Genomic DNA, 51,812 nt, shown 5'->3' with positions numbered 1-51,812 from the left:
GAGACTGGCCAGCCAATTATATATTTTTTTAATATCTTAAATAGAAGGAAAGAATATTTTATATTTACCCACATTTTCACCATTTCCAGTGCTCTTCATTCCTTTGTGTAGTTTTAGGTTTTCATCTTGTTATCAGTCTCCTTCTCCTTGGGGGATTTATTTTAGTATTTCTTGCAGCACAATTTTGCAGGCATTAAATTATTTCAGCTTTGTATATATGGCAAAGTATCTTGCCTTCCTTTTTGAAAGATATTTTCAATGAGATTAGAAGGCAAGGTTGACAGGATTTTTTTTTTCGTTTAGTGTTTCACATACAGTACTTCACCACCTTCTACTTTGTATAATTTCCAAAAAGAAATCTCTTGGGTTTTTCCATCTTTCTTCTTCTCTATGTAATAATCTGCTGCAGGCTGTTATCCAGGGCATGCACTTGCATGAGGGGGGCTAATATCAGTTTAAGACCCCGCAGAGTCACAAACAAATGTGAGTCCTTGATATGAGTTTCCCCAACCTCTCCCCCACCTCTCATGGCCGTCTCGAATGCCCTTTAGATGAGACCTCTAAAAAGATTATGAGAACTCAGCTTTTTTTGGTTTGAATTGACCACTCTGGTCTGAGCCAGAAAGCCCAAAGCATTCCATCCACAGATCCTAAAATCGAGGCATGTGCCCCGGGCCCTATAGCCTTCCCCACCTTCACTTCGACTTCAACATGTAGCTTCTTAAGGGATTTCATGTACTTCCTAGAGAAGTAATAGATCTATTTCAACTTCTCTGGTAGCCTGTTGCTGAACTGTGGCTCACCACTGCACACCTTTTGCTATAATTAGGAAATATTGATTTAACAAGGTCATAACAAGCATCCTAATAAGTGAAATAAGATGCAGGAGGGTTAAGAGTCAGAGAAGGAGACAGCAGCAGACCTGTCTGAAGATGGAAGGGAGCTATGTTAATGAATGCATAAGCCACTTTTCCATCCTCACAATCTAGAAAAATCAAGGAAACAGATTCTCCCCTAAATCTTCCTGCAAACACTTCAGTTTCAGCTCAGTGAGATCCATTTCAGACTCTGACTGTCAGAAATGCAAAATAAGTTGGCGTTACTTTAAGCTACAAAGTTTGTGGTAATTTGTTACAGCATACAAAGGAGAGGGATACACCTTTTTTTCATACATTTTGTCTATTTTTGTTTGTTTGTTTAAGGTGACAGTGTGAATCCAGTCTCTTTACCACATTCTGGCATGAAGCAAAAGTCCCCGTCAGTTCTGTTTTTTGTTTTGTTTCCATCCAAGCTAACAATTCCAGTCGGGTAGAAACTAAATATGTGTAAAAACTCTTCCTCAAAGGTTAGATAACTTGAAATGTGTTGAGGGAGTTGTATATAAGGAAAAACCCTAAGGTAACAAAGAGAAGCCAAAAATATAAAACCAGAGTAGAAAACTGAGCATGAAACTATCAGAATATTCAGCTTCACTATGTATTAAAGCACACATATAACAAATAGAATTGTAATGTATAAAGCAAGCATGTAGTCAAAACATTCCTGACCCAGAAGTTTTTTTGTTACATTCGGGGGGTGTGGGGTGCAGGGAAGTAAGCATTTTTGTTTTATCTATGGGATGACTTTAAAGAAGACAAACAGGAAGAACAATAATTAAAACATTTATATTGGTTACTGAGTTGAGGTTTTGTCTCCCTGGACCCATAATTTAGTTACACAAGTCAATCTTTTACCCATCTTGGGAGGAAAGAACTACCTCCTCTCACCCTAAATAAGTAGGTAGAGTCAATATGTGAAAATATTCTGTTAGTTTGGAGTTTCCCTGTGGACAATTTTCTTTTCTATTTTTTTTTAATTCTGGTAAAATAAACCTAAAAAATTTACCATCTTAACGATTTTAAGAGTACAGTTAAGTAGTATTAAATACATTGAGAAAATGAGGAATTATCAAAAAATATGTTGATAATGTTGTGAAACCATGACAATCTGTTTCTATAACTCTATCCTGAAAGACTGAAATTCTATACCCATTAAACCACTCCCGTTTCAATCTGCTTTCTGTCTCTATGATTTTGATTACTCCAAGTAACTTATATAAGTGGGATTATATAGTATGTCTTTTTGTGATGGGCTTATTTCACTTAGCATAATGTCCTGACGGTACGAAGGAAATTAGAATTCTCTTCCGTTCTAAAGCTGACTATTCCATTGTATATATATACACCACATTTTATCTTTCCCTTTATCTGTATATTGGCACTTGGACTGCACCTATTTTAGCTATTGTGAAAAGTGCTGCTATGACTGTGGGTATACAAATAGCTAATCATGATCCCTGCTTTTAGTCATTTTGGGTATATGTTTAGTTTCTTAAGGAACCACTATAACTGTTTTCCATAGCGGTTGGACCATTTTACAAGCCATCAACAGTGATCAAATGTTCTAATTCCTCCACATCCTCTCCTTGTTATTTTCTGTTTTTGTGATGATTGCCATTCTAATGATATGAAGTGGTATCTCAGTGTAGTTTTGATTTGCATTTCCATTATGATTCTTGATGTTAAATGTCTTTTCATGTGCTTATTGGCCTTTATGAAACATAAGCTGGAATCAAGGTTCCTGGGAGTAATATCAATAACTTTAGATATGCAGATGACACCCACCCTTATGGCAGAAAGCAAAGAACTAAAGAGCCTCTTGATGAAAGAGGAGAGTGAAAATGTTGGCTTAAAACTCAACATTCAAAAAATGAAGATCATGGCATCCGGTCCCAACACTTCATGGCAAATAGATGGGGAAACAATGGAAACAGTGAGAGACTTTATTTTCTTGGGCTCCAAAATCACTGCAGATGGTGACTGCAGCCATGAAATTAAAATATGCTTGCTCCTTGGAAGAAAAGCTATGACCAACCTAGACAGCATATTAAAAAGAAGAGACGTTACTTTGCCAACAAACGTCTGTCTAGTCAAAGCTATTGGTTTTTCTAGTGGTCATGTATGGATGTGAGAGTTGGACTAAAAAGAAAGCTGAGCGCCGAAGAATTGACGCTTTTGAACTGCGGTATTGGAGAAGACTCTTGAGAGTCCCTTGGACTGCAAGGAGATCCAACCAGTCCATCCTAAAGGAAATCAGTCCTGAATATTCATTGGAAGGACTGATGCTGAAGCTGAAACTCCAATACTTTGGCCAAACTGATGTGAAGAACCGACTAGTTGGAAAAGACCCTGATGCTGGGAAAAACTGAAGGCGGGAGAAGGGGACAATAGAGGATGAGATGGTTGGATGGCATCACCGACTCAATGGATATGAGTTTGGGTAAACTCTGGGAGTTGGTGATGGACAGGGAAGCCTGGCGTGCTGCAGTCCATGCGGTCAGAGTTGGACATGACTGAGTGACTGAACTGAACTGAATACCTTCTTTGGAGAAATGTCTATTCAAGTCTTTTACCCATTTTTTTGTGGAGATATATATATATATATTTTTTTTTTTTTTCAGATTCTTTTCCATTACAGTTTATTATAAGATATTGAGTATAATCCCTTGTGCCATACAGTAGGACCTCATTGTTTATCTATTTTAGATACAGTCATTTGTATCTGTTAATCCCAAACTCCTAACTTACCCGTCCCCTTGTTTCCCCTTTGGTAACCATAAATTTGTTTTCTATGTCTGTGAGTCTGTTTCTATTCTGTAAATAAGCTCATTTGTATCTTTTTTAGATTCCACATATAAGTGATGGCGTATGATATTTGTCTTTGTCTGACTTACTTCACTTACTATGATAACATCTAGGTCCATCCATGTTGCTTCAGATGGCATTATTTCATTCTTGCATTCTTTTTTATGGCTGAGTGATCTTCTACTGGGGCTTCCCAGGTGGCGTTAGTGGTAAAGGATCTTCCTGCTAGTGCAGGAGCTCCAGAAGATGGGGGTTTGATCCTTGAGTCGGGAAGATCGTGGAGTAGGAAATGGCCACCTGCTCCAGTACTCTTGCCTGGAAAATTCCATGGACAGAGGAGCCTGGTGGGCTACAGTCCATGGGGTCACAAAGAGTCACACATGACTGAGTGACTGAGCATGCACACGGCAGGATATAAAGTTAATATACAAAAATCAGGTAAATCTCTGTATACTAACAACAATCTGAAGAGAAAATTAAGGAAACAGTTTCATTTACAATAGCATCACTGAGAACAAAATACAAATTAACTTAGCAAGGAGTTTAAAGACTTGTACAATGGAAACTATAAATCATTGCTGAAGGAATTTAAAGACGATATACATAAATGAAAACACATCTCTTTTTAATGGACTGGAAGACTTAATGTTGTTAAGCTGTTAATACTACCCAAAGTGATCTACAGATTCAATGCAATCCCTACCAAAATCTCAATGACATTTTTGCAGAAATAGAAAACCTCTCCTAAAATTCATATGGAATGACAAGAGGACCAAAATAGCCAAAACAATCTTGAAAAAGAAGAACAAAAATGGATGACTCATGTTTTCTGATATTTTAAGCTTATTACAAAGCTACATTAATCAAAACAGCACAGTAACAGCATAAAGACATACATATAGACCAATGCAATAGAAAATCAAGAAATAAGCCCTCAAGAATGTGCTCAAGTGGTTTTCTTTTCTTTTCTTTTTTTTTTTTCACAAGAGTGCCAATCCTTAAATTTACATGGAATCATAAAGGACCCAGAATTGCCAAAGTAATCCTGAGGAAAAAGAACAAAGCTGAAGATATAACCCTACCAGACTTCAGACAACACTACAAAACTATAGGGATTGAACCCATGTCTCTTGCATCTCCTGCATTGGCAGGCAGATTCTTTACCACTGTACCATCTGGAAAGACCTTATATCCTGCTACTTTGCTGAATTTACTAGTTCTAACAGTATTTTTTTGTGGAATCTTTAGGGATTTCTACCTATAGACCATATCATCTTCAAAAGAGATCATTTTACTTCTTCCTTTCCAATTTGGATGCTTTTTACTTCTTCTTGCCTAATGACTCTAGCTAGAACGTCCAATACTATGCACTTACCTAATTCTGTCTTTTCATAATAGGGAAACTAGGATCAAGAAAAGATAAGTGATTTCTTTAAGGTCTCATTGCTAAATAGGGACAGACCCAAGATTAGAAAACTCTATGCTCCCTACTCCCAGCCTAGCATTCTTTCCATTACTATACCAGCTCAACAAAGATTGGGATTTCTGTATTCCAGACATGTGCACCCCAGTATTAATATTTTAATAGGTATAGTGGAACTACCTACCATTCAAATGGCATGCAATTGCCACTGTCATAACTATTGTGTTGTTTAATCTGCAGACAACTATTATACAGATCTACATGGCCTTTAATTTGAAATTTATAAGTATTTATCATTTTTATTAACATTTTACTAGGAAAAATTCCACATGTATAGAAAAATGAAAAAAAAATTGAAACCCTCCATTACCTTCTCCCTAGAATAGACTTAATATTTGTCAACACTTTGTCATATTTTTTGTGTATTTTTTTCCTAAACCACTTAAAAATAAATTGCAGGTGCCATGACACTTTACCCCTAGTTTACTGCTAAATAGACATTTTACCCCTAAATAATTCAGCAAGCATGTTCTAGGAGAAAGGATATTTTTATATATAACCTCCCTACCACACCAAAGAAAATTATTAAGAAATTTATGATATCATCTAATTCCTGATTCATACAATTTCCAGAAAAGATGTCTTTAATGTTTGCTCTTTTAAAACAATGGCTCCTACTGAAGAGCTATCAAAAGAACCTATGGAGAAAGCAAAGCAGAGGTTATTATATACTGTGGTAAAGGAAAAAAAAATCACCATTTCCAATATCAAGTTTTAAGTGCATTTCAGAGGAGGGAAGGCAAAGACAGGATATATAGAGGGTTTGGGGAAGTCATGTTTAAGGTTGGTCTTTTGATTGTGGGAGTGCGAAGTTCATGAGTGGACAAGTGGACATTGTTCAGAGTGGACAATTTCATGACCTAATAGGTTAAGATTGGTGGACAGAATGAGGAGATGCTTTCCAAACAAATGTTGAAGACTAAACAGTTGTTTGATGCTATTTTAGATTTCAAGAAAAGTGCAAGGACAGTACAGAGAGTCCTCTTATACTCGGTTGCAGTTTCCCTTAATATTACATCATTGGGATCATTTGTCAAAACTAAGAATCTAACACTGGGACATCACTATTAACTGTACTACATGTTTTATTCAGATTTCATTAGCTTTTTCAAACAACATTTTTCTATTCCATCATCCAGTCTAGAATACCACATTGCATTTAGCTGCCATTTCTTCTCAGTCTTCTCTAGTTTTTCAGATGTTCCTTGTTTTTAATGACCTTGGCAGTTCTGAGGTCGGATATTTCTGTAGAATGTCTCTCAATTTATACTTGTCTGAGATTTTTCTCATGATTAAACTAGGATTATGGGTTTGGGGGAAGAATGCCACAGAACTGAAACTCCTTTCTTATTACACCATATTAGGGTATACATGATATCTACATGACACCACCAGTAATGTTAACCTTAGTCACTTGGTTAAGATGGTACCTGCAGGTTTCTCTGCTGTGAAGTTACATTTTTTCCCATTCTACACTCTGTTCTTTAGAAATGAGTCACTAAATCCAGCTTAATTCCAAAGCAAGAGAGGTGGTTACTAAGGTCTACTTTAGGAGGGGACAATATCTACATAAATTATGTGTAATTCTTCTGTAAGGAACATTTTCTCTTCTCTCCCATTTATTTCAATCATTTATCTATACCACCATGGCCTTGTGGACATGTACTTTATACTTTGGGTTATAACCTAATACCACATTATTTTGTTGCTCAAATTGTTCCAGCTTTGGCCATTGAGAGTTCCTTCAGTTTGATGCTTGTGTCTCTTTGACATGCTCAATTATTATTAATTTTTTAGCACTTTCAGACTTCCTGGTACTACAAGATGCTATAAGCTCATCTTGTGTTTCCCTGCCCCTACCAAGAATCAGCCATTTCTCCTAGGAGTCCTGATTCGTTTCAGTAGAGAATGTGTGTTAGAGAATGGTATTTGCTTATTTAACACCAAAAACATTTTGTATAGAGGTATAGCCAATTAACAATATTGTGCTAGTTTCTGGTGAACAGTGAAGGGACTCAGCCATACGTATACAAGGATCCAGAGAACAGTATTTAGATATGAAGACTGGGTATTGGCAGTTCTTACTGCTACTGGTCCTTGCTCCTTTTGAAGGAAATATAAAATTTTTCATCATAAGTTAAAATAGTTGTAAAAGACATTTTCCATGGCACTTTAAATACTGCCTTTAAAAACAGACTGTGACTTTTCTCTTTTATGTGTGCAAAAAATGAAACTGAATAGTTTAATCATTTGATATCCACCATTATATCAAAGACTGATTAGCTGTTTACCCAACCTACCTACCTCCTCTCCTTCATAGGCACAAAGCACCTCTTGAAGTTAGACATGGCCATGTAAACTGAATTCTGGACAACAGAATATGAATGGAAGTGATTTATGTTGCTTCCCAGTCTGGTCTGTAACAATTACCAATGCATGATCTGCAAGCTGCTCTCTTTCCTCCCTCTTCCACCAGGTAGATGTTGAGTAACTAAGCACCTATCTCTACCAACTATTAGACTTCTATATGAATCAGAAAGTTCTATTTCAGCCATTGAGATTTAAAAATTGATTTTAAAAATAAGCCAGATCAATTTTTTTAAAGTGTATATGTTAATTGAGGACCCAGATATTGAGTCCTTAAGAATTATCCTTCCTGTGAACCCTAAGAGTCTGGAGTGTCCCCCAGGGTAAGCATTCTGTCTTTGGGAACATTGGTAGAGAGGTTCCCTGTCTATTTGGGGTAGTTGAAGAGCTCTGCTCCACATTGTGAAGACAAGTAGCATGAGTGATAAATAAATTTTTATTGTTTTGAGCTACTGAGAATTTCAGGTTGTTACTGCAGCAAAATCTACATCATCATTTAAGGTAGAAGTGAGGTGCTACCATAACAAGAACCTAAAATCATTAAGAGAGATGGCAAGCAGGAAGGAAACCATTTTCAGAGGATGGAGAGAGAGTAATCTAGGATCTACAGTGGCGAAACATTTCATAAAACTGTTGTTCACAGCTAACTTGGAAGACAGGTCATGTAATAAATCTATAGCTTAAGGGGAAGATTGGAAAACAAAATGTTGGGTGTTCATCGCTGTTGGCTACATGTGGCAAGATATTACAAAAAAGAGATAAAGTGGGAAGAGAGTTGACCAGTTTGTAACTTGTAGAGTTGAAATAGGTAACTACTTCTCAACCCCAAATAGTTCAAGATACAATTGAGAAATGTTTGGAATGATAAATGACGCATAAAGCTCAGCCTGGAGGCAATGCATCAAATTGAAAGAATGGCTTTTTCACCCATTTTTAAAAAACTTTTAATGAGTGGACTAATAGGTCCCAGATCAAAGATCCAACCAATAAAAGTCGTTTGGACACAACGGCTTAGGGAAAAGAGACTAAGGGAAAGTAACTCTTTCATCAAAGTTTGGTAAACCTATGTAATCACTGTGAGAGAGAGGGAGATGGGAAGAAGAGGGAGAGGGAGAGACAGGAGGATGAACTGGGGCTAGAAAACAAATTACATACCAAATGAGAATTACATCTTGAAGGAAGTATGGAGCTGATGAAAATGACTAGTTTGGACTTTTCCCCCCTCCTGGTTATGTCTCTGAGAGAGTTGTACTTCCAAAATAACCACTAACCTAAATGTCTTTTCACCTTTAGAACTCCATCTATGTGCACAAAGCAGACTAAGAAAGCTGCTCAGCCCCTAAGGAGGACATACTTCCCCCAAAAACCTATTCCAGAAGCAGCCACAAAGGATAACAGAAAAGGAAGAATCAGTCACAGAAACAATCATAAGTAGTGGAGAACAGTGAACAAAGGAGCCACTTACAAGGAGCAGAGCTAGGGCTTAATGAAGGAACATTCCCCATCCCCCAGTGATAAAGGGTCCTCAAAACAGCCGCCCACAGGATTTCACAACTACCACAGATGAGCCTCTACTTCCGTTATTCCTTTCAAACAGGAATCTTTGCTGTGACTATCTCATCCATAGGGACAGATAACTTGTCTTCTGGCTGCAGATGGTGACTGCAGCCATGAAATTAAAAGACGCTTGCTTCTTGGAAGAAAAGCTATGACCCACCTAGACAGCATATTAAAAAGCAGAGACATCACTGAGTGACCAAACAACAGGTATTGATTGTTTGATCTAAGCAGAAAAGGAGGCACATCTGTACCTAATGTATCACTACATGTAACTCTCAGATTCTGGGTTTTGAACTAGATGTCCTGACTAGATGATGTGTTTGGTGTGTCTACCCTGGGAAGGAGATAGATGTATTTTGCAAGCAAGAAGGGAGATTAAATGAATATTTGACGACCAGAAGAGTGGAAGCAAATATTGCTATTCCCTAGTATTTCTGATTTTCTTCCTTCCAGACACACAGTGGGACTACACTTGCTTGCCTGCTCAAAGCTAGTAGTGGCCATGTGATTTGTTTTGGTCAATAAAACTGAATAGAATTGAAGAGTGTCACTTCCAGGAGGAAGCCTTGTAAGAGCTGTTGCATAGTCTGACCTTCTCCCTCCCCTGGTTGTAGTTCCGTGATGTTTCAGAGAGTGAAGCCTCTGCCAACCGGCATCCTTTAGTGAGAACAACATGGAGCAGAGCCCACGGACAATAGCATGAGTGAGGAGTACACTACTGTTCTAAGCCACTGATTTTGAGGATACTACTGAAGCAAAATCTAGTCTCTTCTGATTAACTCAGAAATAGACAAAATAGATAAACAGGAAACAGCTTGTCTCAACTGAAAAAAAGGCAAGATATTTTAAAATAGGAAAACCTAAAAAAAACATCTTTGAAAGATTTTTTTTTTTTGTCTAATTGCTTGGAAACACAACCAATGCCTATTTGTTGTTGTTTGGTCGCTCAGTGATGTCTCTGCTTTTTAATATGCTGTCTAGGTGGGTCATAGATTTTCTTCCAAGGAGCAAGCATCTTTTAATTTCATGGCTGCAGTCACCATCTGCAGTGATTTTGGAGCCCCAAAAAATAAAGTCTAGTCACTGTTTTCACTGTTTCCACTGTTTTCCCATCTATTTGCCATGAAGTGATGGGACTGGATGCCATGATCTTAGTTTTTTGAAAGTTGAGTTTTAAGCCAGTCTTTTTACTCTCCTCTTTCACCTTCAACAAGAGGCTCTTTAGTTCCTCTTTTCTCTTTGCTTTCTGCCATAAGGCTGGTGTCATCTGCATATCTGAGGTTATTGATATTTCTCCCGGCAATCTTGATTCTAGCGTGTGCTTCATCCAGCCCAGGATTTTGCATGATGTACTCTGCATATAAGTTAAATAAACAGGGTGACAATATACAGCTTTGATGTACTTCTTTCCCAATTTTGAACCAGTCTGTTGTTTCAGGTCCGGTTCTAACGGTTGCTTCTTGCCCTATATAAGGGTTTCTGAGAAGGCAGGTAAGGTGGTCTGATATTCCCATCTCTTTAAGAATTTTCTAGTTTGTTGTGATCCATCTTTTGTTTGGCCCCTAATAATTTCAAATTTGCAACTTTAATTATTTAAGATCTGATAACTTCCATATCTTCATTCTGAAATTCTTACTGGTCTTGGTTTTATCATTCTTTTTCAGATATTTAAATTTTTATATATTTTTTTCTAAGTATATGTATTTCTGAAGCTATCTCAAATCCCAATCACTTTTGACTATATTTTAAAACGGGAACAAAAAATTCCCATAATGAGCTTGACCTTGGATATCATTATCAACAGTGGTCTTAAAGGAAGGCATAATTTTGCTATCGGCCATTACTCCCTGAAGATGCTGTTGGGAAAGTGAAGTTAGGTAGAGATAGCCTTAAATTCCAGATGTGCCACTTCCTACCAGTATGACCTGGGACAAGTTACTTAAGCTTAACCACTCTCCTCTTAGTGGTGACAACATCTACTTTACAAGGAATTATGAAGACTAGATAAGTAACATATAAAATGTTCAAATAAGTAAGTATCCAGCAGATAGTTACTTACAATCATCAGCATGTATTAGGCATATGGCATTCTTTCTTGGTTGCTATTGAAGGACCTGTCATCTGTCAATTTGCTAAAATCTTGGTTGAGTCTATTTGTTGTCAACCAGATCTAAATTAATTATATAAGGTAATTTTTCATTGTGCCAAGTAGTACTTCCCAAACAGAACCCATATTGTATTTTCCCTCAAAACGCATTCCTTTTATTCCAGTATTTTGGCATTTAGTAAGTTTGATATTTACTATCATAGTGTTCATAATTTTGAGACTGGGTTCACATCTGTCCTGGCTGAAGAAGGCCCTCAGGCTGTTCATTGTGAAGCTGCTTTTCTTGCCTTATTGTTCTTCTAATTACTTTTCTCCAAGCCTTAATTCTACAGTTATTCCCTGGAGTCCTTCCTAAATTGGAGATCACTCACACTGTTCTAGGTGTTGATACTCAATGGTTTTACTTAAAGGCAATGTTTTTTAAAAAAAAAAGCAAAGTGCAAATACGAAAGTGTAGAAAGGCAAGTGTCTTCCTTTGCACTCCCACTTTCTAGAAATGTTAACATTTTTAGGCCTTCTTGACTTTTCATCCTGTGCATATACAAATGTTAGGTTTGTTTTTATACATAGAAGGTCATGGTACATGTTCTATTCTGCATCTTGCTTTTTCTCTCAAAAATAAATTATAGATAATTCTGCACTGACTTTCCACTTTTAAAAGATCACATAGAACTAAACATGGAAACAAGCTAAGTGTCCACTGATGGATAAAGGGATTCAAAAATGCAAGATACACACAGGAATATTATTCAGCCATAAAAAAGAAAGAAATCTTGCCTTCTGCAGTAATATGGAAAGACTTTGAGGGAGCTACACTAGTGAAGTAAACCAGGCTGAGGAAAATGGGTGCCGTATATTCTCACCTATATGTGAAACCTAAAAAAGGGGAACTCAAAGAAATAGCATGTAGAACAATGGTTGCCTGGGACTAGGGGTGGGAGAAAATAGATGCTGGTCAAAGGGTATAATCTTCCGGCACAAGATAAGTAAGTTCTGGAGTCTAATAATATATAGCATGGTGATTATAATTAACAATACTGCATCATACACTTGGAATTTAAGAAAGTAGATCTTAAAAGTTATCTTCACACACACACACACATACAGAAGTTAATTATATGAGGACAGACGTGTTAACTAACCTTACTGTGATAATCATTTCACAATACATACATGATCAAATCATCATGTTGTACACCTTAAGTTTATATATGTTATTATGTCAATAATAACTGAATGAAGCTGGAAAACAAAAGATCACATAGTACTTTGGGGTACAGAGTATCACTGTTTATCCAGTCTCCTACTAATATAAATTAGAAAAGAGAACATCTACTATAAATAACAAGTGCAGTCACAAAATTTTTGTTATACAGATGTTTCCTACAATAACTGTATCTACATCTATCTATGTCTATCCTTGGGCACTTGGTTATTTTTTTGGAATGGAATCCTAGAGGAATTGCCCTGTTTTAGTTGGTTTCAATAGGTATGCCCCAGATTTTATGTAAAGGTGCAGACAGTGTCTTATTACCCCACCCCCAGGATACCTGATTGTTGCATCAATCTTAGTTTTTAAGTCTTACAGAAAGAATTTTCAGGGACTCTAGGATCTCTTCCTGAATTATTACCAATTATTATCAAACATTTCATATGTTTAGTTTGAAAATTTTTCTTAAAATCCTTATAGTAAGATATTTTTGCCTGCAACCAACAGAAGAATTGACTTATGGTTTGTATTACTTCCTGAAATTGCTGTTAACTAATTACCACAAACTACATGGTTTAAAATAATGGAAATTTTCTCATAGTTCTAGATGTCAGAAGCAAGGTGTCAGCAGGGCCGTTCTCCCTCTGGAGGCGACAGAGAACCCCTCCTTGCCTCTTCCAGCTTCAGGTTGCTCCAGATGTTCCTTGGATTGTCACTGCAGAATTCTAATCCTGTATCTGATTCACATTGTCTTCTCAGTGTCCATTTCGCTTCTCCTCTGCGTAAGTACCTCTTACAGGATACTTGTCATGGGATTTAGGGCCTACCCATATAATCCAGAATGATCTCAGCTTAAGTTCCTTAACTAAATACATCCGCAAAGATCTTTTTTTCCAAGGAAGGTCACATGCACACATTCTGGGGGTTCTGACATAGATTTATCTTTTTATTAGGGCTACCATTCAACTACACAGTGGCTCAATCAACAAAGGCACTTAAATCATGCTATATAAAAAGAAGTTTGCTTATAACAACCAATTTAGGATTGATGTGGCTCAATGATCTCTTCAAAGACCTTGACTCTCCATCTTTCCCCTTCCACAATTCTCAGCATATTATTTATAACTTTGCCACCTTACATTAATAGTTACAGGACAGCTCCAGGCTTTACATCCCTTAGAGAACTGTAAACACTGCAGGAAGAGAGAAGAGGGGAAAAAAATGTGTTTCCTTTAAGGGAAGAAAGCTTCTCCCTGAAACTTCCACAGCTTCCCCCTATTTCCCAGCACGTCCAACCCAGATGGATCACTGGCACAGGGGACAAGAGGATGCCATGACTGCCTTACAGCTATCAAGATACATACCCTGCAGTACACTGGCACACAAAAACTTAGAGTATTGATAGCAACAACAAAAAAAGAAGGGATGGCTGTTCAACAGCAACTTATAGCATCTGCTACAATTCCTAAATGTTTCCTGAAGATCACTAATAAAACTCATCAACCGCTTTATCTACTGATTTACATCACTTGCTTCAATCAATATTTTATAACATCTGCTAAACATTGGGTACTGTGATAGAAATGGGAGTCCAAGATCAAGACATAGGCCACATCCTCAAGGAGGATGAATGAATGGAATCCATTCTTGAATGAACGGAATAAAAAGATAAATACACCTGTAATTCCAGGACAGCAAGACAAATACTACATTAGAGGTATGTGCATGGGGTAGTGGGGAAATAGAATAGATTGCAGCATCTTGAAAGCCAAGCCTGGAGTTGAGTTTCTGGGAAGCAATTAAACAGAGAAAATGCAGGACTGAATAATGGTGTTTTACATAAAGAGCACGCAGAAAGGCAGTGATGACTGGAAATTACCACCACACCTTTGTTTAACTACAAACATTTTAATGAACCTAGAATCAAGGAGCTGTGTGGTATAAGGAGGGCAGGTAAGCTAGTGAGGGGTAGAAGCTAGATGAAGGGCCTATATATACTGAAATAAAGTGACATGATCTCAAAATCTGTTTGGAAGCAACTGAAGGATTTTGATCAGAGGAACAATCAAGACTACTCCTGACAATGCCTGGATATTTTTGATTGCATAACTGTTTCCTATTTGTATAATGTTATGGCTTCCCAGGTGGCTCAATAGTAAAGAATCTGCCTGCCAATGCAGGAGATGCAGGAGCTGCTGCTGCTGCTAAGTCACCTCAATCATGTCCCACTCTGTGCGACCCCATAGACAGCAGCCCATCAGGCTCCCACATCCCTGGGGTTCTCCAGGCAACAACACTGGAGTGGGTTGCCAATTCCTTCTCCAGTGCATGAAAGTGAAAGTGAAGTCGCTCAGTCGTGTCTAACTCTTAGCCATCGCATGGACTGCAGCCTACCAGGCTCCTCCGTCCATGGGATTTTCCAGGCAAGAGTACTGGAGTGGGGTGCCATCGCCTTCTCCAGAGATGCAGGAGATTCAGGTTCAATCCCTGAGTCAGGAAGATCCCCTGGAGGAGGAAATGGCAACCCATTCCAGTATTCTTGCCGGGGAAATCCCACGGACAGAAGAGCCTGGCGGGCTATAAAGTCCATGGGGTCGCAGAGATGGACACCAGTGAGCAACTGAGCATGCACAAGAATGTTACTGGGATATGAATAGGGGATTTGCAACTAAAATTTTTAATTTGGACTTGGTTTTTTAGAGGTTACTCCAAAAAATTCAAAATTTTGCAATATTTGGTTAAGACAGAATTGTAGAAACCTGGTGCCAGGTCACATATTCCTATAGGCTTCGAAGTATTCTGACCAAAGGAAAAGTTCTATATAAGCCTATACCATAAATCAGTTTAAAATAGCTTCTGTAACAATGTTTCATATTCTGCATAACACAAAGTGAATCATTTGGACAACAGTGTGCAGAAAAAGGATGCTAAAAATATTACTAGACATTACCTTGGCTTCCTTAGAATGGTCTCTACAATTATCTCACAATAGCACACAAGTTTGCTATCCTCAGGCAGACTTATAATTTTTAAAATGACCTTCAAATAAAGGTATAAAGATTTACCCTAGTGTCACCAGAATGCTTCTGGGGGAAAAGCAGAATGATTCAACAGAAAAAACATAATCCTCAGAACTACCTAGATTGGGGTTCAAATTCTGATGTCTTCACTTGCTAGATGTTATTGTATTATTTAATTTCTTTTAAACATTGTTTCCTTACTTATAAAATGTTTATAATAAAAACAGATCAAATTTCATAAGGGCTACAAGTATATGCATGATTCAACTGCATATATAAACCTAATATTATTAGGCTTATAAAACATACTCTAGTAATATACCAAACAAATACTTCTCAAAAAAATACCAGTTGTCTCTTTTTATCTTAACTATACTATATACTACTACTCCCACTAGAAGTTTATTAATGACATAAATATGAATGGTATTTTTTATAGGCACAATAAAGGCAACAAACTTACTGGAAGATAACTGACAATTTCACAACCAGACATTTTGATTTTGTCATTTTCCCCAAGCAGCCAGGAGCCTTAGCTGCTTGAACAGCACACATCATGAGGTATAATTGATTATCTCCTTCCACCCTCAATTCCCAATAAAAAACTCTCAATCATACTAAAAGTTTTTGGACAAACTTTTCTAGCTTCACTACTAATTCCCTGTCCATGACAAATGTTATTCATATAAAAATATAACAAGCAAGAAACTTAACTAGATAAGATGAAATTGAAAGGAAACAGCCATGAACTATTTTCACACTCACTATATTATGCACAGGCTTTCCAGGTGGCTCAGTGGGTAAAGAATCTGCCTGCGATGCAGGAGATGCGGGTTCAATCCCTGGGTTGGGAAGATCCCCTGGCAGAAGGCATGCCAACCCACTCCAATATTCTTGCCTGGAGAATCCCACGGACAGAGGAGACTGATGGTCTACATTCTATAGGGTTGCAAGGAGTTTGGACATGACTGAAGTGACTGAGCAGGCAGCAGGCATATTCTAAGATATGGAGTTTCATAAATAAAATAAAATATTACATCTTTTAAGTCTACTTTATATAATGGTTTAGCGGTGTTACCAGTTTGCTACTATGAACTATCGCTACCTACTGTCACAGAGATGATGAGAAAATGAAGTAACATATGTAAATATCTAGAAGAAAAATGTTGGTCCCATTTTTTCATGTCACATTTATCATGTTATAATCAGTCCTGGGTGTTCACTGGAAGGACTGATGTTGAAGCTAAAACTCCAATACTTTGGCCACTTGGTGAGAAGCGCTAACTCGTTTGAAAAGAACCACGATGCTGGGAAAGATTGAGGGCAGGAGGAGAAGGGGACGACAGAGGATGAGATGGTTGGTGGCATCGCCGACTCAATGGACATGGGTTTGGGTGGACTCCAGGAGTTGGTGATGGACAGGGAGGCCTGGCATGCTGCGGTTCATAGGGTCACAAAGAGTCGGACATGACTGAGCAACTGAACTGAAATTGTCTTTATATGTGCATTCATATTACACTGCCTTCCTTCTTTCAGTTTTCAATATACAGATCCATACACTCAAACATTTTAGGGACCCAACAGGTATTTGTAACCATGTCCACAGCAGCATTAATCATAGTAACAAGAAGGTGGAAGCAACCCATTCACAGATTAATAGATAAATACAGCATATATACACAATGGAAGTTTTGATACATCCTACAACATGGATGAACTTTGAAAGTATTATGCTAAGTGAAATAAGCCAGGCACAAAAGGACAAGCACTGCATGACTCCACTTCTATGAAGTATCTAGAGAAAGTAGAATACTTATCAGGGGCTGGAGGAGAGAAGAATGGAGCTTAGTGGGATAATGGAAAAGTTCTGGAGACAGTGGTGATGGTTAGATGACAATAACAATGTGTTTAATGCCAATGAACTGAACACTTAAAAACGCTTAAAATGATAAGTTTTATATGTATATTTAACCACAATAAAAACATTTTTTTTAAAAATTCATGATTGGGGACTACCCTGATGGTCCAGTGGCTAAGACTTTGCCCTCCCAATGCAGGGGGCCCAGGTTCGATCCCTGATCAGGGAACTAGATCCCAGATGCTGTAACTAAAACCTGGTGCAGCCAAATAAATTTTAAAAAATACACAAACAGCACTCAGGTGTTTACAATAAAATCATGATTGTTAAAAGATATATATATATAGTAATGAGATGGTATACCTGATCTATCTTAAATTGGGTGTGGCTACGATCTCGAAGTTAAAGCAGCAAGGAGGTAGATTTCAAAGAACTGGACTTAGGGTTCTAGGGGGCGAAAGGATCTGCAAATGTGAAGTTAAGAGCCACCTTTAAGATTTGACTTTTTTAGAAATACATTTTAATCCTGGGCCTATTCTCTCCATATTACCCTGTTTCTTTTGGTCTTTTCTGACAGCATGTTTTGCTTCCAACAGAGGTTCAGTTTCAGTCTTTCCCCTAGTACTCTATCCTGAAAGTAAAAACCTGGATGTTCTAAGGTGATGCTTCTCAACAGGGGTGATTTTGCCTCCCAGGAGACCTCTGGCAATGTCTGGAGACATTTCTAAGTTCTTTCAATGGGGTTGGGGGGCAGGGGTTGCTACTCGCATCCAGTAGGTATAGGCCAGGGATGGTGCTAACCTTCCCATGAGACACAGGATAGTCTCTCACAACAAGAAATTAACGGGCCCAAAATGCCTATAGTGGTGGGTTGGAAACCCTCTTCTAAGATCTTATTCTAAGGTTTTACTAAGTTGCTTGATTTCTGGTAGAAACTGATTAAAATGGAAGTTACCTCCTTTGATTCCCTACTTTCTCTTTTCATTTACATCTTTTATAGGAAAAAGCTAGTTTCAGCATATATGCTAAGGGTAGGTCTTTTGAGTATACAGGACAAGGATCAGTGGTTATGTTTATGACAAGTGGGGGTAGGTGAGAGGCTATTTACGCTACCATTCTTCTTACCCCGGCCAGTCCTACCATGATACTCTATGCCATGGGACAAGGTGAAAAACAGAAGGGACAAGGTGTAACAGACAGAGAAGAAGGGGGAAAAAAAATCCAAGTGAAACCAGTGGAAGGCAGTGCCTATCCCATGTGGACTGGCTAATTCTTTCCAGTGGCCACTGGATAAGAGGAAATATCTATGAAATTCAATTAAAAACTTAAATCATGGACTTTCTACAAGATACTACTTTTAAACTCAACATAATGTTTATAATTACCTAAAACTTACATTTCTTCTGAGGAGCAATAATCTAAGGAATGTGTAATACTACTGTGTCAATAACAAGATACTCAAATACTTTTGCTTTTATTTTCCTCTTGTATCATACTAAATATCAGACCTGCTATAGCAAGTATAACTCATTTGGTATAATTTAGAAATTTCACGAAACTACTGAACATTATAGGTCACTGGACCATTATAGTAATTCATTATCATAGTACACATTAAAATGGTGCCTTTTTACAAACACTTTGGGAAACTGACAGTACATACGAAATACCAAATATATACACACGCTTTAACCTAACAATTCCACCTTCAGGTATAGATTCAACACAGATGCATGTATATACTCACGAAATGACAGGTATAAAAATGTTCTCCACAGAATTATTCATACTAGTCCAGAACTAGAAACTATGCAAGTGCCCATCAATGACAGAACGGATAAATTCTGCATATAATAAAAATAAACTAATGAAATACTATTCAGCAATAAGAATGAATGAACTACAAATACATGCAACAATATGAATGAACCTCACGTGGGCAGGTTAAGTACCTTCCTCCTAAAATACCTAGGATTGAAGCCCTGAAACCTGTAAATGTTACCTAATATGGCAAAAGTGATCTTGTGGATGTGATTAAATTAATGATCTTGAGATGGGGGATTGTCCTGGATTATCCAGGTGGGCCCTAAGTGTAGGTGCAAAGGAACATTTGACTACAGAAGAAAGATGATGTGATGATAAAAGCAGAAGCTTTGAACAGGGGAAGAAGGCACAAGCCAAGGATTATAGGCAGACACTGGAAACTGAAAAAAGTTAAGGAAATGGATTCTCCACTTACAATTTCCACATTTAGGAACCAATCTTGCCTCTGACCTAATAAAACTGATTTTGGACTTCTGATCTTCAGGACTGCAAGAGAATACATTTGTGTTGTTTTAAATCCCTTAAGTTTGTGGTATTTTGTTACAATGGCATCAGGAAATCAATACACTCAAAAATAAAACAATGAACAAAAAAAAAGTATATTATGTATAACTGCATTTACATAAAATAAAAGACAGGCAAACTGATTTTAGAAGTCAGAATAGTAGTTACTTCTGGGGAGGAAGAAGAAGGTGTGGAGATAGGGGCAAGAGGAGAGCTTCTGGGATGTTCACAATACTGTTTCTTAATCTGAAGGTGGCAAAATGAATACATTTAATTTGTGAAAACCCTTATTTATGTACTCTTCTACATGTATGGTATATGTAATTTTAAAAACTGATGCCTTTTCAACACTTATCAATTTGATAGCCTGCTGAAAAAGACAGACATATTCAAGGAGGTGGGGAAAATACTTACCAAACAATAACTTTATTTCTCAAGAATACTAAAAATTTTGTTTCTCTCTCCAAAAGTGTTAAAAATCTCAACAAAAGACAGAATATAATAGTTAACTGCTAAAAAACCAACTAAAACACTGCTGAATTAGCTCTGTTATGCCTGCATCCTAAGACTGTAAATTACAAAAATACAAGTAAAACCATATTTTCTAAGAAACCAGTAAACAAAGGAGAAAGTCAAGTAGTATATACCAAAAGATCAAAATTGTTTTGGGGGGCCTAAGATTCTTGAAACTAGTAAAAATGGTAATAACAGAAATCTCATGCCATTAATCTGTACAGATCATTAAATATAAAAACAATTTATAAAACACATCAGATTTTATTGCTTGAAGAATACAGCATATGAAAATCACAAGAATGTCAAAATGAAAGTCACTAGGATTTGAACATATAATACATTATCAGATGCAGTAAATATTAATTAACCTGAACTCTGCATCAAAAAAAAGGTATGGAAAATATCTACGTTTTTTCCTAAGAAACAGATACACTTAAAATAGAAAGTATAAGGATGTTACAGTACAAATTAGAAAAGCCAACACTTATTAACTTATTATTTCTTAGACTAGACTACCTTTGGTACTTAAACTTTTAAAAAAACAATCCCTCTATCTTGTTCAAACGCACTCATGGGTACAGTATCAACTTTAACTCAAAAGTTCAGCAGGATTAACCTATTTGTGGCATGGAAGAAGTGTATTTAATAAATGTATAACAATATTTCACTTTTTATAAAACTGCAAAATATGATCATTAAGAAATCTAATACTTGAACATTTGACTTATTTAGCTCTTCAATTAAAACTGGAATTCTAGCAGCCACAATCTATCTTTAGACCTGGTGAATACACAAATTGAAATGATTTGGCAACTGACATAGTAATTTAGATTACTTCATACTATTTTAAGTGGCTTTTCCATTTTGTTTTCAAAATATAAACACAATAGGCCAGTTCTTCAAAACACTGGATTCCTATAAAAATCACCATCATACTTTACTTATTAGAACCAAATTAAAGCTTTTCCCTTTTAATAAGCAGGTTAAAATTATTTATGTTTCATATAGGGCTAATCAATTATGACACATTTTCTTAAACAAAACATTTTTTAAAGCTATCACTCAATTATGATGGAGATAATGATGCCATTTCAAAGGAAGTATTGGACATTCTAGGCCATCTAGTCAAGAAACTGTAAAAGTAATGCTAAAAACAAACAACAAGGAAACTATAACTACAAGTTAAATTACAAAAAGAATCCCCTCTTATAACAAGCATGCTCATTAACTGTCATTTCTTTCCCCTAGGAAAGGTATTAATATTCGCGAACCAACCAATGCAACCTAAGCAATTGTTTCACAAGATGGACTAAGCAAGTAATACTATTAATGATTACTGGAGTGAAATACTAAGAATCATGACAGTCCTCAAAACTGGGCAGTCTTTGAAATGTAATAGTGTAGCTGAAGATGAATTATGCTATAATAAAACGAGTTTTTAGCTCTACATAAAATAAAAACAAAATTGAAAAAATAACCTACCAAATTTTACAACTACTATTGAACATACTCCTTTCTAGTTTTTGAATGCCTTGTTTTGAGATCTTTTTTAAACAAGTATATTTATCTGAGCATGTATGTTTATTGCCTGTATGCATATACTCATTTTAAAAGAGAAAATCCAGATACTGCAAAACTGAGCTTTGTTTTTTCACCAACCTGATCTAATGTCTACTATATCACACAGCACCTCCCCCAAATAATTTAAAATTCCCAATTTTTAGTTTAGTTAAAAGGGCAGAGGAAATGCAAATGAAGATTTAGAGCTTCTGTATAAATTTCACTGTATTTTTATAAACTTGAAGTTTTCTGTAACACTGTTTATTGATCAAACAGACTCACTGCTATCTAAAATTTCATAAACACCATTAAAAATTCAAAATTGATATTATACTGAACCTTAAATTTTCAACAGTTCAAAGAGACAGATTTTACATGAATAGCACACAACAGATGAAACTTAACAGCAGATATCCCTAGAATACCAATGGCAAGTCCACCAAGATGCAAAATTACAGATAAGCATTTTTTTCACTGTTTTCTTGTGCAGAGAAAAACATTTTAAAGGAAATAGAAACTCAGCTGGTGAATTTCAGATATCATCATCATCTTCTTCATCCTGAGAAGATCCTGCCTGGTTGGATGCACTTGCTGATGCAGCAGCAAGCTGGGCTTGTTGGGCAGCTTGCTGCATTTGAAGCCATTCCTGTTGGGCCAATTCCGCTTGTTGCTGTCTAGCCTAAACACAAAAAACATAGAAAAAAAAATTTTTTTTAACCAGTAACATGCACACTTTGTATATTAAGCCAACCATAAACTTAGTCATTATTAAATTGGGTATTTTCCAACCACTGTAGTTTTTGTACATCAGGACAACATGAACTCTGTAAGAAAATATAATGAGAGACTGCTTCTTCTCAATTCTCTTTTATGTCACATAATGGTTCAACTGAAGAACCTAAAAAAGTTCACAGAAAAATCGCAACATTCTCTCTTTGGTTTTCTTTTCCCTGTGTCTGTCTCTCTTTTGTTTCACCTGACTCTTCTGCCCTCTCAACTTATAATTTTGACGTAAATACTTTCAATCTAAAAATTTTATCTGTGGTTTAGAATTTCACTAGTATAGTACCTCTGTTACAGAAAAGTACTGAACATGAAAGCAATACCTATCTTAATATTTCTTTTAAGTTTCTATCTTAGTTCCCTACCCTATGGATACATTTCTTTCTTCCTCTGTCCCTTTCCCCTCTTTATAAATGCACACATATGTATGCGTGCACGCACACACACACACAGAACATACCCTTCCCACATACAAACTAGTGAAACTACTTATCTAGTACTGAATTTAAGTAGGATAGTTAAAATCCATTCATTTTAAATAACTTCTATAAAAACCACCACTGGATCTGAGAAACCAAGGTACATCCACATGCATTACATGGTTCCTTCCCAACTTAATTTCATCTATTAGCAGAAAAACCACAAGAAGAAGGGAAAAATGAATCTGTTCTCGAAAAAAAAAAAAAAATCACATAATTTCCCATTAAGAGTTTACCAAAACAATGTTGTTTCTCCATTTCTGCCTTTTTTCAGAATTAATCTTTTAGGCTGATTCCAATTGCTTGCCAGTATTTAAAAGACACATCGGTTTTCTTGATCTTTCTAGGTCACATTCTCCGCTCTATTTCATAGTCTATAATTCTCTATGCATTCCCATAGCTATCTATTTTGTTCTCTAGTTACCTGAGTATATTATCTTTTTTCTCCTCTAGACTTGAGAATAGAAAACGTTTCCATATTCACTGCTGCCTTCCCAACATACAGGCCCCAAGGATTTCTGAATAAATGAATGTTTTGTGGGAAAACAATAATGCTCAGCATAACCTTAAGATTTTTTTTACCATGTACATTTCTAACTTTTCTTAATAATGTTATGAATTTATTATCCAAACATTCCCTGGGGGTAATTATAATACATAAAAACATCATTTAATTGTTACCAATTAAGTCCAAATTTCTCAGCCTAGAATTTAGACCCTCCAAATTACAGTCTGCTCCACTATATTTTCTCTAATCTTCTTTCAAAGCATTTCCCTAGTGCTAAAAAAAAAAAAAAAAAAAAAATCCCACCTAGAACATAAAATGTTTTCCAATTATACTTCATACTCTCCCGTTTTTGCTACCTTTACTCAGGCTGATAGTCAATCTTTTTGAAATCTGATTTTCACCTACTGTAATTCCTCTCTTTCTTTAAGTACTTCTGAAATACTGTTTTCCCCAGTAGGTTTGTTCCTGATTCCTTCCAGTATTATTTGGGGTCTAATAAGGAGATTAGACTCCACTCCTTTGACTGTGTGGATCACAATAAACTGTGGAAAATTCTAAAAGATATGGGAATACCAGACCACCTGACCTGCCTCTTGGGAAACCTGTATACAGGTCAGGAAGTAACAGTTAGAACTGGACATGGAACAATAGACTGGTTCCAAATAGGAAAAGGAGTATGTCAAGGCTGTATATTGTCACCCTGCTTATTTAACTTCTATGCAGAGTACATCATGAGAAACACTGGACTGGAAGAAACACAAGCTGGAATCAAGATTGCCAAGAGAAATATCAATAACCTCAGATATGCAGATGACACCACCCTTACAGCAGAAAGTGAAGAGGAGCTAAAAAGCCTCTTGATGAAAGTGAAAGAGGAGAGTAAAAAAGTTGGCTTAAAGCTCAACATTCAGAAAACAAAGATCATGGCATCTGGTCCCATCACTTCATGGGAAATGGATGGGAAAACAGCAGAAACAGTGTCAGATTTTATTTTGGGGGGCTCCAAAATCACTGCAGATGGTGACTGCAGCCATGAAATTAAAAGACGCTTACTCCTTGGAAGAAAAGTTATGACCAACCTAGATAGTATATTCAAAAGCAGAGACATTACTTTGCCGACTAAGGTTTGTCTAGTCAAGGCTATGGTTTTTCCTGTGGTCATGTATGGATGTGAGAGTTGGACTGTGAAGAAGGCTGAGCGCCGAAGAATTGATGCGTTTGAACTGTGGTGTTGGAGGAGACTCTTGAGGGTCCCTTGGACTGCAAGGAGATCCAACCAGTCCATTCTGAAGGAGATCTACCCTGGGATTTCTTTGGAAGGAATGATGCTAAAGCTGAAACTCCAGTACTTTGGCCACCTCATGCGAAGAACTGACTCATTGGAAAAGACTCTGACTGGGGGGATTGGGGGCAGGAGGAGAAGGGGACGACCCAGGATGAGATGGTTGGATGGCATCACGGACTCGATGGATGTGAGTCTGAGTAAACTCCGGGAGATGGTGATGGACAGGGAGGCCTGGCGTGCTGCGATTCACGGGGTCGCAAAGAGTTGGATACAACTGAGCGACTGAACTGAACTGAAGGAGATAGACTAAGTCACACTAGTTAGGGAAACAGAAAGAATATAAATATAAAAGATCATTAACCAAGTATAAAGGTGATAACTAGGTAATTGAAGAGGCAAGAAACAAACACTAAGATTTGTGTGTGGCAACTACAGGAAGCAACCATCAACCTTAAAATTGAAACAAGGGAAGAGGCTGAAATTTTTAAAACTTAGAAGGTTTGAGGAGCCAACCACAGAACTGAAACTCAGACTTCTGAAGGAGTGTATTTGGCTGGTACTACCATCTCTTAAATTTAGAAGAGGGCCCCAAGGTTTGAGACCCACATACCTGAGGAAGGGGATGCATGTTCGGGTTGGTTCTGTAAGTATTAGAGAAACTGCAAACCAGATTCAGTTGCTGCTACAGGAAAAAACTGATGCAGCCAGGGTGAAGCATTGCTGCATTGCTCAAAGGAACCTGAAGCCAGCTGGAAGTAAAAGAAAGGAACAAGTGCCTTCTTCCACCCAGCCATGTAATCTCCCTTCAGAGGCCCCCACTAGCAGCAGAGTCTAGGGAAGTCAGCTAGAACAGCAGAAACACGGTTTACAGACTACTGGGTCCATTCTCAAAGCTAGCACAGGAAGGGGGTTTCATGCTGAAACAATTGCTTAGTAACTGGCACACTTCTACATTAAAATCTGTACTTGGGGATCTCTTTATACCTTCCTCATGAGTAGTCAACCTCATATAACAGATGTTAAGGTATCTATATTATACCTCCCCTCTGGGAAAAAAATGTTTTCTGTGTTTGTTTAGGAAATTAAAGACCAGGTATTCTAGTAACTACTTCTACCTATTTTAATAAAGAAATATGGAAAATATTTCCATAATACACAGGCATATTTACTATTATGGCAGGAATACCCAGAGTTCAAAACAGACTAAGAACACTTCACAGAAAATACTTGAAAATTATAGGGCAAACCAAATATATCAATTTAATCAACTTAAGAATATCTACTCTGTGGTCTAATCAACTATAAATAGGTATAATTTTGTGGCACAAAAAAAATTCAAATAATCTCAAGTCTCTACACAGGTTTTATTGCAAAGCTGCTTTATCTCAGTTTGTTCATTATATTCTAGTTTGTTCAATGATCTGCAAAGACATGTACTGGTTATACTTAAAATTTAACTGACTTTTTTACGTACCATTGCCCCATATCAGCACCCATACTTTCACAAAGCACTCTGATACCTTTAAAATCAATACTGATTGATAAATATTATTTGTATTCATGTCTATAAATTAACATTTTCAGTGGTATTTATTCTAATTTATTTCCTTCCATTTTGCTTCTTACCCAATCCATCCAAAGTGTTTTCCTTCTAAAATGGAAAAGTGAAGGAGAAGTAAATAGGGATTACTTGCTAACGCACTTCTTCAGGAAATTTTCATTACGTTTTAAGACTCCCACTCCCACATAGTAATATGATTCATTTACAATTTACAGTTAACTTTAACCTCAACATATTATTGGTACCTCCTTTTCAAATATTTGCTGCTAGCACTGAAAGACAGCTTCAAAAGAGGCTGCTTTTTGTTAGTATGTAAAATAAAGTCTAAATGATTATGTGAAATAAAAGTTACGAAAAAGATGGTATAATAATTTATCAGTTCCATTCATATTTTAGACTAAAGTATTAATACTATGTGCTCTAGGAAAAGTACTAAGCAGCTACAATAATTTTAGTTCTCTTCTGATTTTTCTCACAAGAGCAAAGAAATACTAGGGTATTTTTTATCCATAGGTCAGGGCAAGACAGAAAGGAGATAAGGGAGAAAAAAAAAAAAACAACAGACAACAAGGGCAGAAAAGTGAAGACAGAATTTGCAGCCAGTAGATTATTTCCTTCATTCAATTTTTTGTCATAGAAATGATGAAGTACATTCATTCCACTTAAAAGTTCCAAAATAAAATTTAAGTAAACAAAATGGTGGCTAGAGTATTAGCACAGTATTGTAGAAAGAGCACAGGTTTTGAAGTCAGAAGATATTTACCCATTTCATTTGTCTAAGTCAATCCTTCCCAGTAAACTAAGCATAATGACATAACCCCGTCTTTTTTTACACTATTATAAGATTAGCAACTAGCACTGTATCTGGTAAATAGTGAAGACTTTAATAATAAATATCTGTAGAACAAATGATCTCATGAAAGTCTCTCCATCTCTGAGTCTGTTTCTTAAAGTGTAAATGGGTACAGTAAAATTTGTTTTGTTCATTGAAAACTCTGCAAAGTATATAAAGTGTTTAGCAGAGCATCTTTCCCTTTATCAAATATTTACGCTGGCACCCTGTAGGTGATCTCCCATAGTAGAGACTCAATAAATAATAGCCACTAGCTTTTTAAAAAAACTTTCAATCCTCCATTGGTACCTCCTATTCATATGGATTACAACACTGTTTGCATGTGGTCTTACCTGCCTCAAAGGCTTTTCTACTTAAGTACCTGTTTTCTATGTTGTGAGGATTAAATGATACTGGTAAATCACTTGGCACATGATTAACACATGGTTAGAACTCAATAAACATTGGTAAGCTTTATCTTCCTTATCAGTTTAAATGGTATCTGGTGTCTAGTGCTTGATAACTTAAAATTTAAATACTTAAACCAAACTGGTTGTTAATGACTATAAAGAGATCAGTTATGGAACTAATCTGGAAAAGACCTAAAATGGTATTTCCTAGTTCTAATAGTAGTTATAGTAACTTGTATCAATTCTCACCTCTTCTATTCAAACCAAATCTGTCTTCCATTTTCAAGTTGAGAAGCCAGAACTTTGTAGGGAAAAAACAGCCTCACTTCTCCCCACCTCCTTTTTTTTTCCATAATGGTGAATAGATTCTTGAACCTCCTCAAAGTTCAGAATCATAATTTATAAGATCAAGGTTAAAGTAAATGATTTCAAGTCTGTTCCACCCCTAGAATTCTGTGCTTCCCTGACTCATCAATTTAACTCAGTCATTTATTCAACAAATATTTACTGAATACTCCCCCTGTGCTAGTTACCAAGTCAGATGGGTGCTGCTGCTGCTGCTGCTGCTGCTGCTGCTAAGTCACTTCAGTCATGTCCGACTCTGTGCGACCCCATAGACGGCAGCCCACCAGGCTCCCCCGTCCCTGGGATTCTCCAGGCAAGAACACTGCAGTGGGTTGCCATTTCCTTCTCCAATGCATGAAAGTGAAAAGTGGAAGTGAAGTTGCTCAGTCGTGTCCAACCCTCAGCGACCCCATGGACTGCAGCCTTCCAGGCTCCTCCGTCCATGGGATTTTCTAAAGATACAATTAATAATAGGTCCAGCCGTCAGCGAGCTTACAAACTGAGGGCAGGGACAGACAATTATAAAGGACCACAAAGCACTATTCCTATGATGAAATAAGTATCTCTACGGAACTGAAACACTGTATTTTACATCCTCTTTACCAGAGAATCACCTCTGACCCAATGATTTAGGTCTAACTTTCAAGATCTTCCCACTGGAAAGTGAGTTCAATGCTTTATTATACTTATAGACAGTACTTATAGACAGTCTGCTTGAGCAATCTGAGCATTTCAGTAGTACCCAGAAATGGAATGGACTATTTTTTAAGCTGTTCTTGTAAATCTTCAAGTTTGTAATTCCTTGCTCCTGCCTTTGTAGGGTAAACAGGAAGAAGGTACAGAGAAGAGCAAGTGAAAATATGATTAAGATATCTCAGTCCCTGGTGATAAATTTAGCCTTGGTCAGTGATCTGCATTCTTAACAACCAGGTTATTAAGCTCTCAGTCTTACATGGAGTGAATATTCAGTCATTCAAGGATCACTGTAGGGTTTCCCTCGTGGCTCAGTGGTAATTCGCCTGCCAACGCAGGAGACGCGGGTTCGATTCTTGACCCAGAAAGATCCCACATGCCGTAGAACAGTTAAGCCTGTGTATCACAACTACTGAGCCTGTGCTGTAGAGCCCAGGAGCTGCAACTACTGAAGCCTGTGCGCCCTGGAGCTCGAGCTCCATGACAAGAAAATCCACCGTGAGGAGAAGCTCCTGCACTGCAACTAGAGAGTAGCCCCTGCTGACTGCAACTACAGAAAAGTTCACATACCAATGAAGACCCAGCACAGCCAAACATAAATAAATAAATACTTTTTTTTTTTTAAAGAAAAGAACCGTTGTACACTGTAACTACCTGCTCCCCAACTTCAAGGAACCTGGCAGAGGAGGAGGGAAGGCCAATTTTTCCCTCTCAATTTCTTCTTCTTGCTCTTGCCTGTGGGTATTCTGGACCAGGCCCAGTGCATCCCATGCCTGAGTGGAAAGGACTGATGGAAAGCTTTTTCTTTGCATCAGCATGGGGTATATGTGCATATTGGTTGTTGGGTTATTCACTCCACATGGAAACTGTGTTGCATGCTGCATGGGCTTCTTCATCTCCTAATCCTCATCCCTAGGTATTTTTACCAGATAATGAAGGCTGCCAGCCTTTGTTGCCTCTGCTGTAATACGAAGGCACAGTGAGTCATGGAGACAAAGGGTAAGAGATACTATAGTGGTCATCTTTGGAAAATATGATCTTCCACAGAGGGATGATCCAAAATATATTACAGAGCTTGTTTCTACTGTCACCAAGGGACCTGGAAGGGAATGAAGAAGGCACCCAGGATTCTGACAATGGGCTAAGGCAGGCCAAGAAGATGGCAGAGCAGTAACACTGGAGAAATTCTGAGAGGCTAGTCACAAACTCCACTCAATTCCAGCTCCCGGTGGTCTCCTTTCTTTAAAAACAGAGGGAAATAACAAATAGTTCTTGTTGCTAATCCTCCACAGACTGGACATTAGAACAAGCGAAAAAGGAGAAAAGTTTTCTGCCTTTCTCTGCTCCACTGGCCCTTCAAAGTTTTTAAGATCAGAGTGTTTTAAAGGTGCAGTAAAGACCTAAGTTAACTAAAAAGTAAACGTTAGTCAGATTTTTTTTATATGCTGTTCGTCTAAAAATTTGATAAAATATTTTCTCACCAGTCCATCAGTTTAAATCTTACGAATGTTAAGGTATACTTTTCATGCTTTTAAATGGTCATTCTGCCTGAAAAAAACATCAAAGTAAAGTCTCAGTAGTCATTCGGAGTTGTTCTCCTCAGAAAACAGGCTGCTGCAAATATTTACTTTTATGTAAAGTAAATAGCCGGCCAAATAGAGTCAAACTGGCCAGATCTAACATCAGACTCTATGATCAAACAATCAGCCACAAAAACAAAATTTTGGACATGCATATTGACTTGGGAAATTATTTTAGAAAACAGTATGATTTTGGTGTACAAAAAAGGGTCAGATTCACATGAAATAAGTTAATATGTGTTACTTACTTTTGCAAATAATTCCTGTTGCTGTCTCAATAATTCTTCTTCGGGAATGCCGAGATTTTCCAAACGAGAACTGGCCTTTCTTCTTTTTAATGCTACTGTCTTGCATTCTTGTAAGACTTCTTTTACTTCACTGATATAAGAGCCAAAGCCTAAACTTTCTAGTGCTGGGAAAATGAAAATATGAAAATATCAGAAAGTGATAAAACACCACTTTTTCTTCACCAGTGGAATATTTTGTGAAGCTTGCCAATGGGGTGGTGGGGGTGGCGGAGGGAGGTATTTGGAGGGGAAGACTACTGTCTTCTAATAATTTTACCTATTTTACGGTGCACAATAATCATCCATATGGCTAAGACAAAATATTTTATCAGCTTTCTTAATATTAGATTGCAAATTAGTTAAAACTTAAGGAACATATCAAGGCACAGGCCTTCACTTTTCCTTTTCTTTTTAGTTTTTTAAAAACTAAAGCATTTCCTGTGAGGAAAGAAAAAAAAGGCCCAATGTAAGAACATGTGGTTTTACCAAGAAAACATTTTTTCCTATACCAATCATAGTAAATAAATCATTAAGTCAGTGATTTTCTCAAAGAATACAAAAAAGGAAATATTTGGAATATATTTGTTAATAAAACGGCTTAGAAAAAGTAGGCTGGTAATATAAGCTTTATCTAACTTACAGTAGGATAGGAGGAATTAAGTTCTTTTGTCTAATATACCAACAGGAAACTATTTTTAGCAAAGACACGCAACCTGCCAAGTTTAAGAAATACTGCTGGAAATAACTTATGAAATTTGGAATTTATTCAGTCAAAGACCCTGAAAATCAAACTTACAAGAAATACTGCAAAAATATTTAAAGTGATGTGGCAGAAAAACTGAGATAAAGAAAGACGATAAGGATAAAAGAAACATCAACAAAATATTCTGTTTTTTCACATTTAGAAAAATTTTATAAGAAAATAATGCCTCTGTAATCTAGAAAGACAAAGCATAAAATTTCCTTTTGGTTCACAGTATTTAAAATTATATAGTTTTCTATATGTTGACTAATGCCCCAAAGTCATATTTTGCCTTCTGAACCAACAATGAAATACAGGTGGTAAAAAACATAGTAAATAAACTTATTTTTACAGATTTTCAACTGTTATGATGAACCAGACTCCCTCACTAAAGATGTCCTAAGTTCTCACTGAATCTGCTTTTCAGGGAGAAACCAAATATACCTTTAAAATGTACATTCCCATGTAAGCTGAAGTTTTTAAAGGCATCTTGAGTGATTTACAGTTTTAAATTATTTCGTTATGTTAAGCTGTTTTCATCAACCATCTTTAGAAATAACCTGATGTCAACAAGAAGTAGACTGCTACTACTTGAATTTTAACTTAAGAGATCCCATCTTTTGACCCTCCCCAAATTTCAATAAGACATTATTCTGAGTTCTATTTACCAAATTACCAAATTAACTACCACCTAATTCCTGGCCTCAAGGAGCTTGGGAGTACAGTAGGAAATTAAGTGAAAACTAGGCAGCCTAAATTTTTTACTTGAATTGACAGACATTATTTTTTAAGTGTTAATGCTAGAAGCCAAAGCTTTTCATTCGTATTTTCTCTTTTTAAAGGCACAAGCATAGTAGTATATTTTCAATAATACTGGCCAGAAATAATATCAAAAGAAACTAGTAAATGACTTATGGTGTTCCACTACAATCTAAAGAAAAGTTTTATTTCCTTAGCCCTACAAGATCCTCCAGGATCTAGCCCCAGCTACCTTTCCAGCTTTATTTCTGCCATTAAATCCCTGAATACTTTGCTAAACCTGACCACTCAGTGTTTCCCAATAGGCACTGGTTTCCCATATTCATGCTGACAGTAATTCATTCACAACCCAGATCAAACTGTCTTCAAATTAAGCTTGCCTGATCCTCCTAGATAGAAATCAGTTCAGTTCAGTGGCTCAATAGTGTCCGACTCTTTGCGACCCCATGGACTGTAGCACGCCAGGCTTCCTTGTCCATCACCAACTCCCGGAGCTTGCTCAAACTCATGTCCATTGAGTCGGTAATGCCATCCAACCATCTCATCCTCTGTCGTCCCCTTCTCCTCCTGCCTTCAATCTTTCCCAGCATCAGGGTCTTCTCAAATGAGTCAGTTCTTCACATCAGGTGGCTAAAGTATTGGAGTTTCAGCTTCAGCGTCAGTCCTTCCAATGAATATCCAGCGTTGATTTCCTTCAGAATGGACTGGTTGGATCTCCCTGCAGTCCAGGGGACTCTGAAGAGTCTTCTCCAACACCACACTTCAAAAGCATCAATTCCTTGGGACTCAGCTTTCTTTACAGTCCAACTCTCACATCCACACATGACAAATGGAAAAACCATAGCTTTGACTAGATGGATGTTTGTTAGCAAAGTTAATGTCTCTGCTTTTTAATAGGCTGTCTAGGTGGGTCATAACTTTTCTTCCAAGGAGCAAGCGTCTTTTAATTTCATGGCTTCAGTCACCATCTGCAGTGATTTTGGAGCCCAAGAAAATAAAGTCTCTCACTGCTTCCATTGTTTCCCCATCTATTTGACATGAAGAGATAGGACCAGATGCCATGATCTTAGTTTTTTGAATGTTGAGTTTTAAGCCAACTTTTTCACTCTCCTCTTTTACTTTTATTAAGAGGCTCTTTAGTTCTTCACTTTCTGCCATAAGGGTGGAGTCAGCTGTGTATCTGAGGTTACTGATATTTCTTCCAGCAATCTTGATTCCAGCTTGTGCTTCATCCAGCCCAGGATTTCGCATGATGTACTCTGCATATAAGTTAAATAAGCAGGGTGACAGCATACAGCCTTGACATACTCCTTTCCTGATTTGGAACCAGTCCGCTGCTCCATGTCTGGTTCTAACTGTTGCTTTTTGACCTGCATACAGACTTCTCAGGAGGCAGGTAAGGTAGTCTGGTAATTCCATCTCTTTAAGAATTGTCCACAGTTTGTTGTGATCCACACAGTCAAAGGCTTTAATGCACCAGAAATAGAAGTTTTTCTGGAATTCTCTTGCTTTTAGACAGAAGTAATCTCCCCTATTTGAAACTTAGTTCTCACTGTATTTGTATAACCTTGGATATGTCGCTTAATCTATGCTTCAATTTTCCATCTCTAAAATGAGAACAAAGTGTCTATTTTATAATATCTTCCTACAATCAGAAGCACTATAATGGTTAAGCATGCAGCCCCTAAGGCTGCCAGGAATTGACTCCCAGCTCTTAGATTAGCTGTGTGACTTATGTTCCTTCACCTCTGTTCTTAGAAAACAAGAATAACAGTACCTACATTTCATCAGATCATGTTGTTACTAAAAATAAATGAATTAATATAAACAAAGAGCTAAGGACAGAGTTTGGCCCACAGAGGAGCAAAATAAAGCATTCATTATTATATTATTGTACTTTATTACTTTAAGGGTTGGAGGAATCAACAAGTAATTAACTGAAGGCATTTAACACAATGTCCAACACAGAGGAGTTCCTTACCTAACTTGGACTTTGTATTATTCATCTTCAGTTTTTAAATTTATTTTTTCTCTTACATTTTAAAGCGTACGCTAGTAAGTGTACAGGACCCAAATAAATGTACAGCTATGCACTGTTGCTGTTGTTTAGTCACTCAGTTGTGTCCAACTCCTTGTGAACCCATGCACTATAGCCAACCAGGCTCCTCTGTCCATGGGATCCTCCAGACAAGATATAATGGAGTGGGTTGCCATTTCCTACTCCAGGGGATCTTCCCAACCCAGGGATCGAGCCTCCATCTTTTGCATTGGCAGGAAGGTTCTTTACCACTGAGTCACCAGGGAAGCCACACAGCTACTACCACCCCATTAAATTCTAGCTAAACAGGTATATTAAATTCACAAAATTAACGAATCAATGCAATAGAGAGACAACTCTTCAAAATGTCATGAGTTCAAAATTAGATATTAAAAACTCCAATCCAATCTACTTTAAACCATGGAGGGCCTGGGTTAAAAAAAAAAGAATCGCTATTAAAATCATTAAGGTTGACCCTGTATGCAAGACAGCAAAAGAGACACAGATTTATAGAACAGACTTTTGGACTCTGTGGGAGAGGGCGAGGGTGGGATGATTTGGGAGAATGGCATTGAAACATGTATAATATCATATGTGAAATGAATCGCCAGTCCAGGTTCGATGCAGGACACAGGATGCTTGGGGCTGGTGCACTGGGATGACCCAGAGGGATGGTATGGGGAGGTAGGTGGGACGGGGGTTCAGGATGGGGAACACGTGTATACCTGTGGCAGATTCATGTTGATGTATGGCAAAACCAATATAATATTGTAAAGTAATTAGCCTCCAATCAAAATAAATAAATTTATATTAAAAAAATCATTAAGGTTGAGAACACTGCTTTCAAAAGAAAACTGCAAGTAAATCCAAGATTAACATTAAATTTTATTGAAAAAGCTGTGCTCTCAACACTGAGCACACTGTACTCTCAAAAAAATGGTTCAACAACAGCAGCCATAAATTTAATCTCAAAACTGTACTGGCTATTCCTAATTTTAAACACATTTTGGCTAACAAATATGATTAACTGGATACAGAATTTCCTAAACAGAGATATTTCAATCTGTTATCATGCAGTAGTAATACACCCATTTTACATAAAGGAGAATCTTAAAGGAGAAAGGAAACGTCTCCTAAGCAGGACCACCTTAGCTGTGCAGGTTGTTCAGTGCACAACAGCAACGTATCTGGGAGAGCCAATCATACTGTAAACATCACAGATTTAAATTCTTATTATGGCACTTTTTCTGGCAGATGGTAATAAAGGTTTTCAAGGAAGGAGTTTTTTTTTCTAATTTGTACAAAGGGATTTTATGGACTGCTGATGGCCCTGGCTCTAAGGATCTCAGAGTAAAAGCTAAAACAATAAAAATAAAATGAATAACAGTACATCTATTTTAAAATTTGTGGATAAAACACATATCACTTGTTTCTTAGAGGTCTGCTGACATCTACCTTAAAACTGAATCCAGAAAAGCACACAGCATATTAGGGGGGAAAAAACCCTTAGCAATATTTTTTCACTTTGAAAGACACACAGTTATATTACATAAAAACAAAGGTAAAAATGTACACCCAACAACAATTTTAACACAGGCATATCTTATATTTTACAGTAATGATGTACTCCCCAAAAGTTTTAACATGAATTTGTGTGAATTATTTTATCCTTCAAATGCAGTGTATGCTTTTCATTTAAAAAAACTAAAATACAAAACTAATTTCTCTACTTTCTTTTGTTTGTGCGTTAAGGGAGGGAGGTGCTGTAGTTCACTTAAAATACATTAAGAGAAGGTAGGCCAAAGCGATTTCTTGGCTTAATGGCCTAACAAACACCCTTAAGATTCATGTCATCTATGGCAGCGGTCCCCAAACTTTCTGGCATTAGGGACCAGTTTTGTGGAAGACAATTTTTCCATGGTGGTAATGCAAGCAATGGTGAGTGGCAGATGAAGCTTCCTGCTCATCCACTGCTCACCCTCCTGCTGTGTGGCCCAGTTCTAACCAGGGGCTGGGGATCCCTTCTCTATGGTATCACCATTCCTAGGAATCCGGGACAACAATGAGAGATGGATGGCAGAGCAAGAATCAAATATCATTCATCTTTATATCCTTAGCAGTATCCAGCACAGTGCCAACTCAAAAGTCAACTGCTGGGTGGCAGAAGAAAAACAAAAACAGAAAACATATTGATTTTAAAGAAGAGAGTAAAGTCCTAACTTGAAAAGTACCTGTGTGTGATAAATTGTTCAATGCAAATTACACGTGTCCCTTCAGGAAAAAAGTATCAGTATGGATGCTTATCTAGGCAATACAATACTATTCTCATTATTATTACTATTATTACAATACAACTTCTTTGCAATCACTCAGATCCCCTGATTGCAAAACTACTTCAAATCCACTTTCCAAAACAGACTGTGGCTGAAGCTTTAGAATAAGGATACTTAAAGTATGGTCTGTGGATCTGTATCATAACTGTATCATCATGTAATTGTCTGCAATGAGTTAAGTACGGAAACTCAAACTAAGCATTTTAAGAGCTTTCACAGCAAAACTGGAGCTATGTGAAGTGATGGCTGTGTTAACTAATTTTATTGTGATAATTAATTTATAACATATACACACACCAAATCATTAGGTTGTAAATTTTAAACGTACACAATGTTATATGTCAATTATAGTTCAAAAAGCTGGGGAAAAAAAGAAACTTCATAGCAATTTGAAAGCAATTTTATTTCTATCGAATGCAGTATCAAAATTTTTCATTTTGTTTTTCTAGTGATTCATTTTTATTGTATTTTACCAAGTACCAGCATGAAAGGGATTGGAGCAATACAACTGCTGAAGTGAATCCTCAGAGACTTTTTCAAACTTTCACTAACTTGCAGTTACTAATTCTCATGAAAGTAAGAAAGAAAAAGTAGCAACAGATTTAAAATGCAGAAGTAAAAATAATATCATTTAAAATATTCCTATTTACATTTTCTCTTTACAAATGGCATCACGACATAAAGTTAAACATAACAGACCTTCAACTTTACATTTTAATCAGTATCATATAAAGTTTTAAAATTATAATTGTAGCATATATTTCACATAAGTTTCTCAATTCTGACTGATTCTCAGTAATTGCTAATTATACCTGAAACCATTAAGTATTATTTATACATAAATGGGGAAACCTTAGTTAACAGATTTGCCTAAGGCCAAACCCTTCACAGTATACTTTGCAGTTCTTAACACTCAATGTCAGTTCTTTCCATAATGCAACAGAACATGTTAGAACTCATTTAAGAATGTGTTCACAGAAACCCAGAAACAAAATAAAAACATCTTTTAAGTGTAGAACTCCCTCTATTTGTGTGTATGTTATCTTCAATGCCAAGTCCATGTTCTTAAACTCAAGCAAAATATCTGTATTAAATTTTTTAAAAATTTTAACTAGGTTATACAATTTCAGATTTACTGGCAATAAAATTTGTTCAACTTTAGCTTGCATTTTACAAAACTGCCTCAAAATTTGCTCTGAGAAGGCAAAGCAAAGTGGCAAGTGAAATGTCCTGAAGCAAAGTCTAGTTCATTAAACTTATTACTAAAAAAATCCAAACTTAAATATGTGAGAATCAAATCACTTTAAAATGTACATTATTCCACTTGGATGTATCTTACATTCCTAAATAATCAAATTGACAAAACAGCATTAAAAAATGTCATAATCAGCTTTCCAGAATCAGTCTATAAAATTACACTTTAAACACCTAAAAAAATACACACCTTAAGAATTTCTTTTAAAGAATTTTAATCACTCAAGATAAAAATTTCTTTAAATGATTAAGCAATATGAGATTATAAATATATAAAGTCTATCCCTCTAACGGGAGAATTTGGGGTTAAAATGTACATCCTTATCTAACACTTAAGAACAGCAATATTACAAGAAAACAAAAGTAACTTTATAAAGCTCTAACAGGTCAATACATTGTTTTTTTTAATTAATAAATCATCCTCAGTACATAAGGAAAATGCTTTCACTGGAACTTTCTGACTCATACATTAAACTGAATTTAGCATATTCCGAAGTTGAGCTATTTAACTAGATACTGCTAGCTACAGCTGTACTTTTCTTCCATCACGTCAATCAGAAATCTAAATATATCCTAGAAAAGAATAAACTCTACCCAAGAAGACAGACTGTAAGGCATTATTAGATTTTTGGAAAGATCCCCACTTCCGTGGTGTAAACAAATGTTTAAGCAGAGCCTTTTGAAATCTTTTGCAATTTTCATTAGAAAGGCAATGTTGATAAAAGATCTGTTTTCTCTTTTATGAATTATAAAAGGAAATTACAGCTATTTGTGTTGGACAATCTTGTGAAAGATTTGTGACAACTGCACATATAATGTAAAAATAAAAACACAAGAGGAAAAATAGACAACTTGGCTTTCATTTTACTTGCCAGAGTACTCTAAACAAGTAAAAGACTAGCTTTAAAGTCAAATATACCTTTTCCTTGGGGTTTCTTTTTCTCCTTATGTACTGAAATGGAAATGTCAAAGTATGTTTTATGTATCAATAAGAATCAAAAATGAAATTACAGAAGTCATTTCAAAAATGAAATGACAAAATACTTCTGTCAATAATTCCTGTAAAATACTGTATATGGTGAATATGAGAAGATGTGTCCTCTACTTCAGTATAACAGGAAAGTCACCTTTTAAAAAGTTAAATTATAACAATAAAATGGTAGATAACTGCCTGCCTACCAAAATTAAATTAAAATTAATCTTTTTTTTCTGACTTCAAAAGCGATCCAGAAATTGTTAGAATTTTAATTGGGTTATTATAAAAGGCAAGTTATCACTTCAAAATTGACCACAACCTTCCCCTAAGATTATATGTACCAGTCACAGAAAGTGCTTCCCAAAACATTATGACTAGTAAATGTCTCCCCATTCCTGAAACAAACCATCAGAATATGGTCCCCCAAAGCCCTATTAACTGAACTAAATCCTTTCCAAGATACCAGAGGAGAAACTGTTAAACTTTCAGAAGTGTTCAATAAACGCTTAAGCGTATACATCTAAACGGGGACGACAGAAGGAAACAAAAGGGAAATGTTCCACGAAAAAAAAAAATCTCACAGTCTTTAAACCCAAGCTTTAAAAACCTACCTCTAAGGCACAATGCAAGCTATGGAAGGAAGAAAGGAAGGAAGGATAAAGAACACTGACTGCTTCTTTCCTACAGAATAGAACTGGAGTGCTTTGGCAACTTGTTGATAAACGGTAGGGACCATGAAACCATTTTTAAAGCAGAAAATATACTCCAGTCAACACTAATAAACTTTACAATTGTGAACATTTACGTTAAGAATATTTTTACTCGTGTTCTGCAAATTGATCTTTTCTCCTACACTGGTGAAAAAGGTCGGGTGGGAAAGGGGTGCCCTCTCCACTCAAGCTTGAACTTCCTGTCTGAATTCTAATTCTCCAAGAACTTCTGGCTTCCTCTCTCAGTTGTCATGATCCAGGTTTCAATTTAGGCAGGCAAAGTTCTTGTTGCTTAGGTTTACCTGGCTGTAGGCTGAGACCGCTACTACTACTTTCTTCGGGGGGATGTTAGCCGACTTAATCGCCTGCAACTCTCACCTGCATTTGGTATTTGGAAAGGACCACGAGAATACTACACAGAGGTCTGAAGGCACCGGCTGCCTCCTTGCCCGCAATGGCTTTTCAGTTACCAATACTAACCAGGAGACAGAACTGAAGGCTTTGACATGAACGCGTCACGCGACCAGCAGGATGTCCCCGGCCCCTCTTTGAAACAAAATCCCACAAATACCACTTACCTTGTATGACGTGCTCTGGCGAGATGGTTTTCTTTTCCGATTTGTTGCAAATCTCATTGGCTTCAGAAGATATAAGGTGAATGAATTCAGTGCAGCAGTTCACCACCAGCTCCCGGGCATCGTTGGCCACCCGGACATTGGGGAGAGTCTCTTTGATCATCTTATTGATAGCAGCTCTGGGTATAGTGAGATCATCATCGTTGCCAGATGAGGAAGCCATCGCACCTTCTCTCTCGCGCCCCGACTTTTAAAAACTCCTTAACTCTGGTCCACGACGATTTTTCAAAAGGCCGCCCTCGGAGAGCGATCCAGGAGTCCCTCTGAGATGAGCGTGCAGAAAATTAAGGGGCCAGGGGTGGCTGGAGAGAGAGGGGAACACCCGTGTGTGTGAAAGATTTAAGGCGAGATTGGGAGCAAAGTTGGAGGATAGGGGGGTGTTGAGGATTTGGGGGACAGCACTGCCCAGGTCGGAGAGGGGAAGGCAAGGTGGTCCGGAATCTGAGCACTAGAAAACCCCCTTCGTGTCTCCTCAGAGGGGCGTGCGCTGTCGTCTAACCGTTCCCCAACGGCGCGGAGCAGAGGCAAGGTCCGGGGGCACTGGTCTGGCCGCGGAACAGGGCGGACACTCAGCGGGCAAGGCTCTACAGAACCGGAGCCCCCGCTGCCGCCGCCGCCGCCGCCGCCGCCGCCAGCAGCCGATGCCGCCGCCTCTGCCAAACCATCCTTCAGACACCCGCGCCGCCGCCTCACAACATGTCGGCCGCAGCCGCTGCCGGAACCGAGGCGGTCTCCTGGGAACGAATACGGACAGAACCAGGCACAAGGAGACCGGCAGCGGCGTCTGCTGTGACCGTTTAGCCCGAACGCAGATCGTGGAAGCCGAAGCCGCCGCAACGGTGGTCCCTCCAGAAGCCAGCGAAGCTTTACAGGAAGCCTCTCCCGATACCCTTTGCGCTACCGGAAGCCTCGCCCCCACACGTTACCCCCCCAACCCCACTTCCAGACCAACTTCCGGGTGTGGCAGCCGCCCTTCCCCCACCCTTGTCGGCGGGAACCGCCCGTCTTCTCCGCCAGCAGCTTCCGCCTGCCGCAGTCCCGGCACGCGCTCTGGGGTCCCGCCCCTTCCCAGGGATAGTGACCGGGCGAGCGCGCGCCTCGCGGTACCGAAGACACCCGAGCACGCGCCAGGGCTTCGGCACCAGAGGCGGGTTGTGATGGGTGGGTGTACTGGCTAGGGTGGATCGCTGCTACTACCTTCTCTCAGCCAGCTGAGGCCTTCTTAGCCACGTTTGGAGACAAAGGAGCGGAGCGCTGGATTTCGTTCAAAGAACTTGCTTTGCTAACGTTCAGTTCAGTTCAGTTCAGTCGCTCAGTCGTGTCCGACTATTTGCGAGGAGCCCGAATTGAGATTGAAAGGAAGAAGGACGAAGTCCAGGCTCGGGAATGGGATGTGGGAAAAGGAAAACTCCGTTTTCCTGGGTCTGCATCGTCCTGAGGAAAAAGTTGTTGATGATATCTAATAGACTTTATTTGGACCAAAGATCTCTATGGTCCTCCACCCCTTTTTCTGGGTTTATGGGAATGAAACAGAGAAGTGACAGCCACTACTAATTAACAGCTAAGCTGGAAACTAAAAATAAGATCCAGAGTAGTGGAGAGGCGTAGTGTACAATGAGCCAAATTACAAGATTCCCACTTAGACGTTTTCCGTGATGTATTGGTTCTGATAAGGTAGGGGAAAGTGGGTTAAAGTATGTTAAGAAACTGATTTTCTCTTCTTTCCCGGGAAGCAAACGTGTGGCAAGTTCTTTACAAAAATTGCATTTTTTAAAAAGTAATTTGCCATAACGTCTTTTTGAAGAAGAGGCTGTTATAAATAGAGTGTTGCAATTTCTCAAAAGTAAAAGAGATAAAATTTAAATCAGTTTAGGCACTTTAGTTAATCATATACAGTTGTACACTGGCAGCAACTGGCTTGTTTGAAGTGTTTTCTTAAAAGTTTTGTATTTTGGTGTACGACCCTAGATGTCACATCTTGAGGAAATCATACTTGTTCTTTTTTTTTTTTTTTTTTCCATTTAGCGTTTTCTCTAGTACACTTGCAGGTTCTTTAATTTCTACAGTGTAGACATTTGTTTCTTAGCATTATTAAGTTTAGTCAAAATAAAATGTCTTTGATAAAATGATATTTTAAACTTTTTCTTCAAAATAGGAATGTGAAACTGTTGGCTCAGATGTAGGCCTCTATGAAAGAATTTCCTTCCTATATATATATCTTGTTTCCTTTCTACATGCTTGTTTGTTTCCTACATAACTTCATAATATTCTTCTGGAAATCCAATTTTTGTTCTTCCAACTCTAAAGGGTCCAGCTTTCAATGAAGAATACCCCCCACCACCACCACAACTAGAGAAAGTCCACTCCCTGGAAGACCCAACATAGCCAAAAATAAATAATAATTTTAAAAAATTAGAAAAGGAAGTACTACAGATGCAGTGAGCTTCTGGTTTGTTCATCCCTGTATCCCTGGGGCCTGCACAGATCCTGCTACATAATAAGCAAATATTTGTTAACTCTGGAGGTGAATGAGGACCTTTAAGGATAGCAGAGTAAAAAAGAAGTCCAAAGACAAAAAGAAGAAAGTATGTCAGGGGATACTTGTTAGAAACCAAGAAGGTATAGTGCAAAGGAAGCCATGAGGGGAATTTTTTTGTTCATGTGTGCACACGTGTGCTAAGCCACTTCAGTCAAGTCCGACTCTGCAACCCTATGGACTGCTACCTGCCAGTCTCCTCTGTCTTTGGGATTCTCCAGGCAAGAATACTGGAGTAGGTTACTGTGCTCTTTATTTTTGGCAGCCTTGGGTCTTTGTTGCTGGTGGGCTTTCTTTAGTTGCCCAGAGTGGGGGCTACTCTAGTTGCTGTGTGTGGGGTTTATCATTGTGGTGGTTTTTCTTGTTGGTTTCTCTAGGTGTGCAGGCTCAAGTTGGAAGGGTGTGAGATGCCACAGAGAAGCATTGTTGGAAGGGGATCAAACAGTCACTGAAGTAAAAGGTCAATATGAGAAAGCAGAAGTCAACATGAAAACAGTTTAGGACAGAAATGCAGAAAAGAGCAAGGAGCACAGAACACACTTTCCAAAATCTGGGTGGTGAAGGGAAAGGGACAATGGAATGACACTCGAGGAAGAAGCAGGGTCAAGAAAAAATTGCAAAGGCTCGGAGACACATACATGTAGTTCAAAGGAAAAGAGGTGTAGATTGACAATACAAGCAAGGTAAGACTTTAAGGAAATGGAGGTGGATGAGATTGAAAGGTCCAAATAGAATGATCAGGATTAGATATACAGATCTGGGCATGTTTCATAGAACAGACTGAAGACAAGATTATTCCTTCTAGTACAGTGTTTATCTCTTGTTTGTTCTTTAGTTCTTCTAGGTTCTTTGGTAAACATTTCTTTCATCTTCTCCATTCTTTTTCCGAAACCCTGGATCATCTTCACTATCATTATTCTGAGTTCTTTTTCTGGAAGGTTGCCTATCTCCTCTTCATTTAGTTATTTTTTCTAGGGTTTTATCTTTTTCTTTCATCTGGGACATGGTCCTCTGTATTTTCATTTTTATTTACTTTCTGTGATTGTGGTTTTCCTTCTTGAGGCTGCAGAATTGTAGTTGTTGCTTCTGTCTGCCCTCTGGTGGATGAGGCTAAGCAGCTTGTGTAAGTTTCCAGATGGGAGGGACTGGCAGTGAGAACTGGATCTTGCTCTAGTGGGCAGGGCTGTTCTCAGTAAAACTTTAATCCAATTGTCTGCTGCTTTCAAATTGTAGTGCTGGAGAAGACCCTTGAGAGTCCCTTGGACAGCAAGCTCTAACCAGTCAATCCTAAAGGAAGTCAACCGTGAATATTAACTGGAAGGACTATGCTGAAGCTCCAATATTTTGGCCACTTGATGTGAAGAGCTTACTCATTGGAAAAGACCTTGATGCTAGGAAAGATTAAGGGCAGGAGGGAAAGGAGCTGACAGAGGATGAGATAGTTGGATGGCATCACTAACTCAATGGACATGAGTTTGAGAAACTCCAGGAGATGGTGATGGACAGGGAAGCCTGGCATGCTGCAGTTCATAGAATTGCAAGTAGTCAGATATAACTTAGCGACTGAAAAACAATGGTGACCTCCAAGAGGGCTCACACTAAGGGGCACTTCTTAGGACTGCTGCTGCTAGTGCCCCCATCCCTGCAGCAAGCCACTTCTGACCCACGCCTCTGCAAGAGTTCATCGAACACTAGCTGGTAGGTCTGGTTCAGTCTCCTGTAGGGTCACTGCTCCTTTCCTTTTAGTCCTGGCGCACACAAGATTTTGTTTGTGCCCTCCAAGTGTGAAGTCTCTATTTCTCCAGTCCTATGGAAATCCTGCAGTCAAATCCTGTTGGCCTTCACAGTCAGAATCCCTGGGGATTCCTAGTCCCTTTGCTGGGTCCCCAGGCTAGGACACTCAGAACCATCACAAGAGTGGGAGAACGTCTTTGGTATTAGTGTTCTCCAGTTTGTGGGTTGCCCACTAGGCGGGTATGGGATTTAACTTTATTGTGATTGTGCCCTCCCCCCACCATCTCGTTGTAGCTTCTCCTTTGTCTTTAGATGTGGGATACCTTTTTTTGGTGGGTGCCAGCATCCTCCTGTCCATGGTTGTTCAAAAGCTAGTTGATGCTTTCACAGGAGAGGGACACATGTCCTTGTACCCTGCCATCTTGAACCAGTCAACCCTGAAGACAAGACTATAAGTGAGTGATTATAAACAGTGATTGCAGAAACTGATATATGATGGAGTTTAAGAAGTAGCCAAAAATGTCAAAAGTTGCAGAGAAGGGAATAAGAACTGAGAATAGATGGTGTTCATCTAGTGATATTTATAGAAGCAGTTCATGAATAAAAACCTTGGGATTCTTTCATCTATTTTATGGGTCAACTTTATAACTGCAAATTTTAAGGTGAATAATGGATTCCTTTATCTAAAGGTAATAAATTCAAGATGTGATGCAAATATGTTTTTCTTTCAAATGATAATGACTTTTTGATTGTGCTAGTTTAAAATAATTTGAAACGGAATTAGGAAGCCTTTCCTTATGTAAATCCAATTGTTCATTCTTGCTTGCATGAATGAATAAACATTCAGTGAATGTTTATTGGGTGTCTACCGTATACTTTGCTAGGTACTTGGGACAATGGCAGTAGGTAAGAAAGACACCATCCCAGCCTTCATATTTAAAGCACTAATACCAAAGAAAGAAAAAAGCTATATTTTGTCACTTCTTGGTAACAGGGGAAAAAAGGGAATCTAAAATAATACAGAAATAGTATACCTGTTTGAAGAATTTTTATGGAGTGATTAAAATTACTGGGTATGAAAATAGCATTTTTCCTTTAATATTAAAGCAAAATATAGCAGTATTGTTATTAGAATTATATGAAAATACATATGTAAATAGCTGAATAGAAACACTGAAAACTGTGTTGAAATAGATAAATTATTGGTGATTTTACTTTTGATTTTTCTTTAAAGTTAAAAAAAAATCTTTTTCAAGTTTTTAAACGTCTTATGTTAGCAAGTAGTGAGAAATTTCTTTTTCTGTTGATTTGTAAATGTATCCATTCTTCACATACACAATGGGGCTTGAAAAAGCAGTCTTTGGATTTTAAATCTTTTGTTCAGCTAGAAAGGCTCTCTAACTGGTGATCCCCATGTGAAATCTAACCCACAGATATTGTACCAATTATTTATTCCCACAATAAAATGTTGCCTAGCAAGTTACCTATCCCAAAGGTCAGTGGATTAAAACACTAACCAGTTATTATTTCTTAGGAGTCTCTATGTTAGTTGGGTAGTTGTTCTGGAATTGGCTGGGTTTATTCATTTTCTGTCCGACTCTTTGCAACCCCATGGACTAATTGATTATATCATCCTTAGAATTCTCCAGGCCAGAATACTGGAATGGGTAGCCTTTCCCTTTTCCGGGGGGGGGGGGGTCTTCCCAACCCAGGGACTGAACCCAGGTCTCCCGCATTGCAGGTGGATTCCTTACCAGCTGAGCCACGAGGGAAACCCATGAATAGTGGAGGATCTTGCAAATCAACAGGTAAATATGGGGTGATGATTGAAAGTGTTATAGAGAAGATAATCCTTGAAAAAGTTTTCAGGAAGAAAAGGAAGGGAATTTCATGCAGGGGAACAACAAAATCTCAGTGATACAGAACATCATGGAATTCTTGGTGAGCTGTGATACTTTGGTGGCGAGTATAGCGAAAGGAACATGGAGTAGCTTGAGAGAAAGTGCTTCAGGGAAGTATAGTATTTAAGGTTCTTCCACGTATTTAGAGTAAATAACAACTCTAGCCAGTTAAGTTGACTTTACCAGAAGGATACTGGCATATCTCACAGAATGTTGGTAATTGCTGGATAATCAGGGAAACTCAGTAATAGGAATCCATAAACTGTCCTCCTCATGGGCTAAAAACAACTCCCTATCTCTTTGCATCTCAGTTCAAAATTCCAGTTGCCAAGGAGAGCAAGTTTGTCCAGTTTGGGTCAGATATCCACACCTGCGTCACTCAGCCATGCAGTTTAGACTACAAGTTACATGTGTTGGATGGCGCTGCTGTTCCATCCCTGTGCTGGGGAGGGAGACATTACTGTGAGCCCTGTGTTTGGCCTAAGAGGGAGGTATCCATTTTATTTTATTATTTAGTTGCCTTTCCCCACATGTATGATGACAAAAATGTCTTCAGCCTGCCTACTTGATCCAGTCATTCTATTACAACAGCCCCTGCTCTTGCCCTCTTTCAGGACCAAAAGTACATCCAATCCAGCTAGTGGGATGTTATTGTTCACTTAGTCCTGACCTCTGGATGTAAAATACCTATTCTAGTTCTCATCTATTTGTGATTGCTCATGGTCTTGCAATCTAAGGACTAAATGGTAAGTATAATTACTACCAGTACACTCTATGAATCATATGGGGATTCAGGAGCCTCAATGGTTGCTATAGAAAGAAAGGAAAGAGAAGAAAACAGTGGCAGTTATTTTAAAAGGGGAAAAAATTGGGTAATTTTTCAGTCTTCAGACCTTCCATCCATATGCTCCTGCTACTGTTGAAGTTGTAACTGGTGGGCATGACAATCCATTACACACTTCTTTGTTTGCAGCTAATATCTCAACTGACTGAGAACGTTGCCTACTAGGATAATTTAAGCTGTCATTTGTAGGGGTCTAAGACGCTTACTCCTTGGAAGGAAAGTTATGACCAACCTACAAAGCATATTAAAAAGCAGAGACATTACTTTGCCAACAAAGGTCCGTCTAGTCAAGGCTATGGTTTTTCCAGTGGTCATGTATGGATGTGAGAGTTGGACTGTGAAGAAAGCTGAGCGCCAAAGAATTGATGCTTTTGAACTGTGGAGTTGGAGAAGACTCTTGAGAGTCCCTTGGACTGCAAGGAGATCCAACTAGTCCATCTAAAAGGAGATCAGTCCTGGGTGTTCATTGGAGGGACTCATGCTAAAGCTGAAACTCCAGTACTTTGGCCACCTCATGCGAAGAGTTGACTCACTGGAAAAGACTCTGATGCAGGGAGGGATTGAGAAGGGGACGACAGAGGATGAGATGGTTGGATGGCATCACCGACTCAATGGACGTGAGTTTGAGTGAATTCCGGGAGTTGGTGATGGACAGGGAGGCCTGGCGTGCTGCGATTCATGGGATCGCAAAGAGTCGGACACGACTGAGTGACTGAACTGAACTGAACTGAATGAAGCCTTTGTTGATCTTCAGTGCCAATTGTGTTAAACTAAATAAGGCAATGTAGCAGATTACAGAACAACTCTAAGGTGGAGTGACTAGAAACCAATGAATGTTTTTTTTAAACCGTGTCTAGTTAATAATGAAACTGAAGCACAGAGTGTTTATTAACTCTTCAGCCTCAGAGTCAAGATTTGAAGTCAAGCTTTCCTCATGGTTATGTTATCCTGCCTCTGCACTGTTACTGTAGAGATTGCATGTGGGCACTGAGACGTCCATAGCTCGGATTAGGTCAGGTTTTAGTTCTTCAGCCTTAACTAGCCATTGTGACCAAGAACAAGTTATTTAATTTTTCTAAGTTTCAGTCTTTTCATTTATAAAATGGACATACCTTTGTGCATGGCACAATACCTATCATTTGATAAGTAGATTTATTAAATGGTGGCTATTATTAATTCAATAAAAATCTGAGCATTCTATGGCAGGCACTGCATGTACAGTGCTGCACAAGATGGACATAATTCCTGTGCTCATGGATATTCCAATTAATAGTATCTAAATCAAGCCATAAAATGAAAATAAGGATGTGTAGTCCACATGACTGCTCCCTTGCCCTGGATTATGAACATGGAGATTGACATATGGGACCATAATGATGATTGTAAGCAGAAAAGGACTGATCAGGAAAGACTTATTTAAGCCTGGAACAATCAAGAGTAAAAAAGCAAGACAAGAATCTGACATGAAATCAAGAAAACTCCCAAGAGAAAGAATACTGCCTGGTTTTCTAGCTTGTAAATCAGGATTTTACAAGACAAGTGGGCAGAATTGTCCAAGGGGTTCTTGTCATAGAACAGAAAATTGGAATAGGTGAAATGATTTGTGAGAAACTGTAGAAATGAAGTGATGGGTATTCTGTACACACTGTAGAAAGCATGATTAAAGAGAAGGAAATGAGAAACATTAAAAAAAATTATCCTTGTGATTCACAGAACAGCCATGCTTTGTAATATGAGCCGAGATAAAACTGAGTTTGTCTCTCAAGGGGGGTAGGGAGATAAGCCTTTTTTCACGCTAAATTCCCTTGCCACCTGGGTTTGTTTTCTTAACTGTAAATGAGCACTGGGAAAATAACAGGCTTTAGAGATTCTGCCCAAGCAATTCACAGAACACTTTCTTGGTAATAACTATTGTAGCTCTTTTTTCAGTCAGGCTCACACACAGGATTGAATCTTGGTTTTTGATAGCAAGTATCTTTAACAATTATCAATGTATAAAAATAATTCTAAAAGTGCCTAAGGAATTACATGGAGGAAGATAAGTGAATTATATATATTAATCCTTGGAATGACCTAACATAAAATTCTACACATGGAAATGGATTAACTGACCAAATATAGTACTTTCAGAAGCACCTCGTGGTAAGTGGCTTAATTTGTGGCTAAATTATAGGCAAAGTAGTTGACAAAGTCATAGTTTCCAAGTAAATCCCAGTTTACCGTGTTCACCGTCAGAACGTTTATCTTTACTAGAACTAAAGATTATTGTTTTGATTAGAAACACGTATTTTTGTGACTGTTTGTTTAGGTAACAAGGACATCTAAAGCACAAAGATAAGCCTATATTTTATACAGATGCCTTTCTATGTGTTTGCAGCTTCAATATAAAGGATAGTAAAGTTGGACTTCCCTGGTGGTCTGGTGGTTAGAAGCCTCCTGCCAGTGCGGTGGACACGGGTTTGATCCCTGGTCCAGGAAGATCCCACATGCTGCAGAGCAGCCAAGCCCATGCACAACTACTGAAGCACCCTAGAGGCCACGCTCAGCCCAACTAGAGAAAGCCAGATCACAGCAACAAAGCCACAGCACAGCCAAAAACTAAATAAAAAAGCAAATTTTTTAAAAAACAGGGCAAGGGAGCGCCCCCTTTAAAAAAAAAAATAAAGGATAGCAAAGTTAACGTCAGTTTCTGTTTTGTAATTATGTTGATTGTATTGGAAAAACATGAATCAATACATTTAACTTTATAAACTGGTTACAAGAAGTTACCCATGTTTATAAAATTTGTTCAGCATTTCATAAATTCATAAACAATATTTAGCTTCTGAATAATGATAATACATACATTTATGCACATATTATACATAATACATTAAGATTACTGGCTTGTTGAGAAAAATATGATTATAAAATCATATATCATTTCAGCCCAGATACACAGCAATAAAAAATTTTAAATACCTAACAACACAAATCTATATAAGCAATAACTATGTTATAAAATACTTAGAGCATTCTTGATTTTCTTTTAAAAGCCAACAATTCATTTAGTATCTTTCTGGCATTTGAACTGACATCTCTTCATCTTCCACATAGTTGCTAACTGAGAAGGAAAATGGTTAGATCTATCAAACAGCTTTAAAGCTTCACGTTAACATTAACGTTACTGAGACCCAAGGAGAGAAATAATAACAGAGGCATTGCTAATCAGCAAGAAAAGTATAAATTATACAATAAGTGAAGGAGCCACTGGCCAACTGAGAGGAAAACACACCACAGTCAGGCAGTTTAGTCGCTCAGTCATGTCCGACTCTTTGCCACCCTATAGATTGCAGCATGCCAGGCTTCCCTTGTCCATCACCAACTCCTGGAGTGTAATCAACCTCATGTCCATCGAGTCATTGATGCCATCCAACCATCTCCTCCTCTGCCGTGCCCTTCTCCTCCTGCCTTCAATCTTGCCCAGCATCAGGGTCTTTTCCAATCAGTCAGTTCTTCGCATCAGGTGGCCAAAGTATTGGAGTTTCAGCTTCAGCATCAGTCCTCCCAATGAATATTCAGGACTGATTTTCTTTAGGATGGACTGGTTGGATCTCCTTGCAGTCCAAGAGATTCTCAAGAGTCTTCAACACCACAGTTCAGAAGCATCAGTTCTTCGGCACTCAGCTTTCTTTATAGTCCCAACTCTCACATCCATATATGACTACTGGAAAAACCGTTATCTTTGACTAGACAGACATTTGTTGGCAAAGTAATGTCTCTGCTTTTTAGTAGGCTGTCTAAGTGGGTCATAGCTTTTCTTCCAAGGAGCAAGTGTTGTTTAATTTCATGGCTGCATTCATCATCTGCAGTGATTTTGGAGCCCAAAAAATTAAAGTCTGTCGCTGTTTCCCCATCTATTTGCCATGAAGTGATAGGACTGGACACCATGATCTTAGTTTTCTGAATGTTGAGTTTTAAGCCAACTTTTTTACTCTCCTCTTTCACACTCATCAAGAGGCACTTTAGTTCTTCGCTTTCTGCCATAAGGGTAGTGTCATCTGCATATCTGAGGTTATTGATATTTCTCCCAGCAGTCTTGATTCCAGCTTGTGCTTCATCCAGCCCAGCATTTTGCATGATGTACTCTACATATAAGTTAAGCAGGATGACAATATACAGCCTTGATGTACTCCTTTCCTGACTTGGAACCAGTCTGTTGTTCTATGTCTTCTGATCCACACAATCAAAGGCTTTGGCATAGTCAGTAAAGCAGAAGTAGATGTTTTTCTGGAACTCTCTTGCTTTTTTGATAATCCAACGCATGTTAGCAATTTGACCTCTGGTTCCTCTGCCTTTTCTAAATCCAGCTTGAACATCTGGAAATTCAGTCATGTACTGTTTAAGCCTGGCTTGGAGAATTTTGAGCATTACTTTGCTAGCATGAGTGCAACTGTGTGGTAGTTTGAACATTCTTTGACATTGCCTTTCTTTGGGATTGGAATGAAAACTGACCTTTTCCAGTCCTGTGGTCACTTCTGAGTTTTCCAAATTTGCTGGGATATTGAGTACAGGCCTTTCACAGCATCATCTTTTAGGATTTGAAATAGCTCAACTGGAATTCCATCACTTCCACTAGCTTTGTTCATAGTGATGCTTCCTAAGGCCCACTTGACTTCACATTCCAAGACTCTAGGTGAGTGATCACACCATTGTGGTTATCTGGGTCATGAAGATCTTTTCTTGTACAGTTCTCCTGTGTATTCTTGCCACCTCTTCTTAATATCTTCTGCTTCTGTTAGGTCCATACCATTTCTGTCCTTTATTGAGCCCATCATTGCATGAAATGTTCCCTTGGTATCTCTAGTTTTCTTGAAGAGATCTCTGCTGCTGCTGCTAAGTTGCTTCAGTCATGT

General features: G+C 38.0%; 1 protein-coding gene and 1 long non-coding RNA gene across 2 annotated transcripts; one reads left to right on the top strand and one right to left on the bottom strand.

Annotated features, from left to right (window-relative positions):
- Positions 1-20,373: 20,373 nt before the first annotated feature.
- Positions 20,374-40,966, bottom strand: DR1 (down-regulator of transcription 1). The gene is made up of 3 exons (XM_069598116.1): positions 39,846-40,966; positions 30,417-30,580; positions 20,374-22,371 (listed from the first exon to the last, which is right to left on the bottom strand). Exons 1-3 carry the CDS (start codon positions 40,063-40,065, stop codon positions 22,225-22,227), a joined length of 531 nt encoding a protein of 176 aa, XP_069454217.1. The 5' UTR covers positions 40,066-40,966; the 3' UTR covers positions 20,374-22,224.
- LOC138444743 (uncharacterized) lies at positions 40,865-49,597 on the top strand. Its single transcript, XR_011258571.1, has 5 exons — positions 40,865-41,063; positions 43,672-44,136; positions 45,914-45,980; positions 46,688-46,819; positions 49,295-49,597. It is a non-coding gene; the product is annotated as an uncharacterized lncRNA (long non-coding RNA).
- The last annotated feature ends 2,215 nt before the right edge of the window (positions 49,598-51,812 follow it).

The sequence above is a fragment of the Ovis canadensis genome, chromosome 1 (genome assembly GCF_042477335.2).
Source record: "Ovis canadensis isolate MfBH-ARS-UI-01 breed Bighorn chromosome 1, ARS-UI_OviCan_v2, whole genome shotgun sequence".
Lineage (NCBI taxonomy): Eukaryota > Metazoa > Chordata > Mammalia > Artiodactyla > Bovidae > Ovis > Ovis canadensis.
The sequence above is the reverse complement of the archived record's forward strand: the minus strand, read 5'-3'. Positions and strand labels throughout refer to the sequence as shown.

What these genes read in the sequence shown, in the direction of transcription:
- DR1 (XM_069598116.1), bottom strand. Translation starts at nt 40,065, where the DNA reads ATGGCTTCCTCATCTGGCAACGATGATGATCTCACTATACCCAGAGCT. An exon ending in GCCAGAGCACGTCATACAAG is followed by an intron (nt 30,581 to 39,845) that starts GTAAGTGGTATT and finishes TCATTTTCCCAG; the next exon opens with CACTAGAAAGTTTAGGCTTT. An exon ending in AACAGGAATTATTTGCAAAA is followed by an intron (nt 22,372 to 30,416) that starts GTAAGTAACACA and finishes TTTTGTGTTTAG; the next exon opens with GCTAGACAGCAACAAGCGGA.